The sequence below is a fragment of the Lissotriton vulgaris genome, chromosome 3_1, assembly GCF_964263255.1.
Source record: "Lissotriton vulgaris chromosome 3_1, aLisVul1.2, whole genome shotgun sequence".
NCBI lineage: Eukaryota > Metazoa > Chordata > Amphibia > Caudata > Salamandridae > Lissotriton > Lissotriton vulgaris.
Genome location: NC_141689.1, coordinates 2,064,150,370 through 2,064,222,458, shown reverse-complemented (window position 1 = coordinate 2,064,222,458; position 72,089 = coordinate 2,064,150,370).

Below are 72,089 nucleotides of genomic sequence, written 5' to 3'. Positions count from 1 at the left end.
GGGTGACTTTTTATGTAAAAAGCAGAGGGTCATAGAGACGTAAAGATTGGACTGGGGTTTTATATAACTTGCTGCTAGACATGCAGAGGTATGACTTAGAGGCTCAAATTCTGAAATGGGATAATGGATTGGAGTGTTGAGGTGTCTGTGTGGAGCAATCAATTGACATGGTTGAAAGGATTTTAGTCTCCGGTAATTTAAAGACACAGCACTTTAGAACTTTGTTTAATTCGTATACTACCCCTGCTAAAATGCTGAAATCGGGAGGAGCGAATGATGGGAAGTGTTTCTGTTGTGGTGCAGATTTGGCTGGTATCGTACATATCTTTTATACGTGTGGGCAACTGATTCATTTAGTGGGTAATATGGAGAAGTTTCTCTTGGACATCACAGGTGTTGGAATAAAAATCATGCCACCCACTATATTGTTGGGCATAGGGGATGGTATGACTGAGGGGCCAGAGGCCTATGAATTTTGCGAATTGATTTTTATTGCTGTGGTGCGTCTTGGTATAGCCTTATTGTTGTTACAGAAGGAAGCCCCGACCTTTGAGATGTGGAGAGAAAGGTTTTGTGGTATTTTTAATTTGGAAAACCATCTCTGCTCTATCAAAGGGTCCTGCAGACGGAAACTGGGTTCACAAATATGGGACCCTATGTTTGAACATATGAAAGACTAGTATAACTATTTTTGGTAATTATGTATTAATATATGTCCCTCACTCTCTATATTTTATCCTGTTTTTACTCTGCTGATGATTTTATCCTTTTCTATGACATCGACGCATCTCAATATATGTCTTATGATGTGACTTTGTATTTATTCATGTTATAGATTGCAATGATAAAAATGTTAAAAAAATTAAAAAGAAATGCCTGCAATGTTAGTATCCTTCCCATTCTATCAGGGTACCAATTTCCATTGGAGCATACAAAGGCTTCCCATTTTAAGATAGTGGAGGAGTACTTTCAGCTCAAAAAGAGAGAGAGTATTTACCCCATTACAACTGAGAACATGTTGCCAAACAAGTGAGTTTTGTTGTGTTTCTTCACTTCCATACCACTTTGTACCCGGACTTCCCTTAATATGCACCTTAATGGTTTGGTCTGATTCCTCCGGATTCCCTGTGATAATATCCTGCTTAACCTTTGCACTTAATCATTCCAGTTCTCTATGGTTACAGTCCAGCTCCTGAGAACCCCCCTGCTATCATCTTCTCCTCTTGTCTAGGTACACTCATAGATCCTTACTCATGCTGTTTCTGAAGCATCACCCTTAACCTTCAGAGGTGAATACTACCAACTAACTTGGCACATACTAAAACTATTGCATTTCCAAATAGGTAGTCGACAACCACAGAATGAGGGTAGTGGTCCAAGAAATTTGCAAAACCATTACAGTGTTTTTCCCTTCCCGTATTCTTCTTCCCTGTGTTGCCCAGAGTCGTATTTAGTGTGTGCTATATTGAGTGCTTGTAGTCAGATCCGCAGGGAGTCATAGGGTCACCATTGGCATCCCTACCATAGATTCCTGACAACTTGGCGCATATTCAATTGAATTACAAATATAAAATTACAACTCAGAAAAAGGGAGTAAGGGGTTCATCCTCCTAAACTAGATTTTTATTAATAAAGAAATGGGAACCCAGTGGGAAGCATCTCATAACTCTCCAAAGAGTAAGAAAAACTTTGTTCTTATAAAACCCTCACCCATCAGAGTTGCCCCTTGGTGGCATGCTTTATCATCGGGTCCATCCGGATCTGCTACGGATCGGGGCATGCTGCGACCTACGGCTATGTGGGAGCAATTTTATGGTGTATTATACAATGATAAAGAGGATCTTACAAGGAGGGGAGTAGAGGTTACAGCTGAACTAAGTAACACATACCTGATTGGTAGGTAAACCTATTTTATTCCTGCCTCTAGTCGGTATGATTAAAAATTAGGGGTTGGTTTTGAAACAAGCAAAGTTATGATGAACCTGCATTTTTCAAGGTCAATATGTTTTGAGCCATACCCCTATTGACTTTTCTTCAGGACCAAGGCAACCTATTTTTTGGGGTACCACTCCAGCATGTTCTTTATTAGGAACACATTAGGAGCAATGTGCAAAACATTAATAAATATCATATTACCAGCTATTTGGTGTCCTTCTACTTCTTCTATCTATGACGTTATAATGGTAAGTCATGGTCCCTCCGGGTCAAGGGTGGCCTATTGTCACACTTTCGTCAAGGCAGACCCTCTTCCTATGTACCTATTTTGGCTTTACCGGGGGCGCATTTGTAAATGACTTCTGTGAATAACAGAAGTCGTATAGTTAGACTTTTGTCTCAGATTACCTTGGTGAATCGACCCCACAGACTTAGAGTCACATCATCACTGCAGACAGCTCAGCTTAGAAAAAAGTGGTGGTTGCTTTTCAGTGTTTCTGAGCTGTGCTTTTTAAATTTTCCAAGCAACCATTTTGCCTGATTAGAGCAGCTCAAATGTTCTGGTGTGGAAATCAGGAGCCTCAGTTTTCCCAGAGACCATGTGCTATCTAATGCACCTGGTCCTTCTTTGTGTTCAAAAGACTATATTTAGTTCTATAAAATACAGCAATACATAAAAAGGAAACAGACAAGAGCAAACAGATAGCAAATAATACCTTATATATAAAACATTAAAGTGTTTATACATTTTGGGGAAAGGGAAGGGAAGAAAGAGGAAGATGGGGAAGGAATATGAAGAATTCCCATTTATGAATATAATATAATATAAAATTCACATCCAAATCTATAACTTAATATACATAAACAATACAACAAGTTGTACTTAGCATTATAAAATTACATTCAAGTGCAGAAGAAGACAGAGAATAAAATAAGTGTGTGGTATGAAAATATTCGGATAATGTACAAACAGTATGTGAGAAAGTACCAACAAAATGTTTAAGAAATACAGTAAGCGGTAACCATAGCCTTGGAACATTGTGAGAATATAAATATTGCATCATATACATAGTATCCAATTTACCATTTGAACATACCGAATCCCACCACAATTTGTATGATAATTTAGCTGATGAGTTCCTGTTAAAAAATGCTGAAATTGAATTGTGAGGTTATTCCTTCACCTTAAACAAGAAAGACTGGAACACTTCAAGTAGTGGTTTGCAGCAGGTTTATTGTACAGCATCAGATTAGAGACTTCACCCACAGAGTAGCTACAACCAACTGCTAAATGTCAATCATCAGGCAAACAGAACAATTAATGGATAGAATGCAGAACAATGTCATACATTCACCCCAGTACGGAGAACTGGACCTAAATCCAGCATTTTCCTTTGCTCCCAATCCAATTTCAGTTTGAAACCAGCCATATGCAAAACAGTCTTCACACAGCTCCCTATGGAAACAGTCTAGCCTGACATGGCAGGCAGGTCCTCCATGGACTGGAAACAAGCATCCTGAGACCAGTTTCGGGGTATCACCCCTCATCAACCTCGGGGTGGCAAATGCAAAAGAACAATTAATGGACAGAATGCAGAACAATGTCAAACATTAACCCAAGTACAGAGAACTGAGTCTAAATCCATTGTTTTTTTGCTCCCCATGCCATTCTAGTTTGTACCCAGCCATATGCACGAACCTTGACCCTGCTCCTCTAGATTTGCCAAAATACCTTGAGATCCTCCTCACAATACTGTTTCTCTCCCCATCCTCCATCTACCTTAGCCATTACCTTTTGCAAAATTAGATTGTTATCTTAACTTTCCTTCCACAAAAAGTCTGAAACTAAACCATCACTAATCACACAGACATTTAGCTCCTCATCAAACTCCTCTTCTGCAAAAAGGTTGCAATCCTCAGACAAATCAGTATTCTCAGTAATTCCTCTCAGCCTGGAAAGACAATTGGCAAACATGTTCTTGGCTCCAGGTAAGTATGAAACCTTAAACTCAAATTCTTGTAGGAGTACCACCCACTTCCTTATTCTATGAGATACAAGATCAACTCCTTCCTTTCTAAAAACTTCTTATAAAGGCTTGTGGTCAGAAAATACTTCAGAGCACTTACCCACAAGAATTTTTTAAGTTTGCATACTGCCCAGTAAACACCAAGCACCTCTTTCTCTACCACTGATTAATTACATTCAGCACCCCTCAGAGGTCTGGATAGGAACAACATGTTTTAATCTTAATTCCATCAATACCTTTCATGACACTTTCCATCACCCTCTGAAAGACTGAAGCTGCGGAAATGAGTCTAAAAAGCATCCTGAGAAATGTGAAAGTCCTAAATGTTGTGATGAAAGTTGTGAGGTCTTGAGATGCCGGATGAAGGTTGACCTGAGGGTAGGCTGAAGAAAGGTCCAAAGTTGAAAAATGGTTTGCACCACCCAGAGAAGACAACAATTCGGTAATATTAGGGAGTGGGTAATGGTCAACCACCACGCCTTGTTCATCTCCCTCAAATGAATGCATAGCCTGGCCTCGTCATTGACTTTGCGAGCCATGACCATGGGAGAAATCCATTCATTGGCTTCCACCTTCTGAATTGTTTCATTCTTTAAAAGTTTGCCCAATTTGTTTGTCGTGATATCTTTACCCAACAAGGGAACACCCCTAAGCATTGCTACTCTAGGCACAGCGCCTGTCCTTAGTTTTACATGATGGGCATAGTTCTGTAGACAACCCAATGTCTTCTCAAATACCTCTGGGAACCTTTTGATCCAAGTTTCACACCCCCCACTCTCTGTCTTAACTGTTGGTAATTTTTTCAGGCACACTGAGGTACACATACAAATCATGCTGTTGAAACCAACTAATTAGAGAATCCTCTTTCATCGACACTTACATTTTCCCAAGAATAATTCTTCCCTTAAATTTACTTGTGTCCCAAAAATAACCCAAGAGGTCAAGGTTTCTCCCACATAACCCTTTGGTTTCATATGAGGCTTGGCTAAATTTACCTTACCTAACAATTGCCTGTCATAGAATTTCTTGGGGATGAGTGTAAACTTAGGTCTCGATTTAAAAAGCATGTTTACTGACAGGTCATTAATGAACACACTTTCAACGGACCTTTGTCAATACGCTCTTTGACCTGAAGGATGACAACATCTTCACTAGATTGATCATAAATATCTACTTCCCCGACTTCCTTTTGCTCTTTGCTGGATTTGCAACACCTTGAATAATGACTTTTTGTCCCACAGCAAGAACATGTAACCTTCCACCTAGGACACTCTTTAAAGTTCGACATATGAACAACATTCCTACATTTGAAACATCTACCTTGAAAGTTCTTCAAATTGGAGGTTTTAGTTAGCACAATTGTTTTGTCAGATTTGTTTTTGTAAGATTTTTCAGAGTATTTGTCACTCACCTCTCTGACTACTTCGTTATCACTCTTTCCCACATTGCTTTCTTTACATATTGTGTCAACACAGGTTTCTGAATGCTCATGCATTTACAAAAAAATGGGTACCTTCTTGCAGTGAAGGACTGTCTTTTTGGCCTTAGCTTTGTCAATCATGCATCCTAGCATTAGTCGATCCCTTTGTCTTTCCTCTAAGGTTGCATCAAAACAACAAGTAGATGCCAAATTTCGCAAAATGGTGATGTATTGCTCTACAGATTCTGCTTGTCTTTGCATTCTCTTTCCAAAAGTTGTAACATTCTAAAACCATGCTCACCTTGTGAAGATAATGCAAATCCATCTTTCTAATGCCAATTTCATTCTCTTTCAAAGCTGAAGCTTTAGTGTCTAGAAACTCAGGGAGAATTTCAAACACTTCTTGCCCCTCAGAACCTAAGCAATGCATAAATGACGACTTTTGTTCAGCGCTCAATGAAATACCAAACACTCTAGCATATTTAGGAAACACTTTCTTCCACTTTAACCAAGAAATCGTAGGTTTACCTGGGGAGGATAAGGAAAGTGGAAGAGCAATAACATTTTGCATCTTTTACCTCTAGCTCAGCCGCGGCCGGTAGTAGGAGTACCTGCCGGGTGGTTACGTGGGGAGGGGCAGGGTGGGAGGTAGTAATGTATGGATTACGGAGTTTAACAGGTAAGTAAACATATAAATAAATAAAACTAATTTCTTGCGCGCACTGCATCGCATTTGGTGATGCAGTGCACGCAACGAAATTCGTTTTATTTATTTATATGTTTATTACCTGTTAAACTCCATAATCCATACATTACTACCCGCCACCCTGCCCCTCTCCCTCCCCACGTCACCACCCGGCAGGTACTCTCACTACCGGCCGCGGCTGCTCTAGCTGTACCCCTCTTTTGAGATGTACTAAGATGCCAACCAACTACAACCCTCCTTTCAATAGCATGAAAACTACAGCAATCTAATTAAAAAAAATAAAAGAGCAGAAAAAAACTGTAATGTTCCCTCAGAATACGATACATTTTTTTTTAAACACGTTCATGAATAGAAGACAATGTGCATGTCAGCTTTGAAGAATAATCCACTGTTGAATTTTCTTTTCACAAATACAGTTATCAAAGGGACCAGATGTCCATACCCCAGTAGAGTCTGTTACCTCCAGCGATGAAAGAGACAGAAGAGGATATAATCTGTGTGCATCATTGGATGCACAAATGAAAACTCCTGTAACCTCCATCCAAAGCTTGGGAACAGTTTGAGGGATATCCAATATGCAGTTAAGCTGTGCGCATCAGCCCAACAGAAGACGATGAAGAAATTTGACATGCAAATAAGCTGTGCATATCAGTGCAATGAATGAAGGGACAGTGCATCATTACTGTGGCTATTGCAGACAGTTCATGTTGCCTCATCGCGACAATCAAACCCTCATCTTCTTGATAAACCTTAATCCCATCCTCATCACCAAAATGAGGTGGTGCCTTCAACTTAAACAAGAAAGGCAGGGACACTTCAATTTGTGATTTGCAGCAGGTTTATTGTACAGCATCATATTATGTATGTATGTATGTGTGTTCTTATATAGCGCTCGACTTACCCTAGGGCATCTCGGCACTTGCCTTGGGAACCCGTCCTGGCTTTTCGCTGTGAGATAACTCGTCCTGGGCATCCCCAAGGTGAAAGCCAGGCATCCAGCTGCGGGGGGGGGGCCGTTGTGGAGATTAAGCAAGCTAATGCCCAGAGTTGCAGAGTGTGAACCCGTGATTAGAGTGGGCACCGAAGCGAGAATTTTTGAGTCCGTGGACAATTGGGCTCAAGACCCTGCCGTGTCGGGAATTGAACCCTGGTGTGACCTCTGCTTCAGGGTATCCCTCCTCTAACCAGTGAGCCACACTTCTCCACAGATTATAGACCTTACCCTCAGAGTAGATACAACCAACTGCCAAACTTCAGTCATCAACATTCTCCCTGCAAATGCTTACATTTTAGATTCCTACATCACCTCCTTTAAGGAGATACCTACTTTAGAACACCATATAATTGCCAATAAAATATCCATTAACTTGTCATTAGGAAACAATGGAATAAGGGTCTAGGTTAATATACCCAAAAATAAATGCAGAGTAGTGAAATAATTTTGTATATTAAAAATCTGTCTAATTTGGGACCATACCCTATGCCAGAAGGAAAGTTTCCTAGGGCATCTAAATAACATATGCTTAAGACCTGCTTGAGGGTAATCACAAGAACAACATTTAGCAGAAATGTCTGAGGAGAACCTAGAACATTGTACAGGAGTATAGTCTGTGATAGATATAAAATATGGATTGAGTAATACTAGCTGATCTAGAGATTTTATAAATACGTGCCCATATGTTATTCTAAAAAGCATTGTTCCAAGTAACCCACAAGTCCTCTTCCCATTAAAGTTCGAGCTTGGATTTGGTTCAAGCAGGAACTGCCATCAAAAGATATTTATAAATAGCCAAAGCTCTATGCCTTGTCTTAAGGAACTCAGTAAATCCAGAGGAGAGAGGAATTAAACTAGAAGAAGAACTCCAAAGGGAAAAATAAATATTTATCAAGAATCACATTAATCAGTAAGATAAAACGAGAATCAAAGGACTTGGAACAATAATAAGTAGCAGAAAATTGAGGAAAAGAAATAGGAGCACCATCATAAAAGAGTTGGTAAACCCACATAAGATTCTCATCCTTCCAAGAATGCCAAAAAATAGGAATTAAAGAATCGTACCAATAAAACATTTTAAGGAATATGGAAGGAGAAATGTGGATTTCATTAATGAAAACATATGCTTTAAATCTTGAGATTTAATAAGTGACTTGACAGAAGCGAGAGACAAAACCTTCTTAAATGTGAATGGCATAAGGAAAGCTTTTTCAAATTCTCTCCATAATAAAAACATAGGTGAATGCAAGTCAGAGGTCTAAAGGCCAGCTTGATGTAGTGTTAAAACAGTATGACAGGAATAGAAATATGGAAATTAACTCAACCAGATGCTTTGGGCGTTGCAAAACAGGGCTATCCATGATTTCTTATTGCACCTTAGAATTTAAAGTATTGAATAAACCTTTTAAAAAATGTTTTGGGGATACGAACTGGCAAGATAGAATGAGGATATATTAGGATTCCCAAAAAACTGATTATTTTCGACCTTCGTTATTAAGTCTTGAAAGTTAACTTTTAAAGTCTCTGAGACAGAATTTGGAACCCAAATACCTAGATCTTTAATTTTACCATAGGTAAGCCATTGAAAGCCAGTAATGTAATAAGAATGACTAAACAAGTATTTTAGTAAGTGGGAGAATATCCGTTTTATTTTTATTCATTTTATACCCAGATTCCTCAAAAAACAAAGACAATTCTTGCCTAAGAGAAGGTAAAGATCTTTCAGGAGTGGAACTAAACAAAAGGATATCATCCTCATAGGCAGCGAACTTTAAATGATGATGACCATAAATAAAGCCAGAAATAGAGGTGTTAGGACGAATCAGGGAAAGAAATGGTTCAAGTGCCAAAACAAATAGTAAGGGGAGAGAGGCAACCCAGCCTCACTTCTCTATAAAAAGGAAAATAGAAAGAGACTTTACCATTCACCAATACTGCCACTTGAGGGGCATGATACTAAAGAGAGATATAAACTATAAATTTAGGCCCAAAACCACGCCAAGTTAATGACCGAAGCATTGAGTTCCAACTGATTCTCTCAAATGCTTTTTCTCCCTCTATTATTATGTCCGCAAGTGAGGATTTAAATAGAGGAGCATTTTTAAGATCATTACTCAATAAACAAGAGTTGTCAGATATGAGCCCACCCTTAATGAATTCTGATTGCTCCTTTCCGATAAGATGTGGGAGGAGGGACTCTAAACAAAGAGCTAGGTACTGAGCAAGAATCTTATGATCAACTTTTAACAAAGAAATAGGCCTATAATTTTTACAATTATGGGGATCCTTACCATATTTATGAATGATACATATTATAGCCTAAAGAAAAGTCCCAGAAATAGAAGATGAATTAACAAAATGGTTAAATAACTGAAATAAATATGGAAGAAGAATGTTAGAAAAGTGAAGATAAAATTCCACTGTAAAACCATCAGATCCCAGTGTTTCCCCAGGTCTAATGCTCATATTGGTTGAGAAACTTACTCTAGAGTGAAATCATTTTCTAAATAGTGAAAATCCAAATCAGGTGGAATGGAATGGAAAATCTGATCTCGGTAGTCTACAATGGTAGAAGGTAGAGCTAGAAATTCTGAAATATATAGAGCTTTATAGAATTTCCTCCAAAATATCCTTATGGTTGGTAACCGAGCTACTTTGCATGGTTGTCACTGAATCAATACCTCATCTTCCTTTTCTAATTTTGAAATAGTTTACCAATATTTACCTGCTTTATTTTTCCCGCCATAATAATGTGCATTCTTCCTAAAAAGTATAGAGTTTGCCTCATTAGTAGAAATTGAATTACATTTTTGTTTAGCTTGAAGTAATTTTTGAAGACTAGATGGCAATTAAGAGGAGAAGTATTACTGTTCCAAAGATTTTATGGAAGAAATGAAAGCAATATGTTAGTTAGCATGACGCCTTTTAATCTTGCTGACATACCATAAAATAAAGTCCCTCGCCAATGCTTTAACAGTATCCCATAGCAAGCAAACAAAAACAAAAGCATTATCATTAAAAGAAACGAATTCAAAAGTAAACAAAATAAAAGAACTAGAGAATTGAGCAGCTTGCAAATGAGAATTATTACACCTCCATCTATGCGACGGGGGACAGGGAGGACCCAAAGCCAAGTCAGTAATAACCAATTGCATGATCAGAAATTAGAATTTGAGATTGTATAATATGTTGCAAAGGAGATTTGGAAAGAAAAATGTGGATACCATGAGAGGATGAATAATAGGTGTAGTCTTGTGATGTAGGATTAGAGAACCTCCAGGGATTCACTAGGCACCTTCATTAATTGCAGAATGGAATAGTTTTTGCATTTTTTGGGATAGGTATTGGGTCAAAGGGTGCCTATCTAAAAATGGACCCATAATTTAATTGCAATCACCACCCAAAATAAAATATGAATCCTGTATTGTGTACATTTTCTAGCTACAACAGGCTAAATATTATGATTGGGGAGCGTAGGAGCATATACATTTAACACAATAAGGGGGATATATTATTAATAAGAAGACTAAAAATAATCCATCTGCCCTTATCATCGATTTTTTGTATGAACAAATACATTACCCACCCAGGTTCCATCGAATTTTAAAGCTTCTAATTCTGTTAGGTGGGTTTCTTGGAGAAGGACTAAATCAGGATATATTCCTGTCATTCTCTGTCAATTGACCAAATTAATAGAACCTTTATTATTCCAAGATATTACAGGGGATTGTATATATCAAATAGAAGATAAATGGCCTGAGAATGTTGAAATAGGTAAGAATAAACCAGATGAAGCAGAAAGATAAAGAAGAGAAAAGGTAAGGAAAGGAAAGGGAGACAAATGTCTAGGAAAGAACAAAGGAAACAAGGAAAGGTAAAAAACAAATATGAAGATCAGATAGAGAAGTGAAAGCAAGAAGAAGACACAGTAGATATCCAAAAGGACAAGTTCAGAAAAGTACCTGAATAAAATAAAAAAGAAAGGAATTGAGTTGGTAAGGACACAAGAAATGATGACACACCCAAAAGGGGAGGAATCCACTCCACACCAGGACCTTATACTCCCAGGAAGAAGAACTGCACAATGCAGACATATAAGTTAAATCTGCAGCGAGAAACAAGAAAAAACTTCATAAAATAAATATTATGACCTGCAGACATATTACCAAAAAATGCAAATGGCATATACCAAACATTACAAAATGATAATTTTGAACCATCTGAAAAACATAGCAAAGAAAAAAGAAATCAACCATTACAAGGACCAGATGCGTTCATGTTAACCAAAGTATGTGCATGTATGCACATTTTCAGTTCAGCCAGATCTTCAAATGTAGTAGTATTATTCTGGAATGTCACTTTAAAGATGCAGGGATGAATAAGACCGTATCTGGTGCCCAGAGAATATAGGTGAGCTTGGAGATTAAGGAACTTCTTCCTTCTGGCTGCTTTAGTGTTGAAAACACCTTGAGACAGGAACCTTTTTTGACCCATCCAAGTGACTGACTCTTGGTTGCTTTAGCCACATAAAGAAATGATACTAAATCAGTAAACTACAGAAAAAGTATGCTTTGACAGGAGATGTAGAAGGAGGCATGTTGAGCAATTTTGGAAGGAAGGAGGTAAAAAAGGAAACAGGGTCATCCCCTTCTAATGCTTCAAGAAGACTATAAATACAGAGATTATTCCATCTGTTCTTATTTTCTGAATTCTCTGTGTGTTTCTTGAGCTGGAGAACCTCCTTTTCCAACCAGCTAATTGTGTTAGTTTCATCATACAAATCTACAATTTGCTGCTCCACCATGGAAAACATGATCCTCCATCGATGGCCATGTATCATCTAGAAGCTGCATTCGTTTATTAGTCTCCGCAACAAAAGGACGCAGCACCTGAATTTCCCCAATAACAATTCTAGAGATATAGGGAACATAGACTCCTCCTCAAGCAAAGAATGACCTTGCTTTTATCTTTTGGAAGCAGAAGAGGGTGACTGGGCCTTACTTATAGAGGACTGTAATGAAGCAGTACGAGAAGTGGTGAAATTAGGCATGTCTGTAGGTGAATCCAACATGTCTGTTGACACAATCTATATGAATGGCACCTTGGATGTGAAAACAAACTGTGGTTTCCGTAATTTTCTCTTTAAAACCAGAAGTACAATCTGGCAATATTAGGAAAGTAAGGGAAGCCTGAAGGTCGACACTACCACAGGCGCTGCACTTAGTATAATTGGGGGAGACCAATGGAAGTCAAAAACCCACAGCATCCAGAACAAAGAGAATGAAAAAAAAGGCCAAAACACACTAAAATAAATTATGCTTTTAAGCCTGCATCATATTCCAAAACAGGAATGAACTCCAAAGGAAAAAAGAAACAGTCACAATAGCATTTAGTAAGCTGCTGGAGGCATGTGAGAGCGTAGAGCGCATTATTTACTTTTCTCACCAGCAATGAAGATAAAACAAAATGGTGATCGCTACGGAGGAGGGTCACGCGGTGCCAATAAAACAATCAGAAAAATGTTGTATTTGAAAAGAAGCAGCCAGCAGTGACACACTACCTTTTGTCGCCTCCTTAGCCAGAAACCTCCATCGAAGATGTTGGCTGAGCACCAAAAAAGCTGCAACAGATCCGAAGTGCAGCACAGGTTCCCCTCCAGGTGACCATCTTAGGTGGTGCCGAAGCCATGCCCCACACCTGGTCCTTCTCTTTGCTAGTTGTGTTGGGAAATACAGGCCACTTTGAATATAGGCATTAGTGTATGCTCTGTAGATAGTGAAGTTAAATTTAAAGCAGGCACAGTTCCCCATGATTTTACACATATGCACAGACCCAGATTATGGTACGGCCATGCTATGGTAAATGTATACATGTGGTAACTATGGTGCTATCCCATATGGGGAACACTCCGCTGTGTTTATTACAAATGCATTATTAAATTACAAAATGGAATATCACACATACTATAACCAGAATCATAGGGTACAGATATTACTGGCCATGGTATTACTGTACAGGTTGAAGCCTTATAATGAGGAGTAATGATGGAAATTGGTGTTTTTAAACTGAGGTCAGTGAATTTCACCCAATTTCAAGCACATTGTCTAGGGCATATTCGGCCAGGTTTTCCCTGGCAACATGAATACGTGGAAAGTGTGGGTTTTTTATTGCGACCCTTAAAAAGCAGATTTGGCTTGAAGTCTCATTACCCAAACAATTGGGGGTTAATGAGAAACTATAATAAACTCTTACAGAGACAGTGAGTAAACATGTACTAGTTTCCCTAACTGTAAATGTGGGTGTCGCAGTATATTTCTGATGTAGTAATGTCTCTATCCCTGTTGATGAAATTAGACATTTAAGTGCGTTGGTACCGTTGAAAGATTCACACAAATCATTAAACATGTTTTTTTTTAAAACAGTAGAAAAGATGAAAATAGTATCATGGTTCTTTGTAAAGTACCCCAATATGCATCCAACTAAAAATTGAAGACAAGCAGTGTATTTGTTACAATTCATTCTTACACATCCATCGTTATCCTAAGATTTTGGAAGTCGACTGCAATATTTCAGGGAAAGCCGCAAAGTGAAGGTTTTGTCAGACTGATCACTTATCATTACTGTATTTGCACTTTAGCCTGCCTGTTGATTTGCTGGAACAGAGCGTACAGCTCATTCTATTTTTCAGCAAGTGCTTAAAAGATAGCCCTGGAGGCTTTATACATTCTTTGAACATACACTGCTACTCGCTTAAACATTATCTAGTTGTGAATTCATATTTCAATCTTCTAAAAATAAGAGCACAAAGCTGAGATGCAATCACACAAATTTGAGCAAACTGTCACATAGCTGATGGCAAGAAAATGTAATTTAAATGTAGAACATCTGATGGAGAAAAGCAAGCTCAAATGCTGCAAGGTTCCATCCAGCTGTTGACTGAGAGCTTGAGAATGTGTAAAGGGTGCACTGTGAATGTCATCCCATGTGGGCAGAAGACCTGCTCGAACTTGTTGACCTTCCCACAGATTCCATCCTGATTGAATGTGGAATGACTCATGTTTAGCACTAAATTATTATAACTGTCAGACCTTTACAATTATAGGGTAAAATGAACAAAAACTGACTGACAAAAATTAAATCCTTGGAATTTGTTGACAAACATTTAAGGAAATAATGGGGCTCCTAACAAGAAGGTACCAGATTTCTCATGGTCCTGCAAAAGGTCAGGTTTCCATGAAGTTACTTTAAAAGTGTGTCCATGTCATAATTTTGCAGAAAATAGTTGATAATAGGTAGGGAAAGGAGTGTTAGCAGCACAATTTGCTTTTAGATTACAGACACTGTGCTGCAGCACAATATTTGTGAGAATGTGTGTTTGTATTCACATATATGTTGCACCCCATTTAGTGCCAAAAATAGTCAGGAAACAAAGGTGTGTCATGAGGACAAATGGGGCTAGTTCAGCCTAAGGTGATAAAGAAGCCCTGAGGTTCCTGTTACATTAAAGTATTAGATCACAAGTTACACATACATAAACCATGCTACTATATCACGCCTCTGAAAGGTTGCAAAACAGTGGTAAGGGCCCGATTTCTATACTAGTGGTATGTATACTTCATTGCAATGGCGACTGAGTATACATATTGCCAAGGTGAAGATCCACCGACATGATTTAAATGTGGGTGGACATTCAGGTTGGTCCTGGTTGATGCTACCCTGGCTCCACCGTGGCCAAACTTCTCTAACGGCCCTGGGGAGTAAGGGCCATCAATGAAATGGCTACAGGTCCACCCACCTAATTTGATTGGGTGGACATGTAGTCATTTTGTACTGTTCCTTTCTGCCAGGTAAACCCTGGTGAAAAGGAACAGTAAAATCATTATAGTGCTCTGCTGACCATGGTAAAAATCTGGCAGGGTATACTCAGACGTGAATCCCTTGCTCACTTTGCCACTGGAGTCAAGCAAGCCCGGCTGAAGACGGCTGTAATGCCAGAAACCGGTCCTGGGAAGCTTGATTCCGGTCCAGGGAAGACATGGCTTGGCAGTTCGGGCTGGACTGTTCCCATGAGGCACAGGGTCAGACTGATTTGCATATGGCCATGTCTGAACTGGGGTGGCGGAGTGAGCTAAAGAACGGTGATGGATTAAACCCAGATCAGTTGACTGGAGGTGAGTGTTTGTATTGTCAACGCTCCGTCCATCACCACCTTTGTTTTTTCGTTCTTTTTTTTTTTTTCATGTTAAAAATCTCCCATAGCAAGGGGAGCATTACTTGTTTTCTATTCAGAAACAATACTGTTTGCAGCAAATAGTAAAATGCAATGACAGGAGCTGCCTCAGAGGGAGTTCCTGCAAATACCTTCATAAATAACTTAGGCCAGGGCAATGGAGTAATTAACTATGTTGCCCTGGCGGACCCATGGGCCATCCACCAGGATTTAAATCATGCCCTACATTTTCATTTGTCACACAGTAGATAAATGCATAATTGCATATACTTGTGCACCTTAACAGGCCTGATTAAATTTGCATGGTGCTGGGCCAACTGTAAAATTGCATGGATGCTTAACAATTAAGGGCCAGATGTATCAAGATACCGTTTTGCGAATCCTAAATAGCGATTTTTTGTGAATCGCTATTTAGAATTTGCAAAACGGTATGTATGTACAAAATCGCTATTTTTTAGCGATTCCTTATTATTCTTTATTTGCGAATTCTCAATTTGCGAATTCGCAAATACAGAATAATTTCCAATGCATTCCTAATTGCTAATTGCAATTTGAGAATTATTTCAAGGGTGCAGGGGTGTCTCAAAGACACCCTGCTGCACCCCTGAAATCTACATGTGTGTGCATGTGGCACACATACATGCCCTATGGGCATGTATATGTGTCACATGTCACCCTCACAAATGCCAAATAGGGCATTTTTAAGAGAAATCGCAAATTACCACCAACTCCAAGTTGGTGGTAAATTGCGATTTCTTAACACAATTTCGCAATTCAAAAATGTATCATACATATCATTTAAGGAATGGCAAAATTTGCTATTCCTTAAATGCTATTGCAAAATAAGGAATCGCAAATTATCGCGATTCCTTAAATTGCGATTTTTTGATACATAGGAAAAAATGCAAAAAGGCCGTTTGCGAGTCGCAAAGGCCGGAATTCTGTGAATTTTGGCCTTTGCGAGTCGCAAAAGCCTTGATACATATGGCCCTAAGTGAAGTAAATCCACACCAGAACTGTGCAATAATGTTAAATCACATTAAATGGGGTAATAATGTATGGGACACATTTTTCCAGTCAAAAAAATCACACGCAATTCCAAATTCCATGGAGTTTTAAAGCATACGTTTAACATCTGCTCGGAGCAGTGGTAAATATATGCAGACCCTCTGGCTAAGTCAGGGGTGTGTGAGGAGGATGCTGGAACTGCACTCCATCGTAGTTGGCCTGAAAGTGTGACTTTGACCTGGTCCAATGCAACCAGATATCCCGAAATGGCACTTTATGCTTTTTGCCACTTTCTGCTTTTCACGCTAGGTTCTCTAAAATCTTTAAAAAATCACGACTCTAGTTCTACTGATTGAATTTTCATCATTTCAGTATTTTTTATTTTTTAAAATCAGTTCTATTTTTCTAACTTGGTGTGGGATCCGTTTGTGTGGTGTCACTTTATTACTATTTGAAGTGTTGCACAAAAACTTCACACATTGCCTCCGAGCTGTGCCAAGCTACCAGAGGATTAAGCACAGGTTAATTTACCGTTGTCCTTTGCCTCTTCCTGATAAGGATTGTGATTGCTGCTTGAGCAGGGCTCACACCACAGTCAACCAACAACCCAATTTCTCACAGACGTTTGGCTGCACTTTCTCACAGAAGTTTGGAAAGCAATTTTGTTCTGGTCAGAATACTGGCCAGAGAAAATGGATTGAGTTCTCCATGCCCTCAGGTGTGGAAAAATCTACCCATACTAAATCACTTTGCTTGACTCAGAACCGGGGTCAATGTAGCCAAACCCCAAGCAAAAAACAAGCACATAATTAATATATAGCATGACCATTAGGTCAGACGCAGCATACACAAAACAGACTATGCATGCTCAGAATCTTAGACCTTATAATGTTTCAGTTAATGTAAGGCATTTCAAATCCACAAAGTAAGGGAGAAATTAGAAATATAAATTAAGATTGATGAGGAAAATAAATAGATTGGTCAGAAACACGAGGAATATATATTCCCCTCACAACATGTGACATATTGAATACCACCCATTTTTATCTCAGCCCTCTGTAACCTTACATTCTCAACAGCTTTACATTTTCTCTATGAAATGGTAATTTCAGAGAAGATTCCTCAGGTTAAAATTCTGTAACCACTGGGATTGTGGGATAAATGAAATGTAGTCAGTGATCTTTCCTTTAGATTTAGCATTTTCCATCAGAAATTGGGGTATTTTTCATTGCTATCCAATTCTAAGTCCAACCTTGCTCTTCCAACTAATCGTGAGCCTTTCGGATGCTGAGATCTGTAACATTTTAAGAAGTTTTGTGCAGTTATCATTAGGACATTTCCATCACACAAGTAGCAAAGCAGGTTCCTTCGGATCACCACTAAAACATGTATTTTTCACTTTATGAAACATGGGTAATTTGGAAGGCATGACGTGGATACTTCTATACAGTCTATCTCCTCAGTATCATATAATTGGGATAGAGTAAATACCCTTGATCAACAAGGGCATCCTGTGCATTTCCCTTCCCATGTTTCTCCCAGCTTCAAATAGACTGTGCACTTATTTGTCCCTGGGTTTCTAGGTAAAGATTTTCACTGCTCCTCTCAGCTCACCTGTGCATTCAGCAATCACCATTTTCCTGAAAGTTAAAGGGTGGAGCCAAGAGGGCAGCTGACACATGACAGCATGCCTGTCATTCACAGGAAATTGAATCTTTGACCATGGAAGTAGAGGCAGTATTTGAGAAAACCATAGGAACTATAAGACAATTCAGCTTGCAGTAAGACATGTTACAATTTGGCCTTGATTGCCATGCAGTTGCTTATATTCATTTGGTCTATTGTACAGGCCGTAAGAGTATTAGGAGCACCTATCCTCCATGCCTTCTTAGGACACTGTGTGGGCATAGCATAAATATCACCCACATAACCAATGTCCTTCTTGGTCCGACTCTGCATCTGGTGGGTTCCCTGAAGCACTTCTTGCTCTTTTAGCACCTAACATTGTTCTAATCTCCATTGATTCTACTTTACTGCTTTGAGACTTCTCATTTCAGTCGCATCAATTGTGGTGCTTGTTCTTGAAAGATGAGATTCTATGCCCTACTCCCCTATCTTGCATGAGCTCACACAGCTCCTACTACTGATGGCGGGTGATTCCAGGGAACAAGATGAAAAAGATGTTGATGTATCTGGATGTGTGCTCAAAGAAAAGGAGAACATGGCTATTGAAGCTATAGAGTGGTAATTCAAATAGGAAGTTAATATAAAAGTTGTACCTCACCTCCATTTGAATATGGGTTTCCCTGAATCCTCAAGATGTTACTCCTCATAATGGTTTTGCCAGCGATCTTCCCACAGAGACAAAAGGCTTCCCCCACCACCAGTATATTTCATAGGTACTGTTTTTTTAGACAGTTGGGAAATTATTGAAAACTAGCTCCAGTTTAGATTTGATATTGTCTAAGAATCTCTCAAGGCCACCTCCTTGATTGTTGTTTCATCCATTATGGCTGGGAGAAATGTCTGGCTCCAGACATGGGAAGGTGATCAAGCTCAGAAGGCTCCTATCTCTGAAACTCCCATTTTTTAAACAATGCCATTTTGGTCCTGGCTTGGAAAAGTTAGTTAAGCAACTATTGAGGTTTGAAAACTGGTCATCCAGATCATCCCTGTCATCCTTCTACTACTTTGTGCAGCCCCGCACAAAGTGTTCTTCTCTTTGCTCAGCTGCAAGGGACATGTTTCTAAGGGGCCAAGGTGCGAGGATTTGGTACCAGCTCACACCTTGGGAACAAAATCCTCCTCTTTCAGATTAACAGCATTTGTGCCTATGCCTTGACATGACCCCTTCCTCCTTTTCCTTCCCTTGTGGGGTTAGGGGATCTGTTCAGGTTTTCCACAACGTGTTAGTCCGAGATGTTTTAGACCACTGCTTTCTTATTATCATGGGGGAAGGTCACTCCATCCAAATTTTGCATGGCCATGCCCTCCAAGAGTTTGGACCTTCCCTTGGTGTTCACATCCTTTGAAGAGGGATGCTTTGGGGAGGGGGATTGAAAACCTCACCCAAAAGAGTGATACTTGTTTAACCTTCATATTAATAGGGCCTTGGGCTCATAACATTCTGTTTTTGGTCCCCTAACATTCTGGGAAGTTTAATCCCATTATAAACCTAAAAGAGGGGTATATTTTTGCAGGCACTTTTCCATTCTGAATGGATACACTTTGGTCCATCAGCCTGACTGTTTTAACTAGTGATTATATGACCTCCATTGACCAACAGGATGTTTGCGTTCAAATTTCGAGCCAGGAGATTCATCAATGCTTCCTACATTTTGATATGCCTAAAATCTGCACCTCAGGTGTTCACCAAAGTAGTTGCTTCTTTGCTCCTTTGGTGGCATTATTATACTAGCAGGGCTTTCAGGTACATCCATACCTAGACAAATGGCTGGCCCCTTATTTCCAGCAGGAGGCCCAAAACCGATGTACTGACCTGTCACTGTCTAGAGTTCAGGGAGGGACTATTTGACTCAGCTGCTAACAAAGTTTCCCTTCCTTCTCATCATATTCCAAAAGTTGCACTCTGGGCTTCTCACTCTACTGTGATGCTCCTAAGCAGCAACCCACTTGTGGTTGCAGATACAGTGGCATATGGCTAACATTTGCACAATTTTAAAGGGACCCTTAGGTTTATCACATCTTGCTTCACTGGCTGCCATTGTTATTTGATATAGAGACTATGATTACTGTCTCTAAGACCATTGCCCACTCTCTCCAGTGGTAGTTACTGCAAGAGGATCTATTCATGGATGCTGACCAGGCCCCACCTGCACCAGAGATCATGGCAAAAGATGCCAGCTTAAAGAGTTAGGAAGCAGCTCTTGCCCAAACCTCTTTTCATGGCCTCTGCTCTTATTTGGTGGCCACTTTCTACTGGAGCTGGAGGGAACCTGGGTTATCCGTAGAGCTCTCCTTTACTTTGCAGCCTCAGTGAAGGGCCACTAAATTTTGTGTGGATGCTTACATGAATCAAAGCAACATTGTGTTGCACACATGGGCCATAAAAAGAGTAAATAGATGTCAGTGCAAATGTTAGACCAGGCTTTCCACAAGGTGAACCATGCATTATATAAGATACTGAAAAGCTTCCAGGGACCAAGGAAATTTAAAATATGCTTCATTCTGGCATCATACATCTGGGATCTCTTGCGTGTATTGTGATATTGGGTAGAGAAGATACTAAGGTTGTGAGGGTAGCCAGAATACTTCATAATGGTTTTATCAACACATCATTTGGTGCCTTGAAAGTAGTTTGTAAACAACAACCACAAGTAATACCATCTGATTCATAGGTTGTGGATAGTTATTCTCTCCTGTGGTGTTAGGAAAATGTGCCTGAAACGGATATACTTTGCTAGGATATTTATACATTATTCTGCTTTCAGTGCAGTAACCACTATTGTGGGATGGACATGTTATGTGCGGTTGACAAGGTGCACCGTCAGTTAACTGTCACAATAATTGGCCAGCCAAGTCCAATTAGAATGGTATGCAGTTATAAGGTTTGCCCAGGAGGACACTGGCCCCATTACTTATTAATTGGAAATTCTTCCTGTGAATGTGGGTGCAAATATGATGACAGCTGGGTTATAACTAGATCTGTGGTCTGGAAGTGGACATTGATGTTAAAATTACTGTGTGTCCTAAATGCACTATGCAGATTCCGAATTTGAAGAGAGTATATAACTTTGTTGTTTTACTAAAAGTTTATACAAGTTGTGCAAGTTGCTACTCTGCAAGACAGAAAAAAATAGTGTGGCGATTGTCCATAATGATCTGTGGAGAAAATCAAATAGGTAAAGCAAATGGTGACACTGGCCATCCTCTGCAAAGATGTTTATTCCCAAAACCCTTTTTCTATAACAGATATGAGCTGGAAACAATCTTTATTTAGAGTCTCTGGAGTTCCAGTCCCTGTATACCACTAGAGGAAATAGACAAGTGTTAATTAAACCTTTCAATCTTCTGTGGGCTATCCTCAGAGCAGGAGGTTGGGTGCAAGGTGGAGAAAGTGGCCTACACCCACAAGCACACTATCCACATTCTCAGAATGCACTTCTCAACATAGATTGACTGACACTTTGGGGCACATTACGATGGCGGGCAGATTGCCTCCGCCGGGCTGGCGGTAGCTACCGCCGGCCCGGCGGGGGCAATCCGCCCACCATCCTAATGGGCCCCTTTGTGTTTACAATCTTTGAAAACTTTTAATTACTATTCAGTTATCACTGCTTCCCAAACAACTTGTATTTTTCTTAGGATTCTTTGTTTGAAGTGAATTTATTTTTTAGAACAGATTGGTTAGGCAATTTATTGTAAGTAGAGATGGAAGCAGGTAGATAGATGTTAAACTTTTTAAAAGTGCATGTATTTTGTGTTTTAAATAGTTTTACATCCGTATACAGGTTGTACTCTTAATGTGCACGTCTGATCAGTTGTTTATTTTTTTAAATAGATTTACAAAAGAAACTGAAAAATTATGAGATACCTTTTTAAAACTTTTTAAATAAAAACAGCATTCTAATCTTTGCCATCTTGTTAACTCTTTCGAAAGGAACATTTAGTTTTAATTTTTGCTTCAAAGTTGTTTGGGACCTTTTCAATTTTCTTTATTTAAAGATATAACACATTTTCTGGCTGCATGTTTTTTTGAATCGTGACATTTCTTGGCGTTCCAAATAAAGCAGAGAAAATTGGACTGAATTTTTTGGTTTAGATGTTGTTTTTTTGCCAACTATAGGATTGTTGGTTTACCAGGGACTCTTGGTGAGCGTTTCTCAGAATAATGCTAAAAGTTGAAGATAGACGACAACTACAGATAAAAAGAGAAAGATTCAAAAAATGTTTAAAATAATTCCAAAAATGAGAATTGAATTAATTGTTTCCGTTAGAATAGGAGAGTAATTTTGGAAGATCTTAGAAGGTATTAGGTACACAATATTGCCCAGGTAGTATGAAACTTCCATCAAAGGCAAATAGATAAATGTTTGTCAATAGTCTTCAAGACATTGCTTTACTTTTAGATATTTAAGGACTCAGACTACCTGACATTGAGAGTGACATTCTCATTTCCTCGATTTTTTTTATTTTTTTCATTGCCAGGAAATGACAAATGTTGGGGGTGACTTTTTCCAAAAGAGTTGTTAAAAGAATTATGCCAACCCTCAATGGCATTATTGGTTTTTCCACCCCACTCTAAGAAAGTTGTGTAACAGTTCCACCATACAATAGGAAAATGTGGTTTCCTTCTGTGAACTAACCTGCTTAGATGGCCAGTTCATGTGCCTTTAAAAGAATTTAGAATTGAGGCCAATTTTTCATTGTTTTGTGAAAAATATTCCAGTTGTACAATTGAAGTGTAAAAGTCATCCAATCATTCAGGAACTACAAAACACAATGCAGTTAGTTTTTTCAGTTCATATTGAAGTTCACTATTTGTAAATGAGTGTGCCATTCTCATTTTCTCAGAGCTCGTTTTTTTTTTTTTTTTAATTGCCAGGAAATGACTGAGGTTGGGGGTGACTTTTTCTAATAGAGTTGTTAAAAGAATTATGCCAACCCTCAATGGCATTATTGGTTTTTCCACCCAACTCTGAGCAAGTTTGTAACAGTTCCACTATACAATAGGAAACCTTGGTTTCCTTCTGTGAACTGACCTGCTTAGATGGCCAGTTCATGTTCCTTTGAAGGAATTTAGAATTGAGGCCAATTTTTCATCTTTTTGTGAAAAATATTCCAGTTGTACAATTGAAGTGTAGAAGTCGTCCAATCATTCAGGAACTAAAAAACACAATAGTATAGTTCATATTGAAGTTCACTATTTGACATATAATCCTCAGTTGAGGATGTTTTATAATTTTTTACCAGTATGCTCGGAAAAAGTAAGAAAGCGTCCTTGAATTTGGGTGTTAGGATAAATCTTTGTGATTTTAATAATCATTTATAAATCAAATTCAATTATGATTTTCCTAAGACTTTTATTTACTGTTTCAGATTTGGGTATAATGTATACATTTGGGTGAATACATGGGGAGTGGGATTAAAAGTTCCACCCATCATCCAAATGTCACTATTCTCAAGAGTACTGTGTTATGGACTGTATGAAGGATTTGTATTTGTTTCAGCGGGTTCTCACTGTCATAAAGTAGAAATGGTTCATGATTAAAAGATTCCGTTAGTTCAGGGGGTATGTTAATATTGAGTAGGTTTGAGGAGTTACTCTTTAGAGGTTACTCGCACCGCTTTTGTCATGGCATCATTCTTCTTAAATTTTAGATTATGGGCATTCTACTGTCAATATGCATGGGTATGGTCTGGACTACCTCCCTCAACACTGAGGTGCAGGGCTCATTGGATGTGGCCGCAAATAACCTAACTTTTTGAACATTCTTTCTTACTCCAATCTCCATTGTAGAGGTAAAGTAGTTATGCTCCATGATTCTTTCCATCATGTCATCAAGTGTGACCACTCTGCTTTTGTATTGGGAATCAGAAATATTCAGCACATCTCCAATGACTCCTTTGCTCAGTTAATCTCCCATTACAAAACATTTACTCACCTATTTCAATACTGTATTACCCTTTTTCTGCGAATATAGCTCGCAAAGCATTTTCTATTCTTTAAAAGATATTGGAAACAAACAGAAAATAATGTATATAAGTGTGATGTTATGATAGTGTATATTTTGTTCCTTATTTTTGATTTGCAGCTGTTGAGAGATTAAAACAATTGTAAGGTTAATTGTTGGAACCTTTTGAGAATTGAAGTTGTTTAACAGTGTTCAAACTGTGGAAATAAGTTCTTTGTTAGTTTCCCTGTTTGGAAAATAAAATGTGGCTATTACGTTACATTTACCTTTCATGTGAAAAAGTTTACCTATTTTATTGTTTCTTATTCTTTTGTAGTTAGATTCTATTTTTGAATTTTTAGAGAATTTCTGATCAGATGTGGTCTTTGCTTCTTTGTAGTGTATCTAAGATTACAAATACTTTTTTAATATCCTTTTGTGTTTTTAATGCATTTCTGAAATGTACGTGCTTATTTTGTACTATTTAATTGTTCACCTTAAGTTTGATGTCTTTCATTTGAAATCGACATCTGTTTCAGGTCCATTTTAGATTTTTGGAAAGTTATGCACTTTAATAGATTTGATTTCTTTTGATATTGAACTTAAAAATGAGATATATGTGTTTAAATCTGCTCCCCAGAAACTGTCCTGCACCTGCCCTGACTAGGTACATGGAGGAATTAGCCATGCTAACTCCTCCATGTGCCTGGAGGCTTGATTTGTTTAAGAACACGTTGTGCTTTCTAGGAGTCTGTGGGAGTAGCCTTGCCGTATTTGGACTGCATTGGCTATGTCTTAATATGGGTATGATTCTTATGCCTGTATAAGGGTATGATTTGATATAACCACATAAGGGCATGAAATCGGGAATATTAACTAGAGTCCTAGAATCATCTACAACATCCACTCCACGTATAATGTCCATCATTACTAAATACTAAGCAATGTATAAGCATATCTAAGCATGTATTTTCCATCCCACCCCAAAATACATAAAATGCATTTGAAATGGTATATACATGAAAATGAGTATTATACTGTACGTTTTCAAGCAGTGGTATCATTCAGATAATGCATATATGGTACATTTAGAATTTTGACTGAATGAATCACGAAATTTACATTTATGAAATGGCTCTTAATACAGAAGAGAAGGTCGAGACCATTTCATCACATAGTTGTACAAGACTGTACAAGTGTTAGAGACGAAGAAAACATTGTCTCTAGAGCTTCTAAAAATAGAAATCTTGTTCTCTAAGAATAGTTCTACTTTAAGCAGAGTATCATGTGCCAAAAAGTAAATATTTTGGGAACTGGGAAAAAATCAATTTCGCTCTCTGGGGAAACAATAGTTCCAAAGTTTTTTAGGTTCTGTTTACCAAAACTGAAGGCCAATTTCGGAGTTCATGGAACGCTGTGTGCGCGTATTTTCAAACGTTATTCTCATTGTTAGGTGAGAACATTAATTCAGATAGGCTGGTAAAAAATGTGTCTACAACAGTAGGTGAAAGTTGGACCAAATCCGAAAAAGTGGAAATAGTGTCTATGTGAGATGCATTACCGTCAGCATTATCTGGATCAGCAATGTTCACAGAAGGTTGTACCTGTGTGCCGCTTTCATCTCGTACCTCACCGCCACCTAATCGTAATGGTGAGGTCTCAACAAATGCCATCATCAGAATGGGTAGCTGCTGGGGACAACACGTTGCATTAGCCGTTACCGAACCTAGCAAAGTATCGACATCCATAGGTACTGCTGATGGAAGTGTGAGACAGACGTCTAACACGCATTCTTCTCCGCATAGCAGGCCTCGTAGATCAGGTAAGATGCAATCTTGCCAGATTGGTCTAAATGAAAGAAACCAGGTAGTATTCAGATCTCTTAGCCGAGCCAAGCCGAGGACTTTAGTAATCCGCTCTCGGTATCGTATTGCTAGGATCGTGTCTTCCATTGTAGCCTGAGTTTTGCCTGTGACTTGACTTGCCATATCGGAGCAGAAGGAACAAAAATAAGATTCCTGCTACGAGTCCCAAGATAAGAGGCAGGCCGCCGAACACAGAATGCACAAAATTCGGGAAGATGTTCAGAACTGCTTCAAAGGGTACTAACAGTCCCGAAAAAATTGTCTTAAATACATGTGCGATGCCACTGGTATCAGACATGTTTAAGATTTGGCTTAACATGTCTACGAAATGTACGGGGCAATTTGTCGATAATAATGTATGTATCTCTGCTGCTGTCCTTGCAACATGCAGGTCATAGGTTTCTCTAGACGAGGTTAAAGGCACAGTTGTTTGTAAAAGAATAGACTTCATTCTACTTAAAGTATCAATTCGAATAGAAGAGATATTAAAAGAAGGCCATATTGCTGCCTCCATGTCTAGCTTGTTGTTTGGATACAATAATTGCATACAACAAGTGACCCCGGAAGTAACGCTCACGAGATAGGCCGTTCCTGGCACCATGCCACAACTGCTGTGGTCACTTATTAGAACGTAGCTGCCGTTGGAAAGCTGTCTGAAAAAAGGCTCTATCTGTGTAGCAGGGGTGCCGTGCAGTGGCATGAAAGGTTATTTGATGAACCTTCGCAGGCTCCGTGTAAGTTAATTCCTTGACATAGAAGTATACCGCTTAGTGAGTTTTTACAGTTGTTACCACTAAGGAATACCTCTTTCTTGCCCCCACTCCAACATCTATGTGTGTAAGGTAAGTTCCAGGTTGACTTGATGTACCCTTTACCCAATCTTTCATACAGGCCTGCTGGTATATACTTTTGGCAATATTGAAACTGAAAAGTCGTTATCGGAATTGTAATGGTGCCATGTATTATCCATTCAATGACAGGTCTTTCGGAGACTGTCAATGGTAATCTTTCTAGTTTTTCAATGCTCAGCACCGTATAGTTTGCCCCTCTTTGTGCCAAAGAGATTTATTTATCAGTAAGGTTAAAGATAGAAAATAATGACGTTGTGTTTATCAGACGCCTTGGCACGTAGCCTAAACGCAGATTTTGTAACGTCCAGCCTAACTGTACAATAGAACGTAATTGGGACTGGCCATGTTGTAACATTAGCATATCCTGTTCTGTTATATCAATAGCAGATGATACAATGCTGTGCAGTGAATAAATTCTGGAGGACAGAGTCGTTAACCCATTGTCCACTACAGAAAGTGATTTTTCCAAATTAATACGATCAATTTCTCGTATTTTTTCTGCAGTTTCAATTTGAGTTATTTTCCAAGCTTCATTGTAAGCTGTGTATATACAGGCGTATATGAAACGTTTTTGACGCTGTTTGCGAGGTCCCACTATGAATTCTCGCAAGTCAGCACCTTCTTTAAGTAAAGTCAAGTGTTGCTTAATTTCAGGTAGTGTGGATTTCTGTAGCCATTCGAGGAATAGTTTTCCTACACTATATGTTGTTATTATCCCTGGATGTTGTCTCTGGGAATATCTTGGGTCTGGCCTATTCTGTTTGAACCCCTGTATTTTGTTCAGGAATCTATCTTGACAGTTATTAGTGTCTGTGGGCCAGATCAACCATTTGTTCCAATTAGGAAGTGTTCTGTTATGTTTTAAAATATGGTATACGTCTATCTCCACTTCTGTAGTGTTATTACTATCAGGTATGGGTTTTGGTATAGACGGTTTGTTTAAGTCTTTCATCCTGGTTAGGCCAAGACAGGTTGTTTGTTGAATGGTGTCATTCAGGAACATTATTTGTTCTGGGATCATGCAGGCTCTGAATAATGATTCTAAACCTTGTACCTGCCAGTCTCTTGTACCCCAGACAGTTTTTGTCTCAATGTTTTTTTTCCAAAATTCAAAACCAAACAAAGATATTTTTTCATAAAACTTTTCAGAATAAATCAGTTTAGTATTTGTCAACATGTTTTTCATTTCTGTCTTCTTCATAATTTTAAAATAAAACGTTTCTGGATCAGTGATATTAAACCCTGAAAAGTATGGGAATTTTTCATAAAATGTTTTTGAGCTCCCTTTTGGCGGAGTTGGCCAATGGTCCCATTGATTATACATAAAAACATTTTCTAGGATTTGCCGATTTATGCAAATAGTGATGCCCATAATGATTATAGCAATACATTTCTTCATAATTTGATGAACCTTGTAAATAATCATGTTCTGTATATTTAGCTGACATTTCTAAATCTGACATGCCATCATATTGTTAATATTTTCAAAGTCCCAATCATCAGAGAAAGTACTAAGTGATACAAAGTCACTTAAAGAAATCTTGAATTGATGTGGATATTTCAAGAGTTCAACCGGGCCATAGATGTCGTAATCAGTAGTGTCCCACGCTACACCACCAGGTATAGGAATGGCTGTGATGTTCACTGATGATGGTTCTCTTTTTTCAATGTGAGATGATCTGTGAGGTTTTAGAACCAAGTTGATGTTCTGATTTGCTGTTCCCATTGTACTGTATTTTCCATCAATCATTCTTCCCAAGCTTAGAATTAAAATCAGCCAGAGCATTAGGAAAATAAACCTAACACAATCCACAATTCAATCCTCTGTGAAATCAGATATGTTTCCCCAAGTTGATGAAAGAGTTCTGTAATTTTGTCTTTGAAGGTTTTGTTTGCTGGCTTGTCTTCATGTTCACTGGGATCATCAGAAAAGTCATCGAAATTGATGATGTAGCCAGATGCAGTTCTGTCAATTGTTTCAATGGCATCAGGATTGTTATTAATCTTTGTAGTTGCTTCTTCCTTTTTCATATTGGTATAGTCCGAGGCTATATCATTGTAGACAGGTGTTTCTTGATGAACTGTTGCAATTTGGGTTTCAAGAGGCACAATTTCCATGACTTTATTGCATAGTCCTTTTTTATTCACTGCAGGTTTATCGAATGTGATTAGTCTCTCAGTTTGAACCTCTTGGATTGTAGCAAGGTTTGGTCTTCTGCTATTTCTTGGGAGTCCACTGGCCCTACTACTTATTATTGGCCACATGGTTGTGGTTTTACCAGGTCGATTGATACAACTCTGTTCTCTCTTTTACCAGCAAGGGGCGGTAGTACGACTGATCTTGTTCCGCTGATAGCTAAGACAGGTACTGCTGTTCTGTAAGAAGGCCCAAATTCCTTCTATGCCGCGATCTTTTCTCTGACCAGATCCCCAATCTTTGGAATCCAGGCAGGTCTTGCTGGGACGGGAAACAACACTTACAACGCAACTTTTACAACGCACTACCTTTACAACGAAACTTTTACAGTGCAACATCCATTACAACGCATGACATTACAACGCAACCATTACAACGCATGTCACTACAACGCATACCACTACAACGCATGTCATTACAATGCAGTCATTACAACGCATACCATTACAACGCATACCTACACTATCCAACACTTACCCTACTGTTGCACCCCTTGGAGTTAGAATAGTAATTTTTACCCCTACACTATCCAATACTTACCCTACTGTTGCACACCCTGGAGTTAGAATAGTAATTTCTACCCCTACACTATCCAATACTTACCCTACTGTTGCACCCCCTGGAGTTAAAATAGTAATTTTTACCCCTACACTATCCAATACTTACCATACATGCAATGTAATGGTATGTGTTGTAATGGTATGCATTGTAAATGTAGTATGCATTGTAGTGGAATGCGTTGTAAAGGTAGTTTCAAAGAATTCATTGTAATGGCATGCGTTGTAATGGAATGCGCTGTAATGGATGTTGCGGTGTAAAAAATGCATTGTAAAGGTATGCGTTGTAAAAGTATGTGTTGTAACGACATACATCCACTGGGACAGGTGGTTTCTCTTCAGTGACCATTGGCTTTAGCTTTGTGTTACTTAGACTTCTTCTTGTTTCATTCAAGTCCTGTAAAACAGCCAAACGATCTTTGATATCAAACGCTTTTTGTTCCACCACTGAAGCCTGACAATCGAGATCTTCGATTATCATTCTTGTACCAAATAAAAGTTCATACGGAGTGATTCCACCAAGAGAATTTCTTGGCAGATTATTAAGACTACGTTAGACACTTATTAGATGTTTGACCCACCCATCACCCAAACCTAATACCCTCGCTGTTTTAGATTGCTTTATGTCACATTTTTTTCTTTCCACTACCGCATTTCCCTCAGGATGGAATGGACTAGAGTACCGCAATGCAATGCCCAAGCTGGTCATGGCCTCCTTGTAAGCTCGAGAGCTTAACGCTGGACCCTGGTCAGAATGTAGCATGCCAATTGCTTATGTACCGATAAAGACTCGCAAATCTTTTATAACAGTTCTGCGTCAGCCGAGCGCTGAGGCCACATCCAAATGAATCTCGTCTTAATATTTATGGGATCGCATTTGTCTGATCGGACGCCTGCGTGTAGATAGCCTAATGCTGTCTAATAGAGGTGTCTGGGCTGGTCTTACTGTGCTAGAGTCAGATATCTGGTCTGGTTCATAATTGCGATCTCTATTGATCTCTATCTCTAGTGAAGTAGTGTGGCTCACTGGTTAGAGGCGGCAGACCCGAGAGCAGAGGACGGCCTGGGACCAGGGTTCGATTCCCGACGCGGCAGGTTTCCGGACCAGGGTCAGCGGACTCGATAATTCTCTCGCCTCGGTGCCCACTCTGATCAACGATCACACTCGGCAACTCTGGGCACTAGCTTGCCTCATCTTCACTAACGACCCCACCAGACCGCCGGGGATGCCTGGTCTCACCCTGGAAAAACCCATTAAGGGACCATCTCTCAGGGAAGCCAGGAAGGGTTTCGCAGCGGTCGAAGCGCGGAGGTACCCCTTCGGGAGTGAGTCCTGCGCTATATAAGCACACAATTAATTAATTAATTGCAGTCCTAACAATCCATTGCAAAGTTATGAACTTGCACACTCATTCCCCGCCACCAGTATCTAGATTGCAATTCTATTGGAGATTTCAGGATCTCTTGGTGCCTCAGACCCATTCCCATGTGTGTTTCTTGAATCAAGAAGACTTTCCGGTTTGTGTTTGGAATTACTCTATCCCCCACTCCAGGGATTTGAGCAAAAGGAACGGAGTTCGCATCAATTATGTATGTATTTCCGAGTGGATAATTTAGAGGTAACGCTGCATAATTGCCTTCCATAGAGGCTTTTACTGCTAGTAGCGTTTCACCATCTATTTGTTTTTTAAAACGCTTTTTTGTAGCTACGGAAGCTGGTTGACCAGCTGCCGCTGTGGCTTTATTAGCCAATGAAATCCCTGCAACGTGAACGCCATCACGTTGAAGACTCTGTGTATGTATCAAGTGAGTCTTTTGTAGTTCTTTCTGTAAAAGAACTACCTGTTCCCATAGTTTTTTATGTTTTATTGTGCCACCTGTCTCATCTTTGTAACCGTTTTCAATCCAGGTCTGCATGGAAAAAATGTAAGATTCGATGCAGTAAAGCGAATCGCACTCTATTATCTATTTCATTTTAAAACGAAGACTCGATAAGAACAGACGCCATAGACAGAGCAGGGGATACATTAATACTTTTAAGAAATTACCCCGGGGCTCATAAAAGTAAAGGCAGCTTACCGCGCCTCAACTATTCTTCCTACAGCGAGATTTCCTTTAACCATTAGAGAGAGACTCGTTCTGGCCATTGAAGCTAATCGCCATTGATCTTGAGCACCATCCCTGCTACAAATCAAGACCTACTAATGAGTAGAGACATAGAAGTGTCTGAAGAGCTCAGACTTCACAAAGTTATTTAATCCTTTTGGATAGGAGAATCATTAGCAATCTTAAGATAGTTACAGCTCAATAAGAATACCTCCTCACATCCAGAAAGAAAATTTTCTATCTCTCCGACATTACAAGGACTAAACAGGATGCCCATAAGGATCCAGTAACAAGACAGACAACAAACCAATAGTCTTGATAAAGGTGGCCCAAAATAATACGCAAACCACCGAAACGCGTCGACGCAATTCTTTGTACAATTCATTCTCTTTTCCCCCCCAGGTGTATATAAGATTGTAAGGTTATAAAACCAGGGGTTGTTGAAATTTTAATTGTGAATGTACGCTTTGTAATTTCTAATTTGTATGTTTTACAATTTGAGCTTTGTCTGTCCTTTATTTTGTGCTGGTCACAAAATCATAGTGTTTTTTAATTGTTTTTTAACATTTTCTCTAGTGTAATCGCAAATTGTCTCTTTATTGTTTCAATAAATTGTTCTGTAACCTCATTTTTTGATTAATTTTTTTACTTAGTGTGTTTATATTCAACTGTGGTTATAGCTAAACTCTAGCTTTTCCTGTACATGACCCAAGGGAAATATTTTGTTTAAAGAACTACCTGTTCCCATAGTTTTTTATGTTTTATTGTGCCACCTGTCTCATCTTTGTAACCGTTTTCAATCCAGGTCTGCATGGAAAAAATGTAAGATTCGATGCAGTAAAGCGAATCGCACTCTATTAGTGTGGGGAATTCGCGATCTGCATTTTCAAGCGCCATCTTAAAAGCATGTAGTTCAGCTCGCTGAGCCGTACATTTTCTGAGCGATTTGGTTTTAGTGACAATAGGCCTAAATTTACCCATGCGCCAGCGACCTTTTACAATCGCGCACGCTGCATTGTAAACTTTTTAAGTGTTGTGCAAATCTGTCTGTGTAGATTACACAGATGTACTGTTCCAGAGGTAAAATTTCTGCTGGCAGAGGACATTCGTATTCATATTGGAGGAATTCTTGTGTTTTTAAGTTTGGATCAAATTCGTAAACTACATCTGATGCAGCAAGAGAATTAACCCATTGTATCCATCAAGGATGTAATACTTTAGAATTCGGAATGCTTGGTCTTGTTACTGCTTCTAGTGCAGGTATCGGTGTAACGATTATTATGCGTTTACCTTGTGCCAGGGCTCTTTCTTTTGCTACAGCAGTTAGTACCGCAGTTAGAATCTTTTTAGTGGAACTGAATTTCATTTCAGATTGTGTGTACAAGTGTGATTTGTAAGCTATTGGTACCGTTTCTCCCTCATTAGAGGTTAGGTATGTAAATCCGCATCTTCCTGGGATGACTCGGATTACAAGGTTGCGTTCGTTCACGCGTGTTTGCAGTTTTGTTTTAGTTAACATGTCTGTTTGTAATGATCGTAAAATTTCTGTGTGTTTCTGAGTCCAATTAATTGTTTTGAAATCAGGTTTTATTAGTTCGTAGAGCAGTTTAACCCTCTCTGTATAATTTAGAATGTAAGTTCTTCTGAAATTCAGGAAACCTAGAATTGATTGCAAGTTTTTCAGCGTTTTCGGAGCTTGTAGTATTGCACACTTCTCTAAGAAGTTGTCAGCTAGGCTTTTCCCTTCACTTGATAACTCATACCCTAAAAATAGGACAGTGAGGTGGACAATTAATGACTTTTTAAAGTTGAATTTGTACCCTTCAGATGCGAACCCAAGTATTATGGTGTTCACTCTTTTCAAGTGTGTCTCCAGGTCATCGTCTGTTAGATAGATATCGTCGACATAGGATAATGCCTCATCATCATACATTTGTAGTAACTCTGTTACTCCGGCTGAAAATAATCCTGGGCTATTCTTGAATCCCTGTGGGTGACGACAAAATTGCTTTTGGGCCCCCATACTGGAGAAAGCAGTCAAATACCTGCTTTCTGGTGCAATGTTTTGACAGAAGAAACCATTTGGAATATCTAATGTTGTTTTATATTTTTTGCGCACAATGCTATTCATCAGTGCTGCACTGTGTGAATTTTGTACTGCAAATGTTTTGCAACAGGAGTTTAAGTGTCTGTAGTCCAATACTAGACGATATGAATTGTCAGGTTTGGATACAGGAAACAAAGGATTGTGCATTTGTGAGGTGCATGTTTCAATCACCGCCTTGTACTCAAGTTGTTCTAAGATCTCCCTGACTTGTTTTTTAGCTTCTTGCTTAATAGGATACTGCATTTGTGCAGTAGGTTGATTTTTTAACTGGATTTTATGGTGAGGAGAATCCTCATCCCATCCTACATGATTTTTATATAATGCAGGAGCTTGGGCCACTGCCCATTTTCTGGCATATGTGTATTTTGTTATGAATTGGAATGTGATTTGAGAAGGCAGGCATAATCATTTCTTCGCCATGTGGGCACTCCCTGACAAACTATGGTGGCCAGTTCTTTTCTGCTTGAAGGATATCATAACCTTTAGATAGGTTTTCCCAGAAGAGACCTCTTATTTTCCTAGTTTTGTCCCCCTCTATACGTAATGTTATTTCATATAATTTATGAGGCACACTGACTCTGGTGTCTGCAGTTTCCACTTGAATGTATTAATTCGTGCCCACTGTCTCCAGAAGATTCATCAGGATCTTGCGAGCTATGGTCACTTCTGCTGCACTGTCAAGCATTGTCTGGGCCCATTCTCCGTTCTTGAGTTGTGTCCTCAGAATCCTCAGCATGTTTTACTTTAATACTGGCTACCTTCTTTTTGGGAAATTGTAATTTTTTACTTTGATGAGCAGGTTCTTTGTCTTTGGACTTGACGCGCTCTTCTTTATGTTCTGACCGTCCTCTTCTTTCCAATTTCTGTGAGGAAGTCTGAAAAGATTTAGAGGGACCTGTATCAATATCTTGATATCTGTCAGGTTTTCTCAAATTTTCCCTATTTCTAAGGTTATATCTTTTTTCAGAGGGCTCATGTTGGGGAGACCTATCCCCCCGGTCCGGAGACCTATCTCTCCATTGGGGAGACCTCTGGTCTGAAACTGTTTATCTCTGGAAGTGGTTTGCTTATTACCCTCCCACTTCTTTTTTGGAGTAATTAAATTATTTTTAATGAAAGTCTTTTCAGTTAGTTGTGGTTTTAGTGGTTTCCCACCCAAACTATCTCTACCTAATTCTTCATAGGATTTTTAAACTATTATGGCAAGTTCAAAAGGTTGTTCTGCTATATCTGTTTCTTTTAATTTCTGGCGGATTGTTGTGCCGTCAATTGTTAATTGAACTAACTGTCTATATGTTTTTGTTAATTCTTTTATTTGAACTAAAAGTTCTTCGTTCGACATTTTTTCAATGTCAGGATGTGGTGTATAGCTGGCTAGAACCGACCATGTGGTTCCTGGTCTACCTAGTGGACCGAGCCTGGTAATGTGATTTTGATCTTTTAGGGAGCCATTGAACCAGAGCTCATGCTCTTGGTAAGTTAGTGGAATTTTAACATCCTCGAAAGGAACGTATTCCGCTGGAGGTTCCCCTGCTTTGTAGTAGTGGAACTCGTGTGTTACAGCATTTGCTGCTGGAAAATGTATCCAAGAATAGAATACCTCTGTCTGCCGACATTCTTGTGCCTCTACCACAAATATAACTGTACCACCTCTTGATGATACATCATTTTCTATGAGTTTTATAGTTACATTTTTCCTTACATTTATCGGGATGTTTTTCGCATCCAGGTCATTTTCATTAAACCCTGTAACGTCAAAACCCGGTTGATTCGCATCTACTGCAGCTCCACCGGTTTCGTTGTTGTCGCCGTTAGTTGACATTGTTTAATGAAAGTTTGCAGAGCAAGTTTCAAGGAAACAAAGATTAGGTGCACAATATTTTGGAACACTGTATCCTTCAACGTTGATTAAACCAAAAACTAATACATAGGAATCTCTTCCGACTAAGTTCTGGCGGATATTAACCTTTTTACCCGCTCCAGACGTCTATCAGAGTTTCTACAGGAAAAAGGGGTCTGTGTGAAAAGCACAACTGAGTTAGTCTAGTATCTAGCGTTAAATTTATCGCCTTACCAAACATTGGGTGCCATGTAGTGTAGTTCCTATATTCCCAATAGGCTCTGCGCATTGGAATAACATAAACGATAGTGTAGACGTAGGACTGAGGTCGACTAGGTCTCTATTGAATAGGTTAGACTTAATTTCGTGTGCCAGCTAGCTCAGAGGTCACTAGAAACTTTCTCGAGTTAACAAGAAGGTGTTAATTTTCCTGAATAGACAAGAAGGGATTAGTTTCTGACAACCGCATAAACATGACAACTTTGGTCCCCCAGAACAAGGAGTATATCTCCAGAGTCACGGAAACAATAGATAGCTATTTCACTCAGTCAATCGTGCATGCTTAGTTTCACCAGAAGTGCAGAGAAATAGAGAGACAGGCGTTTTCAGTAAAAGGGTTATTTATTGAGCAGTCTACTTTCTCATGCAAGAGAAGTGAATTGCCACAGTTGCAATACTTGTCATAAAGTAAAGTGCGTACAGTATAATGAGTATTATGGAATAATACTGTAAAAGCATTTCTATGGTTTCTAAGCCATAAGATACTTCAAACTGATAAAATACATTCATTTATAAAATAATGACTAAACATACTCAACTGGTGTTTCTAAGATACGCCTGCCCCAGTGTACCTAACCTAAGCCTAGTACAGGGAAGGAGTAGATGAGTTACAGTTTTTGCGAAGAATCTGATTCAAGAATTCTCTGTGGGTCTAATCAGATTCCTACCTTGGTTATAGAATGAAGGAGGTCTTGTATCTCTTTCTCAGGACTTGATCTCCCAGCAACCCGCAAGGGTGACCGGAAAACACGGGAGCTGGATTTCTCGGCAGGAGAAAAGATAGCGGGGAGGGTCGGCTTCCTTCGGCACTCGCATCAGCTGGGCATCAGGCAATTAGATAGCCGATTTGCTCCAAACCACTGTGTGTTGCTTAAGGCAGATGCTGGTATATTTATACCTGGAAGGTGCAGAGTTTGACGTAAGGTTGGACATAAGACGTCACTAAGAACTCGCAGTTCTTTCAGGACTCCAGGAGTTCTACGACAAATCAATACAGAAGCAGGGGGAATTCCCGGGCAGCTGGAGGCGTGGTTTGTGTAAGAGCAAGTTGTGCTTTCTAGGAGTCTATGGGAGTAGCCTTGCGGTATTTGGACCGCATTGGCTATGTCTTAATATAGGTATGATTCTTATGCCTGTATAAGGGTATGATTTGATATAACCACATAAGGGCATGAAATCGGGAATATTAACTAGAGTCCTAGAATCATCTACAACAAAGGCAGAGTTGCCCTGTGTCCCCACTTCTTTTCAATGTATATACTGAGCCACTAGCCAATTTGATATCGGCGGATACCACTATTCTCCCTTTTAAATCATATGATCTGGAAGTTAAATTAGCACTATACGCAGATGATATGATGTTGTTTACGAGTAACCCGCAAGATGCATTCCCCAATTTGATGAGGAAGGCAGAGATCTTCAGCCATATTTCTGGGTATAAAGTGAATACAGGGAAAACTGAGACTATGGAATGGAATCAGGATTTGGCAAGTCACGGGTGGAAAACACAAATAAGGTATTTTGGGATGTTAATAACTTAGAAAATGAAAGATATTACAAAAACAAACTTGAGGAAATTTAGTCAGCAAGTAGTAGGGTTACTGTCACAATGGGCAAACCTACCTTTAAATGTTTATGGAAGAATAAATCTTATAAAAATGATTATCCTCCCAAAAGTGACATGTTTTTTTAATACCATCCCATTAGTGTTTCAGAAGAAGTGTTGGACTTGGCCTTTTTTGCAGGGTGATCCCTAAACTTTTTGCTTTTCGCCCACCTTATTTCTGACATGGTGTTGGTGATTTTATGCCTCTCGGCACTTTAGCACTGCTGTACAATGTAAAGTGTGTGTGCTCTCTGTGTTACAGTTGGTAAGCTTGGCCTGCCCTCTCATAGGAAAGCATTGGGGATTCCTTGATCAGTGTGTCAGTAGTAATTCCCGATATGGGAGGAGCAGTGTGGTCGAGTTTAGTATATTTGCAATTGTAATATTAAATGCTGCGCAATGGTGTGGACAGATTTATTATGACTATTTGGGAAATACCACTTTTAGAACTTGGCATTTCTGTGTGCTACGTGTCTGCCTGCCTGATGTGAATTGCATGTCTGGCTTGTGAGTGACAGGGGCTCTGAGGTGTGTGCGGCTCCAGGAGGGGAAGGGTGAGTCAGCACTAGGCTGAATGGGACATCTGCATTGGGAGTAGTGGGAGGAGTTATCCCCTGACCCTGAATAGGTCTGTGCCTAACCTGGACAATACTGGCTCCGACCCCTGTGGTGTGTTAGTTAGTATGAATTTGTAGAGCGCACATTCACCCCAGGGTTTCTTGGCGCTGTGTGCCGCTGGGGAACCCGTCCTGGCTTTCCCTGTGAGATGGTCCCTATTGGGCATCACCAAGGTGAAGCCAGGCATCCCCGGCAGCGAGGGGCCCGTTGTGGAGATTAAGCAAGCTATTGCTCAGAGTTGCAGCATGGGACCCATGGTTAGAGAGGCACTGAGGCGAGATTTATCGAGCCCGCTGACATTGGTTCCGTACCCTGCCGCGTCGGGAATTGAACCCTGGTCCCGGGCCGACCTCTGCTTCTGGGTCTGCCACCTCTAACCGGTGAGCCACACTTCTCCACCAGTGTGTCTGATCATCTATCCCCCACCTGACAAAGGGGAAGAGGAGCTTGGAAAACAAAGTGCTCCAAATCCCCCATTGAACCAGTTGCATCTGGTTCCCCCAAACCCAACACTGCAGAACAAAGAGAATCTGGGTAAAAATGTATGGGCTGTGACCCCATGTTTTTGGTGTGTGCTGATGCTTGTTCCTGAACCTGCTGGGGCGTGCTGCTGCTGGGGCCCAGGAGGAACCACCATGAGGGCTTGCCCCCCTGGGCCCAGCATTGCCCCTTCATCTCTAAGGACTTTTTGGGACCTCTTGCGCCCTGTGAGCCCTTTTACTTTAATTATCCAGAAGGGGAGCGCTATGCTTTCTCCAGGAGAGACGGGCGCTGGAGCTTCGCAGCGCTGGGCTGCTCATCGCTGCTGAGGGAATCCCCAGCGTAGGGATTCCCCTGTGATGCTTTAGAAGGGGGTGCCCACCCTGCATTGCCGTGAGGTCCACTAGCGGGAGCCCACCCCGCTTTATGATTTTTTTAAATGGCGGGTGCCCACGCTGCGTTATGGTGCCTTTTTGTGGGTGCCCACCCCACATTTGTGCTTTATGTAAAGCGGGTGACCACTCCGCATTTGCCTAAATAAATCACCGCCGCGACCTGGGGAAGAGGATCGCTGAACCGGAAGCCAGGGGAAGCTGCCTGGCATTGAGCAGAGCTTCAGCCGCCATGGAGAAGAGGTCGTCTGGTGAAGCAGGGCTCCCATGTGCAAGGAAGAGCCCTGCGGTGTCAGCGGTGTGGTGCTTGTGGTGCAGGGGGCACAAGGCACATTGTCGATGCCTGCCCCAGCTGCATTGAAGGAGAGAGAGTCCCTGAGGAGTGTGGGCTCTCCTGTGCGTATAGCCCTGAATATTCAACAGAACTCCGTGAGTGGGGCTTCATGTTGGCACCTTTTGTGTGCCTAATTCCTGAGCCCCTCCCCTGCTTAATAGGGGGCAGCTTCAATGCTGGTGGAAATTTTGATTAGTGAAGCCCCTGAACGGGGCTACAGAGCATCGTGCCATCTGTTTCTGCACAGCTTCACTGCCGTAGCAGGCAGCTGCAACGATGGGGCCAATTCTATTTAGGGAGACCCCGTGGGGGCCCCAAGGGCACAGTTGCACCAGGACCTATTTACTTTGTTCCCGGCCGCGCCGCGCCGCACCAGCGAGGGCAGCTGCAACGTTTTGGCATATTTGTTCAGAAGGCCCAGTGAGTGCCCAGGCCGACGTTCTGCTTCACAGCTGCAACGTTTAGGCCATCATTTCTTTGGGTCCAGAAATGGAGGTGGTGATGAACAGAGTGTCTGAATTAAGCAGACCACTCTTACCCAGTCCAAAGATCAGGGCTTGATCCATCACCGTTTTTTAGCTCACTGCACCATCCCAGCTCAGAACTTGGCTATATGCAAATTAGTCTGACCCTGGCCCAGTGCATCATGGGAACAGGGCAGACCAAACTACCAAGCCAATTCTTATACTGGGAAGGAAACAAGCTACCGGGGACCGGTTTCTGGCATTTCAGCCGTCTTCGGCCCGGCTTGCTTGAATCCTGATGGTGCAATGAGCTTGGGACTCACATCTGAGTATACCCTTCCACGCTTATGGTGGACAAAAATGATCCAGAAATGGAGGTGGTGATGCACAGAGTGTCTGAATTAAGCAGACCACTCTTACCCAGTCCAAAGATCAGGGCTTGATCCATCACCGTTTTTTAGCTCACTGCACCATCCCAGCTCAGAACTTGGCTATATGCAAATTAGTCTGACCCTGGCCCAGTGCATCATGGGAACAGGGCAGACCAAACTACCAAGCCAATTCTTATACTGAGAAGGAAACAAGCTACCGGGGACCGGTTTCTGGCATTTCAGGCGTCTTCGGCCCGGCTTGCTTGAATCCTGATGGTGCAATGAGCTAGGGACTCACATCTGAGTATACCCTTCCACGCTTATGGTGGACAAAAATGATCCAGAAATGGAGGTGGTGATGAACAGAGTGTCTGAATTAAGCAGGCCACTCTTACCCAGTCCAAAGATCAGGGCTTGATCCATCACCGTTTTTTAGCTCACTGCACCATCCCAGCTCAGAACTTGGCTATATGCAAATTAGTCTGACCCTGGCCCAGTGCATCATGGGAACAGGGCAGACCAAACTACCAAGCCAATTCTTATACTGGGAAGGAAACAAGCTACCGGGGACCGGTTTCTGGCATTTCAGCCGTCTTCGGCCCTGCTTGCTTGAATCCTGATGGTGCAATGAGCTAGGGACTCACATCTGAGTATACCCTTCCACGCTTATGGTGGACAAAAATGATCCAGAAATGGAGGTGGTGATGAACAGAGTGTCTGAATTAAGCAGGCCACTCTTACCCAGTCCAAAGATCAGGGCTTGATCCATCACCGTTTTTTAGCTCACTGCACCATCCCAGCTCAGAACTTGGCTATATGCAAATTAGTCTGACCCTGGCCCAGTGCATCATGGGAACAGGGCAGACCAAACTACCAAGCCAATTCTTATACTGGGAAGGAAACAAGCTACCGGGGACCGGTTTCTGGCATTTCAGCCGTCTTCGGCCCGGCTTGCTTGAATCCTGATGGTGCAATGAGCTAGGGACTCACATCTGAGTATACCCTTCCACGCTTATGGTGGACAAAAATGATCCAGAAATGGAGGTGGTGATGAACAGAGTGTCTGAATTAAGCAGACCACTCTTACCCAGTCCAAAGATCAGGGCTTGATCCATCACCGTTTTTAGCTCACTGCACCATCCCAGCTCAGAACTTGGCTATATGCAAATTAGTCTGACCCTGGCCCAGTGCATCATGGGAACAGGGCAGACCAAACTACCAAGCCAATTCTTATACTTGGAAGGAAACAAGCTACCGGTGACCGGTTTCTGGCATTTCAGCCGTCTTCGGCCCGGCTTGCTTGAATCCTGATGGTGCAATGAGCTAGGGACTCACTTCTGAGTATGCCCTTCCACGCTTATGGTGGACAAAAATGATCCAGAAATGGAGGTGGTGATGAACAGAGTGTCTGAATTAAGCAGACCACTCTTACCCAGTCCAAAGATCAGGGCTTGATCCATCACCGCTTTTTAGCTCACTGCACCATCCCAGCTCAGAACTTGGCTATATGCAAATTAGTCTGACCCTGGCCCAGTGCATCATGGGAACAGGGCAGACCAAACTACCAAGCCAATTCTTATACTGGGAAGGAAACAAGCTACCGGGGACCGGTTTCTGGCATTTCAGCCGTCTTCGGCCCGGCTTGCTTGAATCCTGATGGTGCAATGAGCTAGGGACTCACATCTGAGTATACCCTTCCACGCTTATGGTGGACAAAAATGATCCAGAAATGGAGGTGGTGATGAACAGAGTTCCTGAATTAAGCAGACCACTCTTACCCAGTTCAAAGATCAGGGCTTGATCCATCACCGTTTTTTAGCTCACTGCACCATCCCAGCTCAGAACTTGGCTATATGCAAATTAGTCTGACCCTGGCCCAGTGCATTATGGGAACAGGGCAGACCAAACTACCAAGCCAATTCTTATACTGGGAAGGAAACAAGCTACTGGGGACCGGTTTCTGGCATTTCAGCCGTCTTCGGCCCGGCTTGCTTGAATCCTGATGGTGCAATGAGCTAGGGACTCACATCTGAGTATACCCTTCCACGCTTATGGTGGACAAAAATGATCCAGAAATGGAGGTGGTGATGAACAGAGTGTCTGAATTAAGCAGGCCACTCTTACCCAGTCCAAAGATCAGGGCTTGATCCATCACCGTTTTTTAGCTCACTGCACCATCCCAGCTCAGAACTTGGCTATATGCAAATTAGTCTGACCCTGGCCCAGTGCATCATGGGAACAGGGCAGACCAAACTACCAAGCCAATTCTTATACTGGGAAGGAAACAAGCTACCGGGGACCGGTTTCTGGCATTTCAGCCGTCTTCGGCCCGGCTTGCTTGAATCCTGATGGTGCAATGAGCTAGGGACTCACATCTGAGTATACCCTTCCACGCTTATGGTGGACAAAAATGATCCAGAAATGGAGGTGGTGATGAACAGAGTGTCTGAATTAAGCAGACCACTCTTACCCAGTCCAAAGATCAGGGCTTGATCCATCACCGTTTTTAGCTCACTGCACCATCCCAGCTCAGAACTTGGCTATATGCAAATTAGTCTGACCCTGGCCCAGTGCATCATGGGAACAGGGCAGACCAAACTACCAAGCCAATTCTTATACTTGGAAGGAAACAAGCTACCGGGGACCGGTTTCTGGCATTTCAGCCGTCTTCGGCCCGGCTTGCTTGAATCCTGATGGTGCAATGAGCTAGGGACTCACTTCTGAGTATACCCTTCAACGCTTATGGTGGACAAAAATGATCCAGAAATGGAGGTGGTGATGAACAGAGTGTCTGAATTAAGCAGACCACTCTTACCCAGTCCAAAGATCAGGGCTTGATCCATCACCGCTTTTTAGCTCACTGCACCATCCCAGCTCAGAACTTGGCTATATGCAAATTAGTCTGACCCTGGCCCAGTGCATCATGGGAACAGGGCAGACCAAACTACCAAGCCAATTCTTATACTGAGAAGGAAACAAGCTACCGGGGACCGGTTTCTGGCATTTCAGCCGTCTTCGGCCCGGCTTGCTTGAATCCTGATGGTGCAATGAGCTAGGGACTCACATCTGAGTATACCCTTCCACGCTTATGGTGGACAAAAATGATCCAGAAATGGAGGTGGTGATGAACAGAGTGTCTGAATTAAGCAGACCACTCTTACCCAGTCCAAAGATCAGGGCTTGATCCATCACCGTTTTTTAGCTCACTGCACCATCCCAGCTCAGAACTTGGCTATATGCAAATTAGTCTGACCCTGGCCCAGTGCATTATGGGAACAGGGCAGACCAAACTACCAAGCCAATTCTTATACTGGGAAGGAAACAAGCTACTGGGGACCGGTTTCTGGCATTTCAGCCGTCTTCGGCCCGGCTTGCTTGAATCCTGACTTTTTGGCATATTTGTTCAGAAGGCCCAGTGAGTGCCCAGGCCGACGTTCTGCTTCACAGCTGCAACGTTTAGACCATCATTTCTTTGGGGGCATTATGAGTGAGACAGGAGTGAGATACACTCCTCTGCCCCAGCACACTTGCACACTTGTGAATTCTGCTGCATTGGCAGCCACACTGACAATATGGCACAGGGCATTGAGCCTTCTGAGAAGGCCAGTTGTCCAGGGGTACTGTTAGGTTGTTAGGGCGACAGGCTCTAATGTGATTTATGTACTGTGATTGATGCACCGTGATTTATGCCTCTAATGTGGTTTATGATTATGAGGTTATTTGCATACTGTGGTTTATGCTTGTGAGGTTATTTTCTACAGTGATTAAAGCCTCTAAAGTGATTTATGATTAGGAGGTTATGGTGTAATATGTTTAGGTCTATGAGCTTGGCGCATAATGTATTTCAAGCGTGATGGGATACTGTGCATAATATGATCAGTGTTGCAGGATGTAATGCTGAGGACAGTATTTGCCAGTAATTACTGGTTGTGTTCTATGTTTATTATTGGTTCTACATCTACTAGTTTCACTTTGTGATGGTTCTTACGGTGGCCCAATTGGCCCCGTCATGTGTATATAACCCCCTGTAAATATTGCCCAGTGACAGGTGGCACACTCTATTTTGTGTGATTACTATTTCAATATTTTTATGATATTACAAGGGTTATTTTTATATATAACCTTGTGTGGAGTTCCTTTTGCGGCGTGCCTAGTATGTTGTTGCTGTGGGTGTGTTAGGCAAACGCTTTACACATTGCCTCTGGGATAACCCTGACTGCTTGTGCCAAGGTACCAAGGGGGTGAGCAGGTGTTATCTTCAGCGTGCAACTCCCTTGCCCTGACTAGAGTGGTGTTTTCTGCCTGGCTTAGGTGCAAGCTCTAGCCAACCAGAAATCCCATTTTTAATAAGAAGGGTAAAGCATAACTACAGGGAAGAGTAGGGAGTTTCATTTGGGCATTAAAAGGCCCTAGGATGTTGGAGAAAGTTGCGTAGGAGGCTTGAAATCGGAGGATTGTCATTACCAGATGTACTTGCCTATTGCTACACCTTTCAGTTCAAGAATGTTTGCATGCTAGCTAACTAGACAGATAAGTCAATGGTAGGCTTACTTTTCAAGGCAAGGCTGGCTGATGTCCCACAAGGTCAAACTCATTTTCTTTTCACATACGGAAACCCAAAAATGTTTTAAAATGTGAGGCTCAAGATTTTGAAGTCTGCATTACATACATGGATGTATGTGCCGAAAACTCTGAGAGTCCCATATTTTTCATCATGGGCACCGATTTGGGACTCCCCGGGTACCCCAGTGTGTTTGGGGGATCAACTAAGTCAGCCTTGGAATTTGGGGGGTATTTGTTATTGGGCAGATCTCAAAGTAGGCTCAAATTTAATGAGTTGGGAAGCACTGCGTAACTGTACTAATGGTTTGTTAAAGAGGTTTAAATATTATCAACTGAGTTCCTGGTGGGCAACACAAGACTGGGCAGAGGAGGAGTAATCTAAATTTGATCAAGTGATGAGAACCGGTCAGTGGAAAAAGGAAACTACTTTTTGGTACTGGGCCTTTTTGGAGATGAGTGAAAAGATCGAGAATGACATTTTTAATTTGTGTGGGCGAAGAGTTTAAGGATGAGGATTTGAAGCAAATGTGTAGTTACTCTTACGATATACTACGACAAGTAGTAAAACCGGCCCCACTCAAATGAAATCATTTATTCACCATTTTATTTATTGGTCACCTGCAAAGCTCAGTAAAGTTACTGGTAATACTTATAACTGTCCTAGGTGTACGCTAGTAGGAGCAGACGATGTGCATTTGTTTATGGCATGTCCAAAAAAAAGTACCATTCTGGAACTCGATATGTGACTTTGTGGGAGAAATTATTGGGATACAAATTAAAGTAAGCCCTAGTGTAATTTTCTTTGGTCTAATCTCAGATCAAGAGGTACAGATTACAATAGTTGAATCAAAGTGTTTGTTTTATGTAGTCCTGTTGGCAGAGCATGATATCTGTAGGCTATGGACATCTGAAAATCCATTGTCTTTTACTGAGTGCCTTCAGAATATCATTTACATTTGTCAGTCGGATATGGCATGCGATCCAAGAAGTAGTGAGAACATTTGGGCTCCATTGGTAAGGTGGAGAGAGAAGGAAACATCAGTCTGATGATTAAGCCCACTACGATGTCAGTATCTCCTATACTTGGGTAGTCTCAGTATGTAAAGGAGATGAAAGTGGAAACAGCAGTATACTTGTGGGCCACTACTCTTCTTTTTCCTCTTCTGGTCTCTGGTCTGGTTTCCTCTTGTAAGACCTAGAGGGATTAAAGTATAACCCAGCAAGACATTTGGCAGAATGAGGACACAAAAAATCATTGTTTCTGATGTTCAAAGAACAAGAGCCAACCCTAGTTTCAAGGTTTGCTTAGTTACCCTGAGCTTTTTCTGCTCCAGATATCTCCTGTGACAGAAGCAACTTGTCACTTGTGTATAGTTGGTGAAAAATGGTCTATTACGCACGGGCAAAAAGGCTCTGTGTTTCTGACTTGTGCAGCAAAAATTCAAAGCATTGCTTTGGGGCCAATTGCAATGGAGCAGGCTTGAATACAGAAACTAAGTTCGACCTAATTGGAAGAACTAACTTGGGGCTTAGTCTAAAAAAATGTAAGTTCAAATTCTTCAGCAGGGCATGGCACCAGTTTGTAGACAAAGAGTGCTCCACGAGGTAGGAACACTGTTGGATGCAGTTCCAGTAAAGCTGTTGGTTTTTGGCAGGAAAGCTCTGAGTGTGAAAAATTCCAAATAATGCACCAGGTGAAGAACTCTCACTGTCAGGATACATTTGGCACCTTCCAGGAGCAGGTAGAATTCCATGGTTACGCTTTGTTAGACAATCTCTTGCTCACATTGGATACGAAAACTTATGGTCAAACCCTGAGGTAACTTCCTCAACTATTTCTAAGAAGACATTGTCCGGTGCTGTAAAGGACTTTAGCCTCGGGAGGACCATTAGCTCAGTACCATCAACGAGCCTGACTGGTGTCTTCCTGAGTCATAAGTCCATATACAGCTTTGAACAAGAAATAGACATAATCCAACCAACTTTAGCAAAGAAGCTGTACCTACAGTTTAGATTTGGATCGCTGCCCCTTTACTCTATGACAGACAGGTGGACGGGGGGTTCTGTACATTTATGCCCAGGCTGCAGAACTGAAATTGAAACTATTCTGCATGTTACCATCAGGGCTGGACTGATTAATGCTAGATCCGTGGTGAGACATGCCGCCGATGTTTTTGAACTACTGGTGGATGGCCAGTTGGAGGTGCTGTTCGTCACGGAGACGTGGATGACCAGCACATCCGCTCCTAGTGTGGAACTTGCTGTCCCCAGAGGTTTCAAGATTACTAGGGTTGACAGACCCATGGGTAGAGGGGGCGGACTAGCCGTTATTTTTAAGGATGGGTGGCGCTTCGCCTCTGAGCCGCCTGTTGCGGATGCTGGGGGCGAGGTTCTCCACTTTTCCATTATAATTTCCCCTCATTTCACCTTAGGAGGGTCTCTGATTTACAGGCCCCCGGGCCAGGCAAATCACTTTATTGACTCTCTAGAAGAATATATAGTGCCGCGGGCCTTAAGTTTTCCAAAATTTCTTTTGGTCGGCGACCTAAATATTCATGTGGATTCTCCTGACTCACCTGAAGCCCGCAGGCTTGGTGAAGTTCTCGACCTCGCACAGCTCAAGCAATGGGTGACTTCTCCGACGCATTTGGGAGGTCACCTTCTTGATATGGTTTGCTCAAACTTTCCCATTAAGACTGTGAGCGTAGAAAAAGTAACCTGGTCTGATCACGATCTGGTCAGGTTCGCGTGGGAGATGGTGGAAACTGGTCAAACACCCCCCATGTGCCACACCCAAAAGGTCAACCTGCCCGCGTTCAGAAAGGCCCTATCCGGAGCCAACCCAAAACCCACGGTGGTCCTGGATGAGGCGGTCTGCGGGTTCAATGAGTGGGTGCTGCAGGCGGCTACTGTATCCACTAAACACACTACTGTGTCTAGACTCCGACGCTCTCCCTCCCAACGGTGGTTCTCCCCTGAGCTGAGGGAGATGAAACTAGGCTGTAAAAAACTGGAACGAGCGTGGAAATGTGGGTATAGTTCTGAGGCCAAGTCTGCCCTACGTTTAGCTCAAAAAGATTATTATGCCACCATTAAGGTCGCTAAAGGGAATTATTATGCAGGGCGTATCGCTAAAGCAGATAACAATAGTAGAGAGATTTTCTCTATTGTCAAGAGCTTTGTATCCCCTGTTGCTGATGCTGCTATTCTCCCTTCCTCTGCGCAATGGTGCAAGGATTTGTCCACCTTTTTTATCAGCAAAATAGCCAGGATTCAGCAGGACCTACTCTCGGCACTGCCTGTGGACTGTTTAGCGGCCGACTCTTGTTCCACACAATGCCCGTGTTCTGGACAACAGCTTACGAACTTCGTGCAAGTTGCTGAGTGTGCTGTTCTGCCTCTTCTCCAGTCCCTGAAATCCGGCTCTCCCGCTGACCCGTGCCCAGCCCGAGTGCTTTCGGAGGTGGCGGAAACTGTTTGTAGTGAGATCACGCAGATAGTGAATCTTTCCCTGGCTTCAGGCGAGGTGCCTCTCGGTTGGAAACGAGCCAAACTTCTGCCGCTCCTGAAAAAACCGGGACTGGACGCTACGGTCCCTGGGAATTATCGTCCCATATCCCTTTGCCAGCACTCGCTAAAATCTGTGAGAAAGTGGTTCTTCAGTAATTGGAGAGTTTTGTAGAAACCTCCAATGCCCTTCATCCAGCCCAATCGGGTTTCAGGGCTGCCTATAGCACTGAGACTGCGCTGGTGGAGATGACGGAGTCTATCCGGGATTGTCTAGACGGAGGCGGCAGAGCGGTCCTGATTTTATCGGACCTCTCTGCTGCGTTCGATACCGTCCCCTGCGAGCTCCTCCTCGCCAGGCTGTCTGCTATTGGTATCGGGGGGTTGTTCTGGCCTGGTTGTCCTCTTTTCTTTCCGATAGGACACAGCAGGTCTGGATGCCACCCCACGCCTCAGAGCCTAAACCACTCCTCACGGGGGTCCCTCAGGGATCCACTCTTAGTCTCCTACTGTTCAACATTTACATCACCCCCTTGGTTTATTTAGCGGAACAGTATGGGGCTAAGATTATAGGGTATGTAGATGATACCCAACTGCTGTTCACCTGGCCAGACGACAATCTGGATACTTCGGCAGTCCATTTGTGTTTGTCCTCAGTATTTCGCTGGTTAACCCAGGCCCAGCTGAAATGCAATGAGGACAAATCCGAGGTGATCTTTTATGGTTCCTTCCCCCCCTCATTCAGGAATACGCTGTGGCCCCCGAACATTCCCAGCCCTAAAGAGATGGGGGGACCCGCGAAAAACCTTGGCATCTGGTTTGGAGAGGACCTTAGATTCGAGGACCATATTAAGAAGCTAACGGGAACCTGCTTTGCCACGTTGAGAATGCTGCGCAAATTCTTCCCTTTGCTCCCTAGGGATGCCAAGGAGACGGTTGCTCGGGCTCTCATACTGGCAAGGCTGGACTACGCGAATGCACTGTTCAGTGGCATTCCGGCCTACCTGGTGAAACGCCTGCAAATTATTCAGAATGCTGCTGTCCGTCTTCTATTCAACATCCCAAGATGGAAGAGTGTGCGCTCTGATTTGCGCACTCTCCATTGGCTCCCCGTATCACAGCGCATCCTGTTTGAATCCTTGGTGCTCGCGTTCGGAGCAATCCACGATCAAGGCCCCGCGTATCTGAGAAAGAGATTTACTTGCTATGCCCCCGCCCGTACCCTCAGATCATCTACTCTGTTTAAATTGTCTCTTCCCCGCTTTAAACGAGCCAGACTTGGCGGTCAGTCGATCTCCGTGGTCGCGGCTCGGGCCTGGAACGCTCTTCCTCTCCACTTGCGCTCCATGCAATCTGTGGCTCAATTCAAAAAAAACCTGAAAACCCATCTGTTCAGGAGTGTAATCTAAGCTGTCTTCTTGCTGCTCTTTTCTCCGCCTCTCCCAATTCGCGCCAGGATACTCTCAAGTAACGGAGCGCGTTACAAAACGGTTTATACATACATACATACATACTCTTTTTTGTCCAGCCTATTCACATATACGAAGAAAGTGGATAATATAATTATGTAATAATTTGGGCATAAGGGACTATCAAGCCTTCTTTAGAATTCTGAAGTCTGATACGAATCCTTTGATAGTAACGGCTATAACTAAGTTTCTGTTCTCTATGTGGTCTATTCGAAGGAAATTACTTAAATAACAAGGTATCCCATCTATTTATCTGCTGAGACTTGAGAACAATTTGGATCAACTAATGTTATCTTAATTTTTAAAAAATGTTTTAAATTATTTAAATTTTTACTGTTTTAACAAATTGTCTTCTCCCCTCCGATTGCTCATGATGTATTTTAATTCTTATAAATGAACTGTGGAAAAGTGAAAATGTATTTTTTATGTACTTTGATGGTTAAAACTAACTGAAATAAAGTTTATGAATGAATGAATGATTTGGCACCTTCACCTGGTTAAGATTTCTGTGTTCACACTTACTCACTTTTTCGGAGCTTGGCATTGTTTAGCAGGAAAAGGCTGCAGCCTGTAATCAAAGAGGGCTCTACAGGGAAGGATACTTTTTCCATTAAGTCCAGCTGACTCTGAGTTTCTGCTGCAGATAAGCTCAGAGTAGGAGAAACCTGATTCTTCAGCCCAGCTGCAACGTATTTTAGTGAATAGGCTTTGTAGGTTTGTCCCAGTCCTCCAGTGGTCTAGTAGTTGAAAATGTTCCAAGCCCTAGATTTTTGGTAGTGGTAAAAGAGGTCCAGACAAACATAGCTAAGGGTTCCAAGACCTCAGGAACAAAACATCATGGCTAACTCCTGCAGGGGACAAGAGAAGGGTCCAGGGCAGGTCCAGTTGGAACTGGTTAGCTGGACAGTTGGAGAGAAATGCCTCATGCAGCTTGTTTTGTCTGGTAGCTTGTACAGGAGGTCATCCTTATGACCCTTGGACTTGATTTATTTCTGCTGGGTACAAGAGAGAGCATGTCCAGCTCCTCTCACACTACATACAATACGTCCAGTCCTATTCTGTTCTTCCTAACAATTATAGAATGTTCTGAGTAAGGTGTCTAGGTCTGCTACATTTATAACTGGGCCTAGTTTGTGGGTCGGGGTGACTCCTGACCACTCCCTAACCACTGATGTAAAAATTCCCATGAGTGACTTTACTGACCTTCAAAGTACTTCCTCTCTGCCCTAAGGCCATCACTCTCACACTGCTCCTCACTCTTAAAATCCAAAATTATGATACCATTTTCCATAAGTTTAGAGTCGGTATGCCTACCCAGAGGTGTAGGCAGGGTAATGAGCAACCTCTTCTCTGTCATCACTCCAAATATGAAAACAGCTCTCTTCTACCGGGTTTGGTGTCTGCCTGACTGGGTTGGAAAAGGAAGGGGACTGGCCAGGTGTCATCTGACATCTCATGGCAAAAAGGGTAAGTCCCTTTGAAATATGGTAAGCTCTTAGGCACAGACCAAATGATCATCCAACCACTGCAATAAAACTGCTCCCCAAACCCAGGCCTTTGTATCTTGTCTAGGAGCAGTTTTCACACCTCATTTAGAGCCATTAACCAGCTAGGTGACAGCTGGAAGACTCGTGTAAATTAGCCTTCTAAAAGTTACTTACTGTTTATTAAAAATATGACTTCACAATTGTATTGGCCTATTAATAAATATTAAATATAGTTGTAGAATCATATTTCTAGCTGGTCCTCACCCTGATGTAGCAGATCAGTGTTTATTATTGCTTGGCAGTGCATCTCTATGTGCCAGTCAGCCTTCCCATAGTGAAAATAACATTGAGTGCTAATCACTGTAAGGGCATGTTAGAATTGCATTTCTACATGTCTTACTTTTTAATACCATGTATTCTGACTTGTGGGCTAAGAGATCTACTTGAGGTGACAGGTGTAATATTTAAACAGAAGGTTTAGACCTGTCAAAAAGAATTATTTGGGTAGGTAGAACTGCATTTGTTATCCTGCTCCAAACAGCCTACAATAGCAAGTCTAAAACCATGTTTGCACTGCCACTGTCTGTTGTAGACAGAGTTCTCTAAGTATTACCAACCATAGGGTCCAGCAAAGGGGGAAATCCAGGGTGACCATAAAGTAAAGGTTGATTTCTTACACAGATAATATTAAACAAAACTATGTTTGCGATATATGACAAACATTTAGAGGTATCTGAAAGACTCCCCCTAAATTACTTACTACTTATAAAGCCATCTTGATGTATGCTGACAATTTATTAATAATGGAAGACACTCCACTAGTGCTACAATGTCAGTTGACTGTCTTGGCTATTTATACTGGTGCCCCTAACTTATCAGTAAATGACAAAAGAACCTGAAACTTATAATTGGTGGCTGAGTATTGCCAACTTCTCCTCAGTGATTGATAAATGCTCACCATATCGAATGAGTTTTTAGAGCATACAGGTTAGCTCATTTTGGATCATTTCACTTCAATTTATTAAAGCTTTTTGAAAGAGATGTGATTTCTCTGTTACGTCTCAAAACATCTAGCTCTAGCCTTATATGCTGCAAATGTTCATTTTTTTAATATCATTAAGATGCTAGATAAAGTTGAAACTACACTTTTGGAATTCTCCCGAAGGGATAAGGAGACACATTCCCATTGACATATTGACTTAAGTTAGATATATATCATCTATTGTGCTTAAGCCCAGGTAATACAATAATATTGACATCAATATAGGACTCCCCAGACCTGTTCTTCATGGATAGAAATTCTATTGATTCAAAGTATTTTTATTTACAAATCTTGTTATTATCCTCGGAAGCATTGTGGTCTAGCAAATTGAAGATATGGAATCAGAACAACATAACAAGATTTAGATCATGTACTTTGTTCTGTTCTAGCTTACTACAAGAGAAGAAACTCTGTCTTCTGCCAATTTTTACAAAGCTGGCATTTTTCAATTTCCCGGCCTCTCTGAATGTACAATTGTTATAATTTGCTTCTATCTTGATATATTTTATTACAGTAAAATGTAAGTTATATAACTTACAGCGTTTTTTATCAATGAATTTAAATTCATGTTTCTTTTCCTTGTAATATTTCTCTTGACATTTTTATAATTAAACACATGTATTTGTAATTCCTTCTGTAGGTGTTATGCTGTCATCATTGGTCAGAATAATACTCTGTGCAACCTGGTGATGGGAGTCACATATTGTTAGCTTTGTATCAGTTTTGGTAATTCAATCTAGATGTAGAAACATGTTTAATATGCTCTGGAGTTATATGCCTTACAGATATGTATGATATTGCTCTCAAAGCATGCACAGAGTGTATGAAGTGCACTCTTAAGGCTTTATGTGGGTCTGGGTGTAGAAGGCAGGAGGACGATGGGTTGCTGAACATTGAGTTCCCCTCATGATAGTTGGAGGGTTTTCCCCTGAAGAATTGCACACATCATTTTGATTGGTTGTTCATTTTCAGTACTCCTGGTCACGGTTAGCAGCTGCAGCAACAATGTACTGTGAGCAGGACAGAGTGAGCGCTTACTCATACCCGAAGGAGCCACAACAGACTCCTGCAAAAGTTATAGATACAATGCTTACCAGTAAATACGCTAAAAAATAAGTTAATACACTCATTTATGAATACGGGTAAGTGAGTCAACTTACCAGTCACAAGCTACTCACATACCTACTTGCTATCTTTCTGGTCCTGAAGAAGGTCCACCGAACCTTAGAGGCAATAAGGGGCTGAAACATGTCGATATTCATGATTGACCATTAGGTGTGTTAAATCACTTACACATCCACCATAACACTGACTTTGTTTTTAAACGTTACCCTTTTCTGCCTAATTCAATTCAGCAAACAGGAAAGAGGGTAATTTTAATCCTCACTGTTTCACAACTTCTTCACGACTGTCAAAAATCCAGATGGTCTCCTTCCAGGTGGAGGAGTAAACATCGCCTGGAGAACTGGAAACTCAGGCGGAGAAGACCCAGTGATGACACTACTCACCTAACTATTGAGGTGGAGATTCCGAGGATACCGCCAACTCCTCCCGCAAAGTTAGAGTGAATGAGGGTTTTTAAGGACTCATAGCCCCTGGTACCACCAGAAACTGGATTCATTCTCCCTTCCCCTTCGATATGCATGATAAATGAGCATCAAGGACATTTCAGAGGATTTTGGTGTGCAAAATTGCCATGCAGTCTTCCATAGAAGATCTCTGGAAATGGTGGTGAGTTGACACCATACATTCAGCAGATGATTGAGTTTCTTTCTGTATAAAATCAGCCTATTGTGTGAGGGAGAGGAAGCCCCACTTGGGCAACAACTACAATCCTTGTCAGGGTGAAGCACAAAAATCTCTAAATGTACCTTTACTTTACCCTTTGGTAGCTTGGCACAAACACAGTCAAGATTAACTTGTGTAAAGTATTTATGCAGCACATAAAAAGTAATACAGTCAAAATACTCAACACAAGAAAAATTGCAATCCAATTTAGAAAAATAGAATATATTTTGATAAATAAAATTATACCAGAACGAGCATATTCAGTAGAACCTCAGATATTCAATGTAAATATTCTACGTAAGTATAGTGAGTAAAATCACCCTTTTGGAGATTGCACTAGGTACCTTCTTGGACATTCAGGTGCTGATCCAAAGGTCCTCCTTCTTAGCAAGCTCCCTGGGCGAGGTGAGCTTGCTCCTAATCAGGTGATGGAGCAACTCTGTAAAGCAAGTACTGAAAATGTGATCTCTCAGAATCATTTCATAAAGGCTGTTAAAATCACTTACTTTACTGTCCTTCACTCAAACACTCAGTGCCTTACTAGAGCAATCAAAGAAATCCACCAGACTAGATTTTCAGTTTCGACCTGTCCCTAAATCTAAAGCTGTACTTCTCCATGGTGAACCCACATTTATTTACAAGAATGGTTTTCATGGGTCTATACCTCATCTGTTCTCTACCTCTAGTGTCAAGAAGGCATCCCCCACCGAAGGTATATCTTTCCAGAGACTCACCTGTAATCATCCTCTGGAACCCTGTACATTCTTAGGGCTACCTATAAGGCAGAAAGAAACATTTATCAATGCCATCCCCCACCACATAGCTAGGCATCAGATACTTAGGGATGTAGACCTTATTTACTCCACTGGACACTGCTGCAACTCCCATCATTGTTGCTGGGCCCTGAGACTTGTTGGGATTTCCTTTCCAGCCCTCTTAGCCTTACCCTTTATCTCCTGTGCAGCCAGTTTTAATGTGGCCAGCTGCAGCTAAAACTCTAAGCTCTCCTGTCCTCAAGCTCCTTAGGGGACAGCGTGTGGAAGGACCCACTTCCCCCTGACCAGGCAGGGGACCTCCCTCAATTGGGCAAGTGGCTCTCCTCATGCTGCTGCACCTCAGTGCCTGTCCCAGGCCATTTTTGCTCATCTTCCTCATCCTCCAGGTCTACCTCTTCATCCTCAGGGTTATCCTTCTCTTGCACCTCTGGTGTGGCCTGCTTCCTCCTGATCTTCTTGAAGGCTCTGAGGGCTATTTGGAGGTCCACCTCGGTGGCCTTCCTTCCCATATACAGCCATCTCTCCTTGCAGATCCTCTGCAGCTTTACCTTTCTGGGAACGTCAATATTGCTCATCTCAAACTCCATTGTAGCAGAAAGTTGTTAGGTAGGACTTACATTTAAAAAAAGGAAAAATGACCAAATAAGGAACTAAGGGGGATTTAAAAATAGTTTGAATCAAATGTCAGATTATTTTTGTGGAATTTTTAGATTTGTGTGATTCAGTTTTTGTGGAATTGCACAAACACTGAATCACACCAGTGATCACCAATGTAAGAAAGTAGGCTATGGGTTGAGGGGATGGAAGACTCACAAGGGTGAAAAGCATATTCATTTTTAGGTTGAACCACAAAAATCATTAAAGTAACCTATGCTTAACCCTCTGGTAGCTTAACACCTACAAAGCCCTACATGATGCGTGACCTGCATACCTTAACCACCACCTTGCATTCCACGCACCCACCAGAGACCTCCTCTCTGGGCCCGGCCACTATCCCACATATCCGCAAGACCGTGGCTGGAGGAAGATCCTTCTCCTACTTCACAACAAAGACCTGGTACACCCTGCCTCTCCCCGTCAGGCAATCACCATCACTGTCCCTTTCAGGAAGGACCTCAAGACCTGGCTTTTTGACTCAACCACAGCACCTTGAACGGATCAGCAGTCTCCCTCCCCATACCTTGAGACCCTTATGAGTGAGTAGTCTTGCTTTACAAGACACTTGATTGATTGAGTTTTAAACTGCATATGGCTCATAGGGCGGCACACTTCGTATATAAAAATTAGAACATGTGGGTTTAAGGTTTTTGAGTCCTAGTAGTGAACAACTCGTAAATGTTGTTTTTCAACTCTCTAAAGACTATCTTTCCTTTTGATTAATGAGGTTGAACCACAAAAATCATTAAAGTAACCTATGCTTAACCCTCTGGGAGCTTAACTTGGAGGCAATGTGTAAAGTATATACACGCCTAACAGTGTAACAGTACGTGTCTAAATACACAGTAGCAAATTAGCACAAAATCAACATAAAATCAATGAAATTAGAGTTTCAAATGTATTCAAATTTCCTGTTTAAAAAGGTTTGTTAAAAAACCTAGACATGACTTGAGCACACAGGATAAAAACAATACCCAAATTGCAACACACAGTGTTGAGGGATAAAAACTTAAAGAAAACGCCACAAAAAGGTCGACGCAGCGTTTTGGTGTGAGTTGATGAAAACACCTTCTTCAGGACAAGAGTTTTCTGAAACAATTTTAACAATATATTAGCTCTTTACATATATTTTACATGTCTATTAAATAAATATGCTACAATTGTGCAGAGTTAATTAAAGATACGGTTACACTGTACAGACATTTTAAGTCATGAAACCTTGAAAACACATATTTATTTCTAACTGGCAATACGGCTACAAAATTTCCTAAACGTTTTGAGACAATACATGATCCAAATTTATGTTAGAACATACCTTGCGGAATGTTAGACAATTCTTTAGTATCTTTTTTTACTTTTTTTTAAAAATGAAACCCGATTCAGGATTCACACGAGGCTGGAAGTTGCCTATAGATAAAACAAGTTATAATTACAAAAAGTGACTTTTTACAATTTACCCAAGGTGGCAAAAATTGGCTCATTATCTCTACAGCCTTTACAGTTCGTGTACCTTTTTATGTGGTACATCTACTTAATAATTGCCTTGTTTGGAGCCACTGATATGGTCAAGGAGCTGTTCCTACTTCTACCTTAAAAGAGAGGGGTTTAGTCTTGTAATTATCTCTCAATATTAACGAATAGAATATTTTAGATGTGTCTATCAAACTGATTCATGCTTACCATTAAAATATTGCTTTGCCTCGATAAAGAATAGGTACACTGCGATCGTGCCACCGAATCTTGTTCAGACCGTACTTTTTATAATTTAAGACAGAGGTAAAGCTAAAGAAAAAGAAACAGGACGATGAGACTGCATTGATCTCGTGATCCATGGGGATTAAGGAATCCAGAATGATGCCAAGGTTTTGTGCGTGGTGTGTGGGGGGTTCCAAGTGCTGTGGGGTACCTGGAGTCATCCAGGCTGAGGGGGTGGAGCTAAGGACGAGGGCTTCAGTCTTCTCTGAGTTGAGTTTGAGGCAGCTGTTCTTCATCCCAATGGTGACAACCTTCAGCAGATCATGAAAGTTGTTCTTGGTGACTATGGGTTCGTTGGTGAGGGAGAGAATCAGCTGGGTGTCATCAACATAGGAGTTGATGTGGAGTCTGTGGTTCCTGATGATTGCTGCTTGTGGGGCCATGTTATTAGATGTTGAACAGAGTGGGGCTCAGAAGGAACCCAGAGGTACTCCACAGCTGATCTCTGTGGGTTCAGAGTAGAATGGTAGTAGTCTGACTCTCTGTGTTCGGCCGGTGGGGAAGTAGTGGATCCCTTCCAGGGTTTTGTCACGTATACCGGCGTCATGGAGTCTTGTGCATAGGGTGCAGTGGGAGACAGAATCAAAGGCAGCCAAAAGGTCCAGGCGGATGAGGGCTGTAGATTTTCCTCAGTCGAGGAGGGTGCCAACGTCATTTGTCGTGGAGAGGAGGGTGGACTTGGTGCTGTGATTGCTTCGAAAGCCAGATTGGGAGCGGGCCAGGATGTTGTTTGCTTTGATGAACTTTGAAAGTTGGGTGTTGATGGCCTTCTAAAGGATCTTGGCTGAGAAGAGGAGAAGAGTTATGGGTCTGACGTTCATGAGGTCCATCGGGTTAGCAGAGGGTTTCTTCAGCAAAGGGTTGATCTCTGTGTGTTTCTAGTCTTCTGTGAAGGTGGCAGAGTTGATGGAGCAGTTGATGGTGTGGCAGAGTTCAGGGGCAAGGGAGGTGCCGGCTCTGTTGAACATGTGGTGCGGGCAGGGGTCCGAGGTTGCTTCGGATTGGATGCTCTTCATGATCATGCAGGTGTTGTCAGCAGTGAGGTGCATCCTCCTGTGTAGGGTCTGCTGGGGTCCGGAGTCCTTGGGTGCAGTGGTTGTTGGTGGAGAGAGAGGGCCTTGGGTATCGAGGCTGTGGAAGTTGTTGTATGTCTTCTTAATCTTGCGGTTGAAGAAGGTGCTTGGTTGTTGCAGAAGTCTTGGGAGGGTGGTATGCCTGCTGTATCTGTGCTGTGTTTGATGAATTATTTGACCATGGCCAAATGTTCTTTGCTATTGAGTGCATTGGCATTGATCCTTTCTTGTAGGGCCACTTTCTTTGTTGTTCTAATGATGTGGTGGTGTGTGGTGACAGTGGTTTTGAAGGCTGAGTATTCATCCATGGCCTTGCTGCTAATCTATTCCTTCTCGAGCCATTTAAAGGTGTGTCTAGACTCATGAATAGTGTGAGAGGACCATATGGCTTTCGTGGAGTTTCACTTGCCTGGGGATTTGTTCAGGAGAGCCAGTGTGTCGGCGCAGTTGTAGATCAATCTGTGGAGGTTGCGTGCTGATATATTAGCATCCATGGATGTCGGTGGAGGCGTTTTGCTGAGGGAGGTGGTGAGCTGTTCTTTGGTCTCCTTGTTCCAACTGCTGCAAGGGTAGCTATGGCGTTGTGGTGCATGGTGGGTTTGGTGAAGGAGAAGTGGGCGCAGCTGTGGTCAGTCCACAGGAGCTTGGAGGTGTGGCTGAAGGTGATGTTGTCTCTGGTGGAGAACATGATGTTGAGCATGTGTCCTACTGAGCAGGTTGGGGAGGGGACCAGTTGTATGTGTCAGATTGGGACCAGGTTCTCCAGCAGGGACGAGGTATTCTTGACACTGGAGTTATTCAGGTGAAAGTTGAGGTCGCGGAGGAGGATGTAGTCATTGGAGGCAAGAGCGTGGGATGTGATGGAGTCGCTGGAGGGTGGAAGAGGTCTGGGGGATCTGTAGATGAGGGTGATGCAGAGTGCGGGGTTTGGGTTGGTCTGGACCTGGAAGTGGAAGTGGAAGTGAAGGTACTCATGTTGGTTGAGTGGTCAACCGAGTGGGTGGTGAGGCGGAGGGTGCTTTTGAGAATGTGAATGATGGCAATGCTTTCACTTGGTTTGTTGATGTGGTCCTTGTGAATGATTTTGTAGCCATCTGAGATGTCAGTGACAATGTCCGAGGTGGAGTTCATACAGGTTTCCGTGAGTAAGGTGATGTCTGGGTAGGCGGAATTGTGTAGGTCCCCGATCTCCATGGAGTGTTTGTGGAGGGAGAGTGTGCTAAGCAGGATGCAGCTGAGATAGTTGGGTCTGATATTTGTCAGTCGCGCGGTGGATGGGGCTAGTGTGTGGTGGCAAGGCGAAGGTGCAGCTACAGTTATGACTGGTAAAGAGGGCCCTTGGTGTCATTCAGCGATGCCCAGTGGTGTGGCATTCAGTGTTAATGGCGTGAAGGGTGCTGGTGTTGTAGTAGTGATGGTCCAAGAACCAGGGTCCATGTCGGTAGGCGTGGACCGGGGGGAAATGGGCTTGCCTTCAACATGCCAGCAATGTGCTCGTTGAGCACGGCCAACATTAAGTAGTGTGAGGGCTGGATAGCTGGGAGGTGGGAAAGTGGGAAAGCAGAGCTGGAGGCAGTGGGCCAATGGGGGTAAGCAGCGGCAGGGTCACAGAGGGAATAATGTGCAAAAGTGAAAAGAGGCAAGAGTGAAAGAAAAGGGACAAAAAGTGACAAAAAGCAAAGAAAGATGAAAGGAAGGCAAAAGAGATCAGAAAGGAGAAAGACAGAAGGCAGGGGCAGAGATGCTGCCACTGGACAACCAGGGATGAGGCACAGGCAGGCGCCTGAAGGTGGAGGATGGCCTCGAGCACAGACCAGCATGGGTCCTGGGTCAAGGACAGCAGCTACCTAGTCAGACCTGTGCGGGTACGGTAGCAGTTTTCTGACAAGGCTGCAGTCACAGGCCTGAGACATGTTTTAAATGGTTATCTCAGTGGGTAGCACAATGAGTGCTGCAGGTTTAATGTGCCAAATGTAACAATCTTATCATGTTTTAGGAAGAGAGCACAAGCACTTAAGCATTGGTTAGCAGTGGTAAAGTGTGCAGAGAACTTTAGCCAAGAAAGCAAAGTTAGCAAAACAAGTGTTTGAGAAGTTAGCCTGGCATATGATGTCCACTATTCTAGTGGGCATCTTGAACCAGTCTAATCGACCCCTATTGATGCCGGTTGTAAAGTCAACCGTATAGACAAGCTATCCTAGTGGTAGCATGGACCAGCATTTTAAGGCTAAGACTTCAGAGAGCATGTGAAGCAAGCTGTTTTACCAAATATAATCCCTTGAATACCAAATGAAACTACACCACACACGATATATATCAAATATATATGTATTTATTCTAAACACAACCCCTCTGCACTCTTTATGAGGGCAGAGGTAAAAGTACATCACAAGTTACTCAATTAGCATACGATAAGTTGCACGAAAACAGTTATGCCCTCGGGGCCTCACAAACCATATACTAAAGAAGTGGTATAAGAACCATGTGAGAGTTAGACAGCAGGCCTAGGGCCTCTAGAATCACTGGGACTATACTACACAAGCAAAGGTTAGGAAGTAGGAGACCCACGAGAGACGCGTGCAGTGTCTAAACACAGTTGCGAGTCACCTTTGACTTACAATGTGAAACAAAGAAGTTACAAAGTGACTGTTTTAGGACACTTCCGGATAGACTACGATGAAACACCTTTAGACTAGGACACTTCGAGAGTCAAGACCCATGGGAGCACCAGAGTACTCGTGTTACCTCGCCCAAGGAAGCCGGGTGCATAAGTGCCTTTTGGTGTCGGGTTCCGTTGTCGTTTTTCTATGAAGATCTGCAAAGAAGTCCTGCAGGCGACCAGAGGAAAAGTGTCCAGCTGGATCCAAGGGATTGATGATGTTAAGATCTTGTAAGCAGAGGGGACAGAGTCTGGGTCACTAGCCAGTGACCAGGAAGGAACAGGAAGGAACCAGGCGATGTTGCATGCTTGAAGGTGAAGAAGGTGAGCTTGTCTCTTCAGCCACGAGGTCCAGGAGGCATCACCGATGACCAGGCGCTGGATTCAAGCTGTCCCACAAAGGATCTAGTTAACTGCGGTGTTGGTATCCGGATTGGACCCAACAAGCCTTGGCAACCGCAACCCACACAGGATGTCGAGATTGGCTCTGTTGCAGACCAGCAAGGTCTCTGGCACTTTTCCTATGGAGGAAAGCTGGAGCAAGCCTGGAGCAACTAAAGTAGTTTAGTTCAAAAGGAACGTTTTCAGGGGGCTCGCTAGCCAACGGGCAAGGAACCGAGAATAGATACGTTGAGCTGAAATGCAAGTGCGGGCCCCACGCAGCACTTGTGGAGTAGGGAGGGCTGAGCTTCGGTGCAAATAGCGCTCGGTCTGGGGCTTCTAGTACCCCAATGAACAACTGCGAGGGTACCTCGGTAGTTGAGCTGTTAGCAAAATGCAGGATGTCCAGGATGTCCAGTCCCACGTCTCTCGTGTCCACCACGGGTCTCAGCTTTGCTGTGGATGTGGGTTGGAGTTAGAGAAGTCTGAGAGTCTAGTTCCTGTGTCACTGAGTCTTCGGGGTTCCGGCGGGAGCGTCGACAAAGCAGACCGGCAAGTTACTGGTGGTGCCTGTTTGCACAGGGTGATCACTCCTTGACCACAAGGGAGATGTCTTCCGTCTTCTAGTCAGAATAGAATGTCGAAGGTCCAAGAGTTCTGTATCAAAGTTTCTTTCCAGGATAATCTAAAGTCATGGGGACACAGCTCCTATACTTATAGTAAGCTAAGGGGCTGGATTACCTGCCTAGGCCCCTCCTATGGGTGGACCTGAGAAGGGGGTGGTTACACCCTTTTCCCTTTGTCCAGTTTCGACCCGGGGCTGGGGCTGGAGTGCCCCAGGAACTGGTTTGAACCGGGCTATGCATGGAGCACCTTGTGTGCCCAAAGGAGTGTCTCAAAAAGCATCTTCTGATGCGGCCCTCCCTGTTCCAATACACATCTGCCTGTCTGGAGAGGTGCTGGCACCTCCCTGGACAGGAAACCTATTGTCCAGGCCTCCCCTGCAGGAGTTTCATCCAGCATCAGGAGGTCAGACTTGTGTCTCTGGCAGCAGCATCCATTTTGTGATGCTGGGGCTCTGTTTAACTTTAACCGGGTAAAGCAGTAACATACATATCTTTTCCTTCTAGAAGTTTGGAATGCTACCCCCGCCACCAGAATTGGTGGGAGGGGGTAGTATTCCAAAGTGTTTGACACCTTACACGACATGTTTTGATAAACCCACCCCAAGGTTAGCATTAACAGCGAGGATTATAATGCACTTAAGAGTATAGGGCATGGCTATATCATAGAACAGCTATAAGGAGATGGTTCGGAAAGCTGCAGAGGGGCTCAGCTCATGCTAGGGCACCCTCTCACATAAAACCAAGCACTCCGCCTCCAGGATTACCGAGGCCTACCATAGGAGTGACTTATAGGTGCATATGTGTCTATATATAAGGTAGATATAGGTATACTATATCTAAGTATCTTACCCAAGCTGAGTGATCAGCCTGTGGTGTCAGCTTGGGGAGCCAGCCAGGGGTGGCATAATACATGCTGCAGCCCCTGGTAGGCCTTGGACGCACCTATGCCCTGGGTACCTATGGTACACTATACAGAGGCTCACAAAGGTGACCCAATACCCAATCTGGTATGTACCTAAAGTACATTGTATAAATTTATAGAGATAACAGCTGTGCTGTGGGTCTGATTAGCAGGCTCACAGCCACACTAAAGTCAAAAAACCAGAAAATCACATCAAAAAGTGGGGGTGACCACAGGAAGCAGACCCTACTCTCCTACACCCCTCCCCACCCCCCCCCCCCCCCAAACGCAGGGACATTACACTAACCTTGACCAGTTGAGTCTTCATGTTCTAAGTGGAAATATCTGGAGAGTCCATCTGCATTGGCATGTTCAGTCCCAGGTCTATGTTCCACTGTAAAATTCATCCCCTGTAGGGAAATGGACCACCTAAGCAGTTTGGGATTTTCACCCTTCATCTGATTTAGCCACAAGAGGGGCTTATGGTCTGTCTTAATCTTGAAGTGAGTGCCAAGCAAGTATGGCCTCAGATTTTTCAGGGCCCAAACCACAGCAAAGGCCTCCCTCTCAATAGCAGACCAACGTTTCTCTCTAGGGGTCAGCCTTCTGCTAATAAAAGCTATTGGCTGGTCTTGACCATCTTTATTCAGTTGTGAAAGAACAGCACCTACACCCAACTCAGATGCATCTGTTTGAACAATGAATTCTTTGGAGTAGTCTGGACTTTGGAGAATAGAAGCAGTGCACATGGCCTGCTTCAGGTCATCAAATGCCTTTTGACAGCTTACTGTCCACTGAACTTTCTTTGGCATTTTCTTGGAAGTTAAGTCATTAAGGGGTGTCACTATGGAATCATACCCCTTGACAAATTTCCTGTAGTACCCAGTCAGGCCCAGGAAAGCTCTGACCTGTGTCTGGGTGGTGGGAGCAGTCCAGTCCTTTATGGTCAGGATTTTGCTCTCCAATGGTTGAACCAGACCTCCACTTACAAGGTGGCCCAGGTATACAACCTTGCTCTGCCCTATCTGGCACTTGGTAGCCTTGATAGTTGGACCTGCCTTTCCCATGGCCTCCAAAACATTCTTCAGGTGGATCAGGTGATCTTCCCAAGTGGAGCTAAAGACAGCAATATCATCTAGATAAGCTGCACAGTAGTCATCCAGACCTGAGAGGACTTGGTTCACCAACCTTTGGAAAGTGGCAGGTGTATTTCCCAGACCAAAGGGCATTACCACAAATTGATAATGTCCTCCTGGGGGTGAAAATGTTGTTTTGGCTTTTGCATCATCAGCTAGTCTAATCTGCCCATAGCCAGCTGTCAAGTCAAATGTACTCAAAAACTTGGCAGATGCCAATCTGCCAATGAGTTCATCTGCCCTTGGTATTGGGTGGGCTTCTGTCCTGGTGACAGCATTGAGGCCTCTGTAATCCACGCAAAACCTCATCTCTCTCTTACCATCTTGGGTGTGAGGTTTAGGCACCAGGACTACTGGAATGGCCCAAGGGCTCTCTGAGGGCTCAATGACTCCCAACTCCAACATCTTTTGGACCTCTGTCCTGATACAGTCCCTGACATGATCAGGTTGCCTGTAAATCTTACTTTTAACAGGCAGACTGTCCCCAGTGTCCACTTCATGAGTGCACCAGGTAGTCTGACTTGGAGTCAGAGAAAACATATGTCTGTAGGACTGTAGAACTTGTCTGCAGTCCTGTTGCTGTTGGTCAGTGAGGCTGCCTGCCAAGGCTACACCATAAACTGAACCATCATCAGGGTTCTGAGAAAGCAGGTCTGGCAGAGGGTCACTCTCCTCCTCCTGTCCCTCATCTGTAGCTATGAGCAAGCCCATGTCTGTCCCGTCAACATATGGTTTTAATCTGTTGACATGAAGCACCCTGTGGGGGCTCCTGGGAGTTCCAAGATCAACCAAAGAGGTTACCTCTCCCTTTTGCTCAACAATAGTGTGGGGTCCAGACCATTTGTCTTGGAGAGCTGCTGGGGCCACTGGCTCCAACACCCACACTTTTTGTCCTGGCTGGTAAACAGTCAGTACAGCCTTTTGGTCATGCCAGGCTTTCTGTAATTAATTCCTGGCTAGCCTCAAGGTTTTTGGATGCCTTTTTCAAATACTCAGCCATCCTGGAGTGGAGACCGAGTACATAGTCTACAATGTATTGTTTGGGAGGTTTGAGAGGTAAATCCTATCACTCCTTCACCAGACAAAGGGGTTCTCTTACAGGATGCCCAAACAGAAGCTCAAAGGGCTGTAGCCAACCCCCTTCTGTGGGACATCTCTGTAAGCAAACAAAAGGCAGGGCAGCAGGATGTCCCATCTTCGCCTAAGATTTTCAGGTAAACCCTTGATCATGCCCTTCAAGGTCTTGTTGAATCTTTCAACCAGACCATTGAACTGTGGATGATAGGGTGTGGTGAACTTGTAGTTCACTCCACACTCCTTCCACATAGCAGTCAAATATCCAGACATAAAGTTTGCACCTCTGTCTGAGACAACCTCCTTTGGAAAACCCACTCTTGAGAAAACTCCCAGGAGGGCTCTTGCCACAACAGGTGCTGTTGTGGTCCTTAGGGGAATAGCTTCTTGGTATCTGGTGGCATGATCCATTAACACCAAAATAAACCTGTGCCCAGAGGCTGTTTGGGGATCCAGTGGTCCAACAATGTCCATCCCTACTCTTTCAAAGGGAATATTCTAGGTCATTGCCAAGCAATAATTCTACAGGGAGGTCTGAACTAACAACAACTCTTTTGAGGTCAGTTACCCCTCCCCAGGAGAAATTAACAATTGCCATACTATGGGTGGTAGTGACATTGCTTGCATTGGTCACTAGGTAATTGTCACCTAGTATTATCTGTCCAGGGTCCACTAAGCTGGGTGTCACCATTGTGACACTAGCACATGTGCCCCTGTAGGCCTGAGCCTCTTTGTTATTAATTAAAGGAGTCTGTCTGTACTTTCCCAAGTTACTGGGGCTCACAGTAGAGGACATAGCCATGTCCACGTCACAGACAAGAACAGCTTGAGTTGGTATTCTGACTAGGCCAGAATCCCTCTCAGTTCCCAGGGTTAACCCTACTACACCCTTCTGTCTAGAACCACCACTATTAGCTGTACTAGGGGTAACAGTTGCCTTAGGGGCAATGGTGGCTGGAGCTGCCTCCTTCTTCATGCATTCACTGGTCAAGAGAGTATTTACCTTACATACTTTGCACCATGGTTTCTTAGGACCTTCTTTCTTTTTTGCAGGTTGGGAACCCCTACCATTAGAAGCTTTTTGGGAACCTTGAGAAGACTTCCAGTCTTTTGCTTTCTCCCCACCCTTTTGGGCTTGCTTCTTCTGATCACTACCTTGGTTCTGTACCTTCTGCTTCACCCTGGTTCTGACCCATTTGTCTGCCTTCTTACCCAATTTTTGGGGAGAGGTCAGATCAGAGTCAATCAGGTCTTGATGCAATAACTGGTCCTGACAGTTGTTAAGAATTTGTTCTCTCATGATCAAATTATGCAATCCTGTATAGTCATTAACCCTACTGCCCAGTAACCAGCCTTCCAGAGCCTTAAAGCACAATCTACAAAGTCAGTCCAGTCCTGAGTCTGTGTCTTCTGGGTATCTCTGAACAGCAACCTGTACTGCTCAGTGGTTAAGCCAAACCCATCTATCAGAGCACTCTTCAGGACATAGTAGTTGTCAGCATCCTGTTCATTAACTGTCAGGAGCTTGTCTCTGCCTTTATCTGAAAAGGAGAGCCACAAGATTGCTGCCCACTGGCTTTGGGGTACCTGCTGTACTTTGCAAGCCCTCTCCAAAGCAGTTATCCATTTGTGGATGTCATCCCCAACCTGGTAGGGAGGGAGAAATCTTGTTCAGGTTTCTATGGTCATGAGACCTTTCCCTATCTCTAGGTACTGTGCTGCCACCAGTGGACTCTTGCCCATACAATTTTCTCACTCTCTCAAGAGCCAGGGACTCTTGTGCAAGGGCAACTTCTTGCCTCCTGATTCTAAGCTTCGATTCATTCAATCAATCAATCAATCAAGGAATTTGTAGAGTGCGCTACTCACCCGTTAGGGTCTCAAGACGCTGGGGGGGGGGGGGTCGCTACGGCTCGAACAGCCAGGTCTTGAGTTGCTTCCTGAAGGCGAGATGGTCCTGTGTCATCCTAGCCTCATGCTCTCTTCTCTGAGGGGAAGTCATTCTCGCTAGAGCTGAGGCATGGGACCCTACTGAGTCATCAGAGTGGTTGGACCCACTAGAGAGTGACCTTCCTCTCCTGTGGTAAGGGTTAGGCCTACTTGGGGGTCTGGATTGGACTCTTCCTCCTCTAGTCCCAAATAGTCCTAGGTTAACCTGGTTCAGTTCCCTGACTTCTACCTAGTTAGCATCCACATCATCATCAGGCTCCCCTTGGTTCTCACCAGTGGGATCTTCTGTTGAGGGATGGCCCCCCTCTGTACTACCTGTTTGATCTGGGGTGGATGCCTTTTCTACATCATACTCCACAAAATATCTATCTGGATAAAGGTTGGACTCTTTCCTTGTCTCAGCCTTCAGGCTGTATACAGGCTTCTCAATTTATGAAAAGCGAATGTTTCATATTTAGAAGGTGCCCTGGGAGGGTCAGCTTCTGGCAGAGGCCCACTAAGCCCTGCATCCAAGGACATTTTCTAGTGAGGTGTGATGCGGTGTGTGCACCTACCTACATTAAATGTTTCCCTACTAGAACCTCTCTAGGAGTTGTAGTCAGGGTGTGCTAGGCCCTTACCAGCTACAACTGCTAAGTTCGATAGAACTTATGTATTATAAGAACTTGATTTATATGTACCTACAGGTACCTAAGCATGGGCGGAAAATCCGTTCCGCTCGCGGATTTCGCGGATTTTCGGTAAATTCGCAATCCGCGAGATTCGCGAATTTCCTGCAAAATCCGCGAACGGAAATCCGCGAACGGGGATTGGGTCAAAAGTTCAAGCTGACTTTTGTAACTCTTTTAGAATGGCACCAGCAAGCTGCCAGAGCCGTTCTAAAATAGTTACAAAAGTCAGCTTCAACAGGAAGCTCTAATAGATAAAGTGCTGCTTAAATTCAGTTACACAATCATTAATCACCCCCAAACATGGGGTGATTAATGATTGTGTAAACTTAATTTGACCTTCAACTGGAGCACCTGCTTTACTTTATCTATTAGTGCTTCCTGTTGAAGCTATTTCTAGCTATTTTAGAATGGCGCTGGCAGCTTGCCGGCGCCATTCTAAGTGGGGCTGAGGGCAGAAGGGCACAAAAGTGGGAAAGAGGGCAGAAGGGGACAAAAAATGAGTGGGGCAGAGGGCAGAAGGGCACAGAAACAAGTGGTACAGAGGGCAGATGGGCATAAAAAACAAGAGGGTGGCAGTGATTAGGCAGGCAAAAAAAAACCCCCGCGAAATTGCAAAGCGCCTCGCGAACACGCAAAGCGCCTCGCGAACACCCGCGAACACGCAAAAACAAAAAAATCCGCAAATTCGCGAGAATTCACGAATTTTGCGGATTGCCAATTCGCAAATCCGCAAATTCGCGAATTGCCAATTCGCAAAATTCGCCCATGCTTACAGGTACCTTAATGTGATCTTTCAAATGATATTTCAAGACGATATGGTAAAACAACAACAAGCTCTTATCCCATCCGCTGCACGCCAATGTGAGAAGTTAGCCTGGCATTTGATGTCCACTATTCTAGTGGGCACCTTGCACCAGTCTAATCGACCCTTATTGATGGTGGTTGTAAAGTCAACCTTACAGACAAGCTATCCTAGTGTAAGCATGGACTAGCAGTCTTAGGCTAAGACTTCAGAGAGCCTATGAAGCAAGCTGTTTTACCAATGATAATCCCTTGAATACCAAATGAAAGGACACCACACAAGGTATATATCAAATGTATATGTATTTATTCTAAACACTACCCCTCTGCCCTCTTATGAGATCAGAGGTAAAAGTACATCACAAGTTACTCAATTAGCATACGATAGGTTGCACGAATACAGTTATGCCCTAGGGGCCTCCCAAACCATATACTAAAGAAGTGGGAAAAGGACAACGTGAGAGTTAGACAGCAGGCCTAGGGCTGGGACTATACTAAACAACCAAAGGTTAGGAAGTAGGAGGCCCACGGGAGACGCGTGCAGTGTCTAAACACAGTTGCGAGTTACCATTGACTTATAATGGGAAACAAAGTTACAAAGTTACTGTTCAAGGACACTTCCGGATCGACTATGATGAAACCCCTTCAGACTAGGACACTTCGAGAGGCAAGACCCACGGGAGCACCGGAGTACTCGTGTTACCTCACCCAGGGAAGCCGGGTTCATAGGTGCCTTTTGATGTCGGGTTTCGTCGTCATTTTCTATTGACATCTGCAAAGAAGTGCTGCAGGCGACCAGAGAAAAAGTGTCCAGCTGGATCCAAGGGTGGATTGATGATGTGAAGATCCTGTAAGCAGAGGGGACAGAGTCTGGGTCACTAGCCAGTGACCAGGAAGGAACCAGGCGATGTTGCATGCTTGAAGGTGAAGAAGGTGAGCTTGTCTCTTCAGACACGAGGTCCAGGAGGCATCAACGATGACCAGGCGCTGGATTCAAGCTGTCCCACAAAGTATCTAGTTGACTGCGGTGTCGGTATCCCGATTGGACCCAACAAGCCTTGGCAACCGCAACCCATGCAGTATGTAAAGATTGGCTCTGTTGCAGACCAGAAGGTCTGTGGCGCTTCTCCTTCAGAGGGAAGCTGGAGCAAACCTAGCGCAATCAGGAAAACAGTTTAGTTAAAAAGGAAAGTCTTCAGGGGGCTCACTGGCCAACAGGCAAGGAACCTGGAAGATGCGTCAAGCTGAAATGCAAGAGTGGGCCCCACACAGAACTCATGGAGTAGGGAGGGCTGAGCTTCAGTGCAAATGGCACTTGGATCTGGGGCTTCTCGTACCCCAATGAACAACTGTGAGGGTACCTTGGTAGTCTATTGTGTTCAGTCCTACGTCTCTTGTGTCCGCCATGGGTCTCAGCTTTGCTGTGGATGTGGGTCAGAGTTAGAGAAGTCTGAGAGTCTAGATCCTGTGTTGCTGAGTCTTCGGGTTCCGGCAGGAGTGCCGACAAAGTAGACCGGCAAGTTACTGGTGGTGCCTGTTTGCACAGGGTGGTCACTATTTGACCACAAGGGAGATGTCTTCCATCTTCTAGTCAGAATAGAATGTCGAAGGTCCAAGAGTTCTTTCCAGGATAATCTAAAGTCTTGGGGACACAGCTCCTATACTTATACTAAGCTAAATGTAAATGTATTTGAGCTTATATAGCGCACAGCTACCCACAAAGGGTTTCCCGGCGCTTGCTTAGGGAACCCGTCCTGGTATTCCCCTGTGAGATAACCCCCGGCAGGGTATCCACAAGGTGAAAGCCAGGCATCCCGCTGCGAGGGGCCGTTGTGGAGATTAAGCAAGCTATTGCCCAGAGTCGCAGAGTGTGAACCCGTGAGTCGAGAAGGCACCGGAGCGAGAATTATCGAGTCCGTGGAATTTTTGAGCCCAAGACCCGCCGAGGCGGGGATTTGAACCCTGGTCCAGGGCCGATCTCAGCTTCCGGGTCTGCCGCCTCTAACCCCTGAGCCACACTTCTCCACTAGCCACACTTCTCCACTTCTAAGCTAAGGGGCTGGATTACCAGCCTAGGTCCCTCCTATGGGTGGACCTGAGAAGGGGGTGGTTACACCCCTTTCCCTTTGTCCAGTTTCACACCAGAGATGGGGTTGGAGTGCCCCAGCAACTGGTTTGAACAGGGCTATGCATGGAGCACCTTATGTGCCCCAGGCAGTGTCTCAAAAAGCATCTGCTGATGCAGCCCTCCCTGTCCTAATACACATCTGTCTGTCTGGGGAGGTGATGGCACCTCCATGGACAGGAAACCTATTGTCCAGGCCTCCCCTGTTAAAATTTCGTCCAGCAGCAGGAGGTCAGACTTGTGTCTGTGGCAGCAGCCTCCATTTTGTGATGCTGGGGTTCTGTTTATCTTTAACCGGGTAAAGCAGTAACATACATGTCTTTTCCCTATAGAAGAGTGGAATGCTACCCCCACCACCAGAATTGGTGGGGGGGGGTGGTAGTATTCCAAAGTGACACCTTACACAACATGTTTTGATAAAGCCACAACAAAGTTAGCATTAACCGCGAGGATTATAATTCACTTAAGAGTATATGGTATGGCTATATCATAGAACAGCTATAAGGAGATGTTTCCGAAAGCTGCAGAGGGGCTCAGCTCATGCTAGGGCACCCTCTCACATAAAACCAAGCACTCTGCCTCCAGGATTGTCGAGGCCTACCATAGGAGTGACTTATAGGTGCATATGTGTCTATATATAAGGGAGATATAGGTATACTATATCTAAGTAAGGGGTGATTACACCACCTTACCCAAGCTGAGTGATCAGCCTGTGGTGTCAGTTTGGAGGGCCAGCCAGGGGCGGCATAATACATGCTGCTGCCCCTGGTAGGCCTTGGATGCACCTATGCCCTGGGTACCTATGGTACACTATACAGGGGCTCACAAAGGTGACCCAATACCCATCTGGTATGTACCTAAAGTACATGGTATCAATTTAGAGGGAGGACAGCTGGGCTGAGGGTCTGATTAGCATACCCACAGCCACACTAAAGTCCCATGGTCAGTAACACCCTTTGGCAGGGGAACAGCTTATCGACCTTGAACCTCTTCACCTCTTCTGCTGTGCTCAGCGCTTCTGCCTGCCTTTGACAGGTCTATTTCACTCATTTTTCCAGCCCCTTCTCTATCCAGACAACTTTAGAGTAATGGAGGCCCAATTCAGCTCACAATGGCAGATGGAACATAAACAATCATTGATTACATGGAAATGTAATTTCCACTGTTTACCACCCACCTTTGCACTATCCCCTGTTATACGTTTTACCTAGCAGAAGCTTAAGGCAAAAGGGGCATTATGCATTATTTAAAGCAAGATGCAAGATGCGAAAGGCAAGATGGGGTCGAGTTATGCATTATTTCTCGTTTTCTTTCAAAGCACAATGTAAATACAGTTTAGTTCTCTCATGCGTTATTTCATGTTAGTGCACACATTCACAAAGCGGTTTCCCTCGTGTTCATGTGATTTGTATATTAGTTCACACCGCAAACTGTTAGTACATATTATGGGGGTGTCAATTCGAACAGGTTTTTTTTTTTGAGAAATCCTGCTCCATCACTAGGCAACTATAGTTAAGTTAATAAGACAATGAGTTAATACCAATTTGTACATGTTTTAGAGGTCAGAGCACTGGATAGAAGTGTCCCAGTCTGGAGAGTTCAAAAACACGAAATAGAGTCAAGCAAA